Source organism: Monodon monoceros, unplaced genomic scaffold, assembly GCF_005190385.1.
Source record: "Monodon monoceros isolate NGI ecotype Baffin Bay Population unplaced genomic scaffold, NGI_Narwhal_1 Super_Scaffold_4, whole genome shotgun sequence".
NCBI lineage: Eukaryota > Metazoa > Chordata > Mammalia > Artiodactyla > Monodontidae > Monodon > Monodon monoceros.
The window spans coordinates 81,480,339-81,549,507 of NW_021703781.1; the positions used below are offsets into that span (position 1 = coordinate 81,480,339).

A 69,169-nucleotide genomic window follows, 5' to 3' on the forward strand; every position below is an offset into this window, starting at 1 on the left:
GGACGCACATGCGACTCCAGGCTATTTGTGGGGTGGCGGGAAGGAGGGAGCGAGGCAGCCCCTCCTGGCGCTTGTGTTGGGGGGACGTTGTTGGGATGCTCAGCTGGACAGGAGGAGTTCTGGGAGAGGAGGGGAGGGAGGAGGGCCCACCTTGGGAGAATGGGGGGCCGACCTCGCCCCGGGTGTGCTTGGGGTGAAGGGACCCCATGGACTGCGGGGTCAAGGCCTGGGGGGCATGGTGAGCTGCAGCCATTGACGGAAAACCGTGAGCCCCATGTGGGGGGCAGCGGGGAGGAGGCTGCAGGCCCCCAGACCCTCCTGGCACAGACACGTGCTGTACCTGGCGGGAGAGGGGGAGGGGAGGGGTGCTCAGAGTGGCCACCAGAGCCTCCTGGTCACCCATCAGAGCACAGCCAAAAGTGCCAACTGGCCTCCAGTCCCGGAGGGAGGCTCCCAGGATTGGCCAGCCCAGCCTGGGGCCCTGTGCTGTCAGCTGGGCACCCAGCAGGCTGGCCCTGCAGTCTCTCTGGGGGGTCCGCACCGCCATGGAGGGGCATGGGGGCCCTCTTCTGGCCGCACTGCAGAAGACATGGCCGCCGCCAAGCACGTAGCCCTCTCAGGCACCCAGGCCGCCCCAGGCCGGCCCGCGTCCCTCACCTTCCCCAGCGGGCCCTCTACTAGCTCCCTGGCCTCATTGGGCCTGGCTTTCAGGACAGAGGGCTGACCCTCCATCCGTAGGGAGCTGGCTCCAGCCCTGTGGGGCCTCAGCGTTTCCAGCACCCCTAGGACTGGGCCCCCAGAGCTCACGGCCCACCTGGGGCTCAGGGCCAGAGGGATCCTGGGGAGGAGGGGAAGGCTGGAGTGCCGGGCTCCGCTTGGACACTTCAGGCAGCCGAACCTGGGCCAGGTAAGGACCAACGGCCTCCTGTCTCCGTTTCCCCCTTCAGAGCCCCAGGTGTGCGGAACTCCAGACGTGTGAAGCCCCTGCAAACCGCACAGCCATGTGAGTCCCTGCTGTGTCACTGGGCCCCTTTGGGGACAATTCAAGCCAGACCGGCCTCCAGCCCCGCCGGGGACTTCCAGGGCATGGTCTCAGGCTGGGCGGCGGGGGCGGGGCGGGGGGGGGGCGTGCCCGGAACGCGACTCGTGCCCCCTGGCGGTGTGCCTTTAAGTCCGCAGTGAAGCATCATCACGGGACGGCGGTGCCACCTGCCGACGCTTCTCAGCATCCTGGCCGGAGTGGCCGCAGCTGCTGCGGTGGGTGCGGTCGGTCGGGGAGGGGCGAGGGGCCCAGGCAGGGCTTACAAAGCCGGCAGATGCAGACACAGTTACTCCCGCCTAAAGGAAGGGTTTAAAAACTGAATAGCGTCCACTTACCTAACAAACATTTGCTAAATCAAGGCAAGGGAGGAAGCGCACAATAGGTTGATCTCAAGGGAAAGGTCTTTTCTTCTGGGTCTGAGCATGCAGAGTTGAAGTAGAAGCCCTTCAGGTGGAGGAGGCTCGGGCAAGGATCAGGGCGGGCCGGCAGAAGACTGGGGGCCAGGACAGCAGGCGGGGGGCTCAGCCCCGCTGCTCTTCAAACCTAGACTTCCACTCTTTTATAGATGGATTTTGGGGGTTTTTTGGCCTTACCGTGGCTGTCAGAATCTTAGTTCCCCGACCAGGGATCGAACCCGGGCCCTCGGTATTAAGAGCACGGGAGTCCTAACCACTGGACCACAGGGGAATTCCCAATAGGCTTTCCACTCTTTTGAAGTCCATACTCCACGTCTATTTATAAGTCTAAAAACTGTCACAGGGTCTTTGAATAACTGTTCCCACTTACAAACTTCCAACATTTTAAACTGCATTTATTGGTTTAATATATTTTGTTCCTTAAGTAGTTCGTCGTGTGGATTAACAAACACAACTTTGGTAACTGATGTATGACGTCTAGAAACCTAATACATTTGTTAAAAAATAATTTTCAGTAAAAGGTAAGATTGTGACTCACAGATATAAAAATGAGCTCACGTGAAAGATGTTATTTACTTATTAATCAAGGGAGAACCAGGCAGATGTTCTAAGCAACTCCAGAGACAAGCTGCAGGACAGACGTACTGAAAGGTCACTGATGTTGAAACCAACAGAGGAAAACCTGGTTTCTGCGCGGGGGTCGGGGAGGGGAGATGGAATTTCGCATCTACCCCCTTGGTGGAGCTGAGATGACTGAAAGTCAGATCAGACGCCCTCTACACAATGCAGAATTTTCCACTGAAACAATTTTTCGGTCTAAATTACAAGTGTGAACACTGAACTTTAGCCTCACTTAGTATTCTTGCAGCATCGTCAGCATCTATCTGGGAGGATTTGTCTGTTATGCACTTTGCAGACGCGAGGAAGCTGGCGTTTGGCCCACGTTCTCTGACACGTCACAGAAAAGACCAAATGTGCACCAGTACATTTGCAATACTCACAGTAACCTCGGATAGACTGTGACTTCCTGCCCGTTTCTGCACTGAATCCCAGCTGATCCTGGGCAGGACGGGTGTCTCCCACTGGAATGGTCCTTGGGCCAGGTAGGCCAAGCCCTTGGTCCCCAAACACCCTGACCACGAGTGGTGGGATGTCGAGGGCCTGTTGGGGAGGAGTGGGGCCCGCAGGGCTGGACAGAGGGGTGCAGGTCGGAATTGACCGAGACCTGGGGGTTTGGTTAGAGGCGGTTCTTTCAATGCAGGGGCAGGGGCTTGATCAGGGCTGGGGAAGGATCTGGGTGCCTCAGTGTGGCGGACAGGACAAGGTGAGGGCTCGGAGGTGAGAGATTCGCAGGAGCTGAGGCACTGATGGTCTCTGGAAGTCCCTGTCACCAGCAACCGAGCTTCCTGCCGGGCAGAGGCTCCGGGAGACGTGCCGTCCTGCTGATGAAGACGATGGCCCCAAAGGCGTGTCTGGGATGGTGAGGGCTGCCGGTGCCCAGGGTCCAGGCTGCACCTCCAGAGAGTCTGGGGCAGGTCCCGCAGGGCTCGGGTAGAACTGGGGGACAGGCCTGCCTGAGGGCCCCTCGTCTCTCCATCCCTGTGCAGAGCTTACTCTCTTGTGGAAGGGTGTCTTGGGCCTGCCCCAGCGCTGACACATGCAGACAGGCAGGCTTGGATGAGACCCGGCCCCTGAGTACAAGCTCACCGAGGGGCAGAACACTGGCTGGGCTCCCACCCCAGCCTCCCTGCTCCCGGGTGTCCAGCAGGAGGCCTTGATGTGGACAGAATCAACCGCCGGGCCGAAGGTAGTCATTTTCAACCCTGGGCTGGAGCCCAGTGAGCCGCCGATGACAGGGTCTTCGGGGTGAGTCACATTCAGACGTCAAGTGTGACCTAAAAATATGACTCCTGCAATTACGGCACCACAGCAGGGGGAGGGAGGCCTTCCAGACGAGGACACGAGCCCAGTCCCGGGGGGCCCTGGTGGCCCATCTATTATTAGAAGAGCTAAAACCTCCTCGAACCCACACAGTACAAAGACCGGCTCCGTTCACCCCGAGCGTGGCGGCCACCTTGACCTCAGTCCAGGGGCCGCCCACTGCCCACCGGACAGAGTCAGCGCGGTGGGTCCAGTCCTGCCCATTTCCCGGGAACTGCGCCCCAATGTTGGCTGGCGCTGGGGCACGGGTGGGGAAAGAGCAGCGGCCAGGGCATGTTCCCGAGGGAGCAGCTGACGGTGTCCCTGCTGAGAGAACCCCTGGGGAAGGCCCAGCCGGCCCCAACCCTCCTGTGACAGTGACAGCGAGTCCCCAGCAGGGCTGGTGGCACCCTGCGACAGCTGGAGAAGGCGGCCTGGGTGGGGTAGCCAGACCCTGCCCCCAGGCTGCTGCAGGGGGTCAGGGGTGCAGCCCGAGAGGAGGGGCCCGGTCCTGCCCACCCGCTGCAGCGCTCGCCACCGCCGGCAGAGGGCGCCCCGCACACCTCACTCCGTGCCCCACTGCGACCCCATGAGCTCCATCGTGACCACCCCCTCCTCACAATGCTCACAGCTCGATCTTTGCTCCAAACACTCTGGCTACAATGCCGCAGGGGCTGCTGCAGGACACGTGGCAGCTTAAAGAGGAAAATGAGTGTCCGACCCAGAGGGTCTCTCCTCCCAGACGCTCTCCTAAGAGGGCAGCTTTCCTGCTTGTCTCCCCACGTCACTCAAGCTGCACCCTGTTTCACTCGCCCCGTCGCTGAGCGCTTAGGTCCCTGCCAGCTCTCTCCACGAGGACGAGGACGCTGCGGTGACAGCGTGCCGGCGGTGTGGGAGCCGCCATTGTCTTCGTCTCTGCCATCGCCATGCCGCTCCCTGCCTGCCCCCCCCCACCCCCGCCGTCGAGTCTGGACCCACAGCTGCGGGTCTGAGGGCTGCAGTCCGTGTCAGACAGCGCGGGGCTTGTCCTCCCTGACCTCACGTGACTGGGCTCCCAGCTCTGACCTCAGAGGGCTTGACCACAGGGCGGGCAGCACAGGAGGGGCCGTGGGGATGGTCACCCTGTTACCTCTGCCCCCCGTAGTGCTCCCCAAGCAACTGTGACCCCAGACAGGCCCCTCCTGTAAAGCCACGGGGGCTCCAAGTGTCTCCCAGGCTGACCGTCTGCTGTTCGTGACCAGCATGAAGGCCAGAAGGACGGGGATTAGGGGCTGGGGCGCCCAGGGCGAGCGGGGCGCTGCATCTCACCCCGCGGTTCTGCTCCCTGGAGCTGCAGCCACACACGGACTTACTGTCCACATGACAACCTGGGGCTGACCACAAACGTGTGGTGACCACGGGCGGTGCTGGGCCTGGTCTTCCCGTGTGTGTGTGTGTGTGTGTGTGTGTGTGTGTGTGTGTGTGCATGTGAGTGTGTATTTGCATATGTGTGTGCGTGTGCACAAGCCACATTCTGTTCTTGGGCAGGACTCTCCGTTCCAAGAAGGAGGGTGTATGAGTTTCTGTGGCTGCTATAACAAAAGGCCAGAGTTCAGTGGCTTAGAAGATGCAAACTTATGGTCTTACAGTCTTGGGGTCAGAGTCTGACGTGGGTATCCCTGGGCTAAATCCAGGTGAGGGCCGGGCTGCTCCCCTCCAGAGGCTCCGGGGAGAATCCATTTCCCCTCCTTTTCCAGCTCCTAGAGGTGCCTGCAGCCCTCAGCTCGTGGCCCCTCCTCTACCTCAGGCCGCCAGTTGCCTTCTCTGATCCTCTGGCCCTCCTGCCTCCCTCCTCCCCTGTGAGGACCCTTGAGATTACGCTGGGCCCACCTGGATGGTGCAGGACGATCTCCCCATCTTGAAATCAGCCAACTGTCAACCTTCATTCCAGCTACAGCCTTGACGCCCTTCTGCCATGTGAGCAACAGAGACCCAGGCCCCGGGTCCCTTATTTTCCCACCACGCGTGGTCTCTTCTCCGGGCCCCAGGCCCTGTGCCTGGAGTCGAGGCTTGGAGTGGACAACCTGTGCTGCACTCAGGCCATCATTGGGGTGACCAGCACCACCGGGGTGCCTGGCCATGGGGGGACCAGTCGCTGGGAGCACAGGCTTGGGGCTAAACCTGCTTGTCAGGTGAGCTGGGTCTTCCAGGGGCTGCAGCCTAACCCTAACTCCACTCAGCTGCCTCTGCTGCCTCTCCTTCCAAGGCATCAGCATGGGCTGCCCACCCTGGAGTTCCGGCACCCTCGGGGCCCCCTCCCCTTCCAGGCCCCCTCCCCTCCCAGGTCCCCTCCACTCCCCAGGCCCCTCCTCCTCCCAGGGCCCTCCTCCTCCCAGGTCCCCTCCACTCCCCAGACCCCCTCCTCCTCCCAGACCCCCTCCTCCTCCCAGGTCCCCTCCCCTCCCAGGGCCCCTACACCCCCTCCACCACACAGGGGCAGGGCGTTTCCTGGGGAGGGAGGGCTGCACAGCACGGAGAGGGCAAGGCGCCACATCACAGAGGCCTCAGCTCAGTGGTTTGGGCCCCAGTGTATGTCTGGCGCCAGTTCAAAGGCTTCAGCAGATACCTCTTTAGCGATAGTGAGGGACTCCTCTTTGCTCTGCGGGTCAGGAAAGCCATCAGGATTCAGGGTCGCCCAAAAGTGGAGCTGCCCCAGGACACTGCCGCAGCCACCCAGCGGCCTGGGAGGAGGAGGGGCGGGCCATGAGGCAGGGTGACAGCAGCCAGGGTGGGCCTGCAGCAGGGCCCAAGTTGGGGGCGGGGTCTCTCCGGGCCTGTTCCAGCCATGCTGGCGAGCAGAGAAGTGGACAGGGCGAGCACAGCGATTCCCGGGGCGCGCTGAGCCCCCGACCTGGGGCAGCTGCAGGCAGGTGGGCATCAGGCGACTGTCACACAGGTAACCTGTCTGGGCACCTGTCCAGCCTGCATGCAGGTCTGTTCGGTCCTGGAGGGCTGGGCCTGCCCACACCCTTGGAACCTGGGGGCCACCGAGGACTGGACTCTGGGCCTCACTCACCGGCACCAGCCAAGCCCCTGCCCTTCCCCTCCCGCTCCAAGAACACGTGTCTCCTATGCCCCCCACCCCAGCGCTCCCCAGCTCAGTCCTCACCTCCTCCCTGGAGCCCTCTCCCATCCTTTCCCCTGCAAGGCCCCCCAGGCCTCTCTCTCCCCACGGCCCCAATGCCCCGCCCCTCCCAGGGTGTGAACTGCTCTGCTCCGGGTCCCCTGCACCAGCCTGGATGCTCATGTGCGTGTGCTCGAGACACTAGGCTGATGAATGAATAGATGGGGGGCCTGGGCATTGCCCACCTGAGTGGGACCTGGCTGGCTGGCTCCCGGGCCCTGCCCTGGCATTGCATATGGGTCCCTGGGACTCAGGGAGGACGAAGCTCTGGGGGCACTGGGTCGGGGAGTGGGGTGCCGGCTGCCGGGCTGACGGTGCCAGGTCTCCAGGCTGGGGTGGGCCTTTCGCTTCAGACCTCTTAGAGTTGCTGTCTCCCGCTGTGGAAGGGAACCTCGTGGGGGGTCCCGGGAGCGGAGGCTTGGGGTCCACCCAGGAGCGTCGGCCGCGGTGACGTGAGTCTGCTCCTTCCAGATCTGGAATGCAAGCTGTCATCCTCACGGCGTTGCTGGGTTCCCCTGGGACGGGGTCTGCAGCTGGGGGCGGCGCCGGTGAGCACCCCGCTGGAGCAGCCTGCCCTGCCACCAGCTCCTGCATGCCCTACCGAGCTCGCTGCCTTTGCGGGCGCCTCCTTCTTCCGAGGGTAAATCAGGTTACCCACAGCTTTTCCTCGAGGAATAAGGAGGCAGCCTTTGAAACCAGGACAGATGGCAGCCCTTCTCCAGGGGGAGCTGGCTCATTAATCGTTTCTAAATTAGTCAGAGGGATGGTGGGACTTCACGGGCTCTGGGAACCCACGGAGCCACCTTCCCAGCCCCAGCGGCGGGGCTGCAGCTTCTGCTCTGGCCCAGCCGCCTGGTCTCATGCTTCCTTCCTTCTCTTCCTCCCCTGCCCCTCCCCATTCTCTCCCCAGACCTGAGCAGCTTCTAGAAATGTCTGGGAGAGAAGAGCCTGCCTGCAGGGGGCTGTGGGAAAGGACAGTGGGCCAGGGGGCATCAGGCTGGTCCAGGGCTGGGCCCTGAGTGCCCCAGCTGGGACGCAGTGGGGACAGTGGCTCGGGGCTGCTCCAGGCCCCCTCTCGAAGGGGAGGGGTGGGAGGGGCAGGCACAGCTGCAGTGGACACAGGCCAGGCGGGGCAGAGGGGCCAGCCAGGACCAGGGCAGGGCCGGGAGGCTGGTGGGCCGACGGCCAGGCAGGGCCAGGGCTGGCAGGGCACCTCAGAGCTGACATAGGCGCTCAGGTGCCCAGCGCATGTGGTGGAGGCTTGAGTCTGGGGGCGGCCGGGACTAGGCCCGAGACGTGGGCTGGGGGTCTGTTCGGGCTCCAGCTGCAGGGGCAGAGCTCCCGGCACTGTGATGGTGAGTCTGGGGCCTCTGATCCTGTCTCCTCAGACGTTGTTGCTGATGGTGGCCACTCCCTCAGCTCCTCTCGGCTGTGCCAGCATCGGGGAACCTCCACCGGCCTGCCAGACACAGAGCCCAGGATGCCTGCACCCTGGGGCCTGGGGTCCAGGCCCAGCTCGCCATTCAGGGACTTGGGGAGGACTTGCCTCTCTGGCTGCTGTTTCCTATAAACCAGGCCGTGGACCCCTTCAGCCTGTGCACCAAGGGGCTGGTGAGAGCCAGTGCAAAGACCCAGGCCGACTCTGCTCAGGGGCTCCCTTCCCTGTGCCCCCGACAGAGACCCCTCCCCACTCCCCCGACTTGTGTCCTCGGGCTCTCTCTCCTCTGCTGGACTCTACGATCCCTGAGGGTATGGTCCTCCTCGGCCCCCAGTACAGCCGGGACAGAAAATGAGCTCTCACCCTGTCTGCAAACCTGACTGACACAGAGGAGAGGAAGCTGTCCTGACAGAGGGTCACCAGCCCACCTCTGTCCCCAGGAGGGAGGCAGGGCCCCCTCTGCTGAGCTTCCCACCCCACTGACCTCCTCACCATTCAGTCTCCCTGCATCTCTGGGGCCCATATCACAGATAGGTAAGTGGGGCTGAGGGCGGAGTCACTCACGGAGGCCACCCAGCCTCAGACAGCGTCTCGGGGGTCAAACCAGGCAGTCTGGGGCCTTGACCCCGAGGCTGCCTGAACCCACACCCCACCCCCGTCTGGGGCCAGCAGCCAGAGCGCCCCTACGCTCCCATCACAGGCCCCGCAGGCTTGTGGGATGGAGGCCAGCCCAGCAGACACCCTCGCTGGATGCCCACCTGGCCCCCAGGGCCAGCACCCGGAGAGGACAGGCCTGGCAGCCCCCGGCTGGACGAGGGGAGCCTGCGGTGGAGGCCGCCCGGCCCCGCCCACACTCCCTGGAAGGCCGCCCGGTCCCGCCCACACTCCCTGGAAGGGCCGCCCGGCCCCGCCCACACTCCCTGGAAGGGCTGCCGGGCCGCGCCCACACTCACTGGGCCAGAGCCGCATGTTTTCCGGCTTCGATGAAAACCAGCTTATTCTGTCCAAGCCTGGACCCGGCCCAGGCTTCCAGAAGGGGCCGAGCCAGCCCGAGTCTCACACTTGGCTCGGGGAAGGCCCGTTCTCTCCAGCATCCCTGAGCCTCCGCGCCGCCTGCCTGCCTGCCCGCAGGTGTGCGGGCCCGGCTGGCCCAGCAGATGAGGCTCTTAGTGAAAGCTGACCCCAGGGCAGGTGTGGGTCTGGGCTGGGATGAAGGGAAACTGAGGCCCCAGGGGTGGTCACCTCCCCTGGTGGTCAGGCTGGCCCCTGAGTCTCAGATCTGTGCGCCTCACTGCTTCAGAGAAGCCTGTGGCGGGTCCTGGGGCCTGGGGTTCATGGGGCTGCCTCCCCCAGAGAGCAGGGGGGCTGGGATGGGACAGGGAGTGGTTTGTGGTGGGCGAGGGTGCCCCTCCTCCAGGGCACCAGGCCTCGTGGAGGCCGCTCGTTCTTCTCTGGGAGCAGTGCTCAGTGCTGGCCGGAGGCTGGGAAAGGCAGTGCCAGGCCTGGCTCCCAGCAAGCGCAGCTGGTTTTCTTCTCTGGCTGGAGTCCATGGCGTCGCCTGCCATGACTAGGAAGCCTCCAGGACGCCCTGCAGGCCGAGCAACCACACCCAAGCCAGGCGGGAGGAGGAAGCCGAGACGCAGGCTGGGGACTCAGCTGCTCGCGGGCTGGAGCTCGGGCTCCGTACTGACCTTTCAGAGCCTCAGCCCTTCACCTGCGAGGTGGCGCCCACAGCCTGGTGCCTCCAGATCAATCACGGGATGGTGGGGGCAGCGGCCTGGCCTGGGGCCCACCGGCCAGGTCAGAGGTGGTAGGGCCCTCGTGGCTCCCTGGCTGCCGGCTCCCGCCGGGCCCGGAGTGGCCACTTTCTGTTTCATGAGCCGGGAGCCGGACTAGAACCCTCGCTGGCCCCGCCTGGGCCTCGTCTCCAAGTCCCTCTTGGAGTCACACAAAGATCTAGCCAAGAGCTCCAGGACCCAGCGCTAAAGGGCTAGGGGACCCCGCGTGTAGCCCCACACGGCGTGAAACGTGTGAAGGAGGTCAAAGGCCCGCTCTTTCCCGGACAGACTACGTGGATGCATTTTGGAAATGACAAATATCAAATTCTTCCAGAAACGGTCGCCGGAGGTCCGCCCCGCCGGTGCCCAAGGCGTGCCGATGCGCAACCCCGAGCGCCCGCCTGAACCGCAGGGGGAAGCCGTGGCTGTGAGCTGAAGGACAGGCCGCACCAGGCTCCTCTCTGGGAAGCCCCTGCTGCTCCAGGCCCACGGGCTCCGGGGGCTCAGCCCCCCTCCAGGGCAGGATCTGCCCCAGGGCGGTGAGACAGCCTGTCCTAGCTTCCCCCAGTGCCAGGCTCACCCCACCCCGAGCCAGGCCTGGCTACCTGCCCACTCCATAACGGGGAAAGCTGAGGGGATCCGGGCCGCTTGGAGTGGGTTCCCCAGGAAAGAGGGTCCCTCTCGCGGGAGGGAGGGAAGGCGGCTGGGCATGCAGGAGCAACGCTCGACTCCTGACGGACCCGCCACTCTCGGGTCAAGGCCACGTGTCACCCCACACCAGGTGGTCCTGGAGATAGACCGCAGGCTCTGCTGTGTGCCCCATGTGTCTGGCTAGTCCCCGGTCCTCTGAGCACACCTGGACAGGTGGGGGCAGGGCCCGGGGCAGCGCCTGGTCTCATCTGATCAGACTCTCTTGCACTTGGGGACACAGTGGCCAGGAGGGGTCAGTCCTGCCTGAGGACGCAGGACTGCTGTGACAGCCCAGGGTGTGGGTGGAAAGAAAGACTGTCCCCATCTGGCCATCGCTGGCTGAGGTCGCGTGGAATCAGCCGCTGAGCTGGCTGCTCCTTGCAGGCAGGGACAGGGCAGGGCACATGGCAGGTGACACCCTGGGTGACAACTCGATGGGGAGGCCTGGAGATCCAGGCCCTGGGGCCATGTAGAGCACACGGTCACCAAGGCGCCCCAGCTCGTGGCCATTTGACTAAAGAAGGAACAATCTGGAAGAAAAAAGGCTGGCCCAGAGGGGAGGGTGTCTGCGGCTCAGGCCTCCTGTCTTTGGGCCCAGGGGATGCTCTGTGAAAGGGGGGCTTTTGATGATGGGGGGTCACCCGGCCAGGCCGCGCACCCACACCACCAGCGCACCCCGAGAGCACCTGGCCCGAGCTGACCTGTGCTCTGGCCATTCCTGCCGGCCTGGGGGGCCGGGGTTGGAGAGGCATGTTGGCACCTGTGGGGAGAGACTCTGGCCCTGCCCCCTCCCCACATCCCAGCCCTCCCCTCGGCCGCCCTCATCCCAGTGCCCCAGATCCTGCTTCTGGAAATACACCTGCAATTAAATCAAAAGGCCCAAGCGCTGCCTGGAGAGCCAAGCGGTGGTTACACAACCCTCATCCCCGTGGCTCCCAGCGGCCCAGAAGACACACGTGCCGCCCAGGCCGTGCTCTGGTCCTGGTCGCAGCCTCCCAGATGGGGCGAGCTTGGGCTCCAGGAAGTGTGGGTCCAACCCAGGCGCCCTCCCGGCTGGAAGGCAGGAGGAGGGCAGGGAGCTGGTGTGGCTCCAGGGCCTGGTTGCCCTCTGCCCTCTGCCCTCTGCTTGCAGGTCCCTCAGGGCTTTGTGTGGGAGGACACAGCCCCTTCCCCGGTCTGGCTAACAGACACAGTGTGTGCAGCACAAGGTGGCCCGACAAGCGGCTGCCCGTTTCCAGGCCACGTCTTGAGGGAGACAGTCGTGCTGAGCAGGGCAGCGCTGCCTGAGGGTGGGCCAGGCCGGGAGGGGCGGCCAGACTGTGGGCTGGATTCTCAGGGCTGGGAGAGGGGTGACAGCCCCCTGGGATGTGCCCGGAGAGGCTGGTGGCGGCTCAGGCACGGGGGCAGCCCCAGGGATCAGGGCCCCCGCTGGAACAAGGCTGAGAGCTGGCCAGCCTGCAGGGTCCCCAAGTCCGGACTCGCTGGCCACCGGCCACCAGGAGAGGCCGCAGCAGGAGTGGCGGCACCAGCCTGGGGCAGGGCTCTCTGGGCCGGTGGACCCGCTGCTGCCCCTGCCCCGGGCCCGCTCCTGCCTCCTGGGCAATGGTTGGGAGTGGCCGGGCCACGTCACAGCTGAGAGGCTCTGGCAGAGCTGGTGCTGGCCGCCTGCCCTGGGCAACAGGACACTTCCGGGGCAGGAGGTGTTTACGGCCCTTTGACCAAGAGGAGCCCAGCCAGGCCCTGTTGTGTGGCCCAGGCCCAGCACCGGGCCCTCCTCCCTGCCCCGCCCCCTCTGGCCCCTTTCTTTGCTAAGTGTCCACAAGATGAAAACTCAGTGGGTTCTCCTGGCATTGGCTTTCCCTTAAAAACAACGTGTGCTGCCTTTTCCAGTGATGGAGCTGACTTGTCAGTACAGCGGAACATCTGCAAAACCAGACGCCACTCATACATCCATAGACGAAGGGACCGTGGTGAGCACATTAGCCACGCCCTTCTAGCCTGTCCCCAGGACTCCTCTTGCCCATTCTGTGCCTGCCTTAGCGATAGACAGGGTCCCTGTCACAGTGATGCTCATGCCCTGGCAGGGAAACCAACGTGCAGACCTGCGAGAGACCAGGCACCAACAGGGATGAACCGGGTGTGCAGGGGCCGCCGTCCAGCCGGGCTGGCTACAGGGCGGGGGGCCCAGCTGAGGACGGTACATTTAAAAAGATCTGTTTGTATAAAGGAGGCAGCAGTGGGAATATCTGGGGAGAGTGTTCTGGGCAGAGGGCAAAGCAAGTGAAAAGGCCCTGGGGCAGGAGATGGTTCGTGGCAGGAGCAGAAAGGGCCAGTGAGTGAAGCCCTTGAGTTGGGCAAGCCTGGGGAGGCTGGGATCCCTGCGGGCCTCAGAGGCCCAGACAGGGGGCGGGTGTTTGGGGCAGGCAGGTTGGGGAGGTGGGGGGGGGGCAGGGATGTGCAGGGCCCCGGCATGGAGAGGGTGTCTGCAGCAGGGTGCAAACCTGACATTCTGTGGTTTAACTTTTAGCAGCCCTTCCTGCACCGGGTGGGGGGGGGGCGGGCGGGGGGCGGGGGGGGGCTGCCAAGTTTGTCTCCAGGGGAAACTGCTTATTTGTTTAGGAAGATATGTTAACGGACCTTTCGTTTCTAAAAGGAAAATTCCAGGGCTTAGTCTGGACCGGAATCAAAACAGAGTCAAAGTGTCCCCCCCAAGATGGAGGCACTCTGGAAGTAAAGCTATTAGGTGACGCCCCCCCCCCGCCCCCAAACCTTGGGCCTACAGCAGGGGAGGGAGAGGGAGAAGGCTGGACCACGAGGTAAGGGGTAAATCGGACCTAGTTTTCACTTAATTTCTCTGATGGCTGGAGAGGTTAAATACGTTCACTTTAGACATTTGAATTATTTTATGTAAATTGTTTTATCCTAGTCTTTCCCCATTTTCCATTGGGATATTTGTCTTTTTTATTAGTTTTGGAAATCTTCTTCTGTTACAAATATTTTCTCCTATTCACTTGGCATTTAATTTTTCAAAGATATTTGTATATATAAAAATGTTCAAATTGTATGCCCTCAAATTTATCCATATTTTCCTTTCATGACTCTTCTTTGGGTTAATACTTAGAAAGCTCTTACCAAATTTAAAATTGGTGCAGTACCTCCGTACGCCTTTTTAATTTATACCATGATTTTATTCTGTATTTGCTCCTCTAATCCATCTGGAATTTATGTGGATACTTGGCTAGGGATATAAGTTTATCTTTCTCTCCAGATAATTAACCAATTATCCTGTCAGTGTTTGTTGAATATTCACTATGTAACAGAGTTCTCCTGCTTGGTCTGGTACTTTGACTAAGACTTAATAAAGGGGGTGACTCAGAGACGTGGGCAGGGTTTAAGGCAACAGAGAGGGACTGAGCCTTGCCCAGGAGCGTGGAACTGGGGGGTCCTGGGCCTGAAGCTGCATAGAGAGTGTCACAGGGCCCCACAGGGCAGCTGTTTGCAGAGAGACCCTGCAGGGTCCTGCCCCTGGGGAAGAGACATAGCCAGTCCAGAGCAAACTGGCTGAGCCCGTCAGGAAAGAATTCCCTGGCCTCTCTCTCCTCCCCTCTGGTAGGTGGAGGAGTTCTCAAAGGCAGAGGGAAACCTCTGCAGTCCCACCCCTCAGGGGGGATCTCCTCAGCCCCTCCCCCGGGGCTGTCACCAGATTTCCACCTCTCCTCTCGAAGCCCTGGGGCCAAGGGGGCCCGACCTGCTGGGCAGGCAGGTAAGGAGCAGACCGGGTCTGACTCAAACTGCTGTCAGCCCCGCCCAGCTCCATCCTCCCCTGGACGGACCAGTCCAGCCCTCACTCCTCTGTCTAGAAGGTAATGTCTAGTGGAAGGGACGTCACCTGGATCTCACCGGTTCTTTCATGCACAGTGTTAAGCTTGTAACCAACCATTACCAAACATGGAAGAGGCAAGAAAACAGGACCCACAATTAGGAGGAAAAAGTAGACAATAAAAGTGGACCTGAAGATGGATGCTAGAGCTAGCAGACAAGGACTTTAAAAGAACTGTGATGAGTGTATTGCAGAAAACTGAGGAAAAGATGAATAAATAAGCAGATGAAAAACGGAAAATTTCACCAGAGAATTGAAGTCTTAAAATATGATTTAAATTATAAAAAAAATCAATGGACGTTTAATAACTACAATAGTCAATCAAGGGCTTTAATAGCAGAACACAGGATTGGTGAACAGGAGGGCAGGTCAATGGAAAATACCCAAACTGAAGCACAGAGAATGAAAACAGAGAAACATGGAACATGCTCAAAAGTCCTAATGTACTTAGAGTTCCTGAAAGAGGAGAGAGAATGAGGCAGAAGCAAAGTGCAAAGAGATAATGACCTAGAATTTTCCAGAGCTGATGAAAGACATCAACCCATGAATTCAAGAGGCCCTGCAAACCCCAGGCAGAAAAATAAGGAAATGATTAACTCCAGGAAAATATTAAGTTGTATAACAAAGGGAATACAATCAAATGACATTTCATGCCTCGAGTCTGAATGGCATTGAGCTAATCTAATAACACAGCCATCCATTTTGATTTAATAAAAAATTGTGATAAATTCCATAAAAGTGGGGGAAGAGAAGTTCATGGGTCTGTGTGGGGCAGAGGCAAAGGGAGAATTTACCTTCATCTTCCAAACCAGGGAGCTGATAGAGAACACCTAAAACTGAAAAATCAAGCCATGGTAGGTAAGTATGTTGTTTAGAAGTGGATTGGTAAATAGCTGGGGGGATCTCTAAAAAGAGCTGAAGGCAGTGACCCCTGGGGAGCAGGGAGAGGAGAGGGTTATGCATTATATAACCCCAGACAGGCTTGACGTTTAAGGTTGATAATGAATGTCCGTCAACAGAGGAATGGATAAAGATGATGTGCTACATACACACAGTGGAATACTACTCACCCATAAAAAGGAAGGAAATAATGCCATGTGCAGCAACATGGATGGACTAGAGCTGATCATACTAAGTGAAGTAAGTCAGGCAGAGAAAGACAGATATCATACGATGTCACTTATTTGTGGCCTCTAAAATATGACACGAATTAACTTATCTACGAAACAGAAACAGACCCACAGACGTAGAGAACAGACTTGTGGTTGCCAAGGGGGAGAAAGGGTGGGAGAGGGGTGGAATGGGAGGTTGGGATTAGCGGATGCAAACCAGTATATAGAGAATGGATAAACAACAAGCTCTTACTGTGTAGCACAGGGAGCTATATTCAATATCCTGTACTGAACTATATTCAATATTCAATTATGATAAACCATAATGGAAAAGAACATGAAAAATAATGTATGTATATATGTATAACTGAATCACTTTGCTGTACAGCAGAAATTAACACAACGTTGTAAATCAACTCTACTCTGATAAAATAAATTTTAAAAATTAAGGTTAATGAATATTAAGTATTATCAAATGCCTTTTGTGGTGTCTATTGATAATCAGATTATCATATTTCTAATTTAATCTATTGATATGATTAAATTATTAATACAATTCAGATTGTATAATTTTAACTCATCCTTGCCTACAATGGATAAAATTAATGCACTCAATGTATTGTTAATTTACGATAGTGACTGAACTTAATTTGCTAAGAATTTATTCGGAATTCTTCTATTTGTGTTCATAATTGACATTGTATCGTAAAGATTTTCTTGTAATGCTATCTTTGCTAAGTCTTAGTATCAAGGTTAAATTAGAGGTATAAAATTAATATTTCATTAATTATCAGTTGATAACATATATATGCACGTGTATATATGTATATGGCATTGAAACTATCTGGTCCTTAAAATTATAAAATGATTCACCCATAAAACTGCACTGGTCTGTGGCACCACTTATGTGAATAACTCTTTGGCAACCCCTTCAGTTTAGTCCGTGGTTATTCATCTATTAAAGTTTTCAAGTTTCCTAGTGAGACAATTTTGGAAAAGCATATTTTCCTAGAAAATGGTCCCTTTCTTCGAGGTGTAGAAACATGGTAATAGTGTTGTGCATGATTTCACTTATTGTTTTTACGCTACTGTGTTTTTTTTAAGAATTGTTTTGACATTTAATTCTGTTTTGCAATCAACTACAATTATTTAGGCTAATTCCAGGTGTAATTGATTTCAAAACTCACTACAGATCGCTCCAATTTCAGGACGTCCCCTGTGCCCTTCGTCTCCTTGGGCAGAAGGAAGGCACCTCCTCTGACAGTTCCATCGCACAGTCCCGCTCCTCTAGTTTGCTTTCATTCCTCTGAGATCTCGCTTCTGCTTTCTTTTGGTCCGGCAACGCTTTTCGTTCTACCTGATGTTCGGGCAGCTGCTCTCTTTTTACAAAACGTATCTTATTCCACTGAGACTTCTCATTTGTCCTCTTGTTTCCTCAGTACGTTTATTCTTGATTCTTAATGAAAGTACAAAGCAGACACTTTCAAATATACACTCTTCTCTATTAGAAAATATTTTGTAAAATGTGTTTTCCGTTTTCATCTTGGTTGCTATGTTCTCTGTCTCTCAGGATGGAGGATTTTTTTTACAGGGCCCAAGTGGGTGTATGCACATGGGTGCATGTGTATATATGTGTGCACACACGTGTGGGTTACACACGGGCATGCATGTGTGCACAAGCATGAACACATGTGTGTATGTGAACATGAATGCACATGTGTATGTGTGGGTATGCATGTCCGTTTGCCCATGTATTTGTGTATGTTTGCATATGTGAGTGTGAGTGTGTGTGTGTGTGTGTGTACAGCCTCAGTGTGTTTCTTGTCTGTCACCCTGGAGAGGCCAGAGGCCCCATGCCCTGGTGAAGGTAGACATCCGTGTGTGGAAGCTGGGGTGCGTGGTACCCCTGGCCGCCCTGCCATCTGCTGGCCCTTCACCCCACGTGGAGGCCACCAGCCATCGTCGCCCTTGAGAGCCCAATCCAGGTGACCCCTGGCAGCGGGCCTAAGCGCCATGGCCCCAGGGTCGGCTGCACCCATCACAGACCAGGGGCGGAGGGGAAGCGCCCCCAAGCCAGCTTCCAGTGGGCTCTGCCCTGGGAACTCCAGTCCCAGAGAGGACGCAGGCAGGTGGGTGCCTGGGCTGGGACCTCGGAGCCCAGCTGCTGCCTGTGTCCGGAGGGAGTGCGTGTCCCACAGTTGCTTTGTGCCGTCCAGGGTGTGTGAGAGCCCACTGCTATTGATAAGCCATTTACAGCCGTGGGAAGGGGAGAGGTGCTGGCCCCGTGGCGTTTTGGCGGAAGAGCATCCATCGGCAGCAACCTTCGCGTTTGTCAGCCGCCGGCCGGCCGCCCACGTGCTCCAGAAGCCTGGCCTGCCTGACGCGGTCACGGCCGTGGGGGTCCTCCCCGACTGGGAGGAACTGGGGGCTGCAGTTGGTTCCTCCCGTGACCCAGGCGCCTGGGAACCGGGGACCCTCCTGGACGCCCACCCTCATGCTGGCAGCCAAGCCCCCCGTCTCTAACAGGCGCCCCACCCCACTCTCACCCCGCCACCTCCCTCCCGATAACACCTGGTGCCGGGCCCTCTGCGGCCTTCGGGAGAATCCAAGCAGCAGGCTGCTCTGCCCCGCCAGCTGGGGGTCCACCCCCTGCCCCTCCCGCCCCCACCTGGGGCCCTCTCCTCCTGGCCCAGGGGTTCTCAGGCCTCACCGCCTCAGCCTGGCGCACAGCAGGGGCCTGTCGGTGGAGCTGTGGTGAGGGGGTCCTGTGTCCTGTCACCATCCTGCTAGTGTGGGCTGACCTGCTCCCTCCTAGATGACCTGGGAGACCCCTGCCCCTTCCAGAGCCTGAGGCCTCTGAGCGGTCAAGAGAAGCCCCTGAGCTCCGAAAGAAGTTGGAACCACCTGCTTCCTGGAAGCCTCTGGGTGGATCCACCCAGAGGATGTGGGAATCCCGTGGACACCCAGGATGCTGGAGGGCCGGGCAGGCCTGTCCAGGATGGCTGTGTGGCCAGGGGCCACGTCCATGTCCAGGGCGTGCTGGTTCACTAATGTGTGGGCCCTGGTCGCCCCAATCCACCTGCCTCTTGCTCAGAGGCAGCCTGGGACGGAGGTCCCTGACGACCAGCCGGTAATCCCTGCAAAGCCACCAGATGCCCCCATCACTGGGCACAGCGAGCTGTCCAGATGGCCTCGGCTATTTTTAGGTCTGGAGTGTGTGCCGGGGCGGAGGACGCCTCCCACTGGAGTGGCCGCCGGGGCCTGGGGACGTCCCTCCTTCCTTAGCAGGTGGAGACGCACCTGCTCAGGGCTCCCTTGGCCTCCGGGGTCCCAAGGGTGGGTCCGGGAGCCACAGATCCACAGCCGCAGAGCTGGGGACAAGCTGAAGCCAGGCAGGGAAGGGGCCCAGCCAAGGAGCCTGGACGCACAGCAGGGCCCCTTGCTGAATCCCCACATCAGCCCGAGGCCAAGCAGGAGAGGCTCCACCGGGCCGGCCCCAGGGGCGCTGAGTGACGGGGGTGCTGGGGGCCCTGGGCTTCTGCCCACCAGGAGGACCCGGGAAACTGAGTCCCACGTCACTGTGTCCATGTGGGAACGGCCTCCGGGGGCCACTCCGCACGTCCACCGCGTCCTGGGCCTGGGCAGGTGAGGCCGGAGGAAGGAGCAAGGGTGGGCCCAGCTCCAGGCCTCCCCCCGCCGCTGCCGAGTGTCCTGCCCCACGGAGCAAGGCCGGCCGCGTGGCTCTGAGCCTGGCAGGGCCACCTGGTCCCGGGTCTCTGAGCGATTTCTCGGGCTCCTCAGAGGCACGGAAGGAGAGTGTGCGTCACGTCACGGGCCTGGGAAACGTCCTCCTGGAGGCCCGCAGCGGGCAGGTGTGGTGCCAGAGACAGGCCCAGCCTCGGCTGTTGGAACGGCACCCGGCCACGGCCACAGACCCCTTGACCTGCTACCCGATGAAACAGAGCCAGGAGGGTCCCACCCACCCAGACTCCACCAGTCGCAGCCACAGGCCACAGCCGATCCAGGAAGGCCTCCGGGAGCCCCAGCCCAAGGCCCCCGCCTGTTGGCTGTGGGATCCCCCCACCCTGGGGCCTGGGCTGGGTCAGAGCCTGAGCCCAGCACTGCCTGACCCCAGTGCCTGTCCCTTGACCACCCCCCCCAGCCCTCCCCCAGGGGCCCAGGGCCTGGTGCCAGAGAGCGGAGTCAGAAACCAGAGCCGCCAAGCTGGTGAGTGCAGAGCCCTGGCCTCACAGCACGCCCGCATGCAGGCTAGGCGGGCCCCACCCCGGGGGCCGCAAGGAGAGAGGAGCACAGGGTGAGACGGAGGGCAGGGGGCCCCTCGGCCTCAACCAGCAGTTACTCCTCCAGCTAAAATCCAAGCAGGATGAGCTGCCGGGGAGAGCGGCCCCAGGGTCTCCTGAGCACAGAGCCTCACCCCGCAGACAGTCCCCATCCGTGCGACCCTGAGAAGCGAGAGCCCTGCCCCGGCACCTGCAGGGAGCTGGGTCCTGCCAGTGGGTCAGAGGCCTCCCCGGGCTGGGGAGGGGCAGTGGCGGAGCCTTGGGGTGGGCTGCGGCTGCAGTCACAGGCAGTTGCCCAGATCAGGATGAGGGCCCCGCCCTGAGCAAGCAGGGCCAGAGAACAGGAGAAGCTCTCCACGGAAACGCCTGCCCTGGGAGCGCTCGCGGGGAGCCCGAGGGCTGGGCCGGGCTGGAAGGAGTCCAGACCAGACCAGAGCCAAGACGAGCCCCCAGGGCCCCGGACAGCGATGGGAGGTGGTGCCCCTCCAAAGCTCCGAGCCCTGCCCGCCAAGCTACATTTTATCTACAATTCTTGTAGCTACATTAACCAATGAGAGTGGACACCCTTCCCGCTGTCTGGCAGCCGTGGAGCCCAGAGCGACCTTCCTGTCTCAAGTGTACATGGAACACTCAGGAAAAGCAACTGCACGCTACCACATGGAACATACCAACCAGTTTCCATGAAATGATACCACATAAACCATGTTTCCTGACCATAACACAATTAGTTAGAATGGGAAACAATATTTAAAAAATAATCTTAATGATTTAAGACAGTAAAAATAATCTTTTACAATCTCCATTTATTTGGAAAATAAAATACACACTTCCAAACGATGCCTAGGTGAAAGCATAAAGCATAATGGAAACTAGAGACACTTGGAACTGGATAACGGTGAGGATACTCTGTGTCGTGCATGTCGTGTGTGGGACCACCTGTATGCGGCATATTGCAAAGCGGGGCCAGGGAAAGCTGTGTAGCCTTAAAAGAAGAAAAGAAAAAAAAAGAGGCAAGTATGCAACTTAAATCAGAAAAAGAATAAGAGGCTAAAACTGATAAAAGGAGGAGGAAAAGGCACAGATATGAGCAGAAATCAATAAAATAGAAAATGAAAGGCACAGTGGGGAGAATCAGAGATGAAAGCTGGCTGATGACTGGACAGAGAAAAGCAAGAGAGAAAGAGAGAGGCAGACAGACAGACAGCCAAATTGACATTAGGAATGGAAAGGGGAAAGCATCTAACATACACAGAAGTTTTAAAAGATAAAAATATCGTGAACCACTCAATTTGAAATCTTATTCAAAATGAACAAATTCCCAGAAAATTATGACTTCAAAAAATTGATTCAAGAGGAATGAGAAGACAAAATATTTCTATGACGTTTAAGGACGTTTAACCATTAGTGGAAAATATCGCTACAAGAAAACTCACTGACGGGATTATACAGATGTGTTCTACCAAACTTCCAAGGAATGACTTTTCCAGTCTTACACAAACTTACACAAAAGGGTAGACAAAGGGGGAAATCTCCCGAAATTATTCTGAGGTCAGCATAACTTTTAAAACAAAACCGTACGAGAATAGTACAAGAAGCATATTTTAGTCCGGTCTCGCTGTTGAGTAAGGATGTAAAAATCTAAACAAATTATTAGCATTAGCACACTGCACCCTGTAAACTGTGTATTTTTAAAAAGTGATGATATATATATACACACACAAACACTTAGGTACGTATAAGAAAAACCAAGCGGCCCAACATAAAAATGGGCGAAGGGCATGAACAGCTGAGAAGAAGCAGAGAGGGGAATACAGTGACCCCGGACCACGCCGAGGAAGGGCCTTTCTCATCTCCCTACGGGAAACGCAAACTAGCAAAAGTCAGGAAGTCTGACCAGATCCAGTGCTGGAATGCTATGTTCCAAAAGGAACTCTTCCAGAGCATCGCTGGGAGCGTACCTTGGCACAGCCTGTTTGGGAAGCATCTCGGCATCTCCTGTAAAGTTGAATATTCATAAAGCTTTGAGCCGGCAAACTGACTTCTCGACACACGCTGCTCCCTGGACGCCGGGGCTGCCTCCCTCACCTCCCTCGGGCCTGTCTCCGCGCGGCCCCTTCTCAGCAAGGTTCCCTGGCACCTCCCGTCCACCACCGCCCCCCCAACCTGTGTCTTCGTTTTCTCCAAAGCCGCGTCACCGTCCAGAACACCAGGGCCTCCTGTGTATTTCCTTTGTCTGCCATCTCCTCCAGGATGGTGGCTCTGTGGGGTTGGGTGTGTCTGCCACCCTCTCTGCCACACTCTGAGCCCAGGGCAGTGCCCGGCACGTGCTGGACACACAGTACGTATTTGGTGAATAAAGGAACGAGTGAGGGGACGGGGCAGTGAAGCACGTAACGCAGGGCCTGGCCTGGCCTATTGGCCACCTACGGCAGGCACACCCAGAATATTTCGGGCCCAGGGAAAGGGTCAGTGGAGGCCACACCTCACACACCACATGTCCAAGCCTTAGGAGTTGTTCATCACTCTGCGGTGTGGGGACTTGCCAGCTCCCATGTCTACATCTCCTGCAAACAGCCAGGGGCCTGGGGTGCCACTCAGGCATAGGGCACCCCCTGGAGACAGACCCAGGGGAGGGACTCACACAGGCCCTGGAGGTGAGCTTGGGACTGTGGTGCAGGCGTGTGTTCTAGAGGTGGGACACGGCTCTGCGTGGACTCCTCATCCGTGGGCAGGGGTGAAGCGGGCACCTCTGGCACTGCGACGGGCACAGGGGTCCCATGGGATCTTGTTGAAATGCGGTCCTTATTTGGGGCGCTGGAGGGGCCTGAGGTGCTGCGTTTCTAACGAGCTCCCAGGTGATGACGTGGGGCCGGGAGCAGGGCTCCTGTCCTGATGCCTGGGGACAGTTCTCAGTACTGGACTCGACTGGCACAGACCGGCCCAGCCGGGATGGGAGGAGGTGCGTGGGGGTCCTCGTGCTCATGGGCGCCTAGCTGTGCCTCTCGGGAAGGACTCAGAGGGAAGCCAGCCGTCCAGGAGGCCAGGAAATGAAGTGCTCAGGAGAGAAGGAAGCTAAGGGGGAATGCGGGAGGTGGCCCTACGGTGTAAGGGAAACCTGCTGAGAGGGGGGCTCGGGGAGAGCAGGCCATGGGACAGAGAGGGGGGCTGCCCTGCCTCGCGCAGCGCCCAATCCCCCCCACCTGTCCTGGTGTCCCCGGGTCCCGGTGTCCCCATGTCCCGGCGTGCCGAGGTCCCGGGCCACACAGCTTTCCTCTCCTCCGGACTGGGCACCTCCATCCACCTGCTCCCCCTCCCCGCTCAGGCCCCAACTCTGGGACCACCTAATTCAGTTGCTAAGGCCCTGCTGCCCAGGGCCCCAGACAGCGAGGGCACCTCTGGGGAGACGCCGTCGCGGCAGCCTCACCACAGTGAGGGCGGCTCCCTGCCTTGGAGGCCCTCGAGGGGCCTCACCCCGAGCTCTTGGGTTCCTGTCCCTCTGGCAGGACCCGGGTGACGCTCGGCCGTGTTCCTCTCTCTAAGGAGAAGCGAGAGCTCCTGACAATGGAGCTGCCAGCCGCAGAAAGGCTGGACTTGGTCAAGAAATGGCTAAATATGTTACCAGGGCCTGGGAGGGGCCCCCTGGCCTGGGAGGCCAGCAGACGACTCCAGAATCAAAGCAAGAAGCCCATTTAGCTCGGCAAACCTCGGATTTGCAGCGGAGAGAATTGTATCAGCGGCCTGGAGCCCAGAGCCAACGAGGTTTACGCTGAGTGTCGCGGGAGGTGTGCCCTGTGCATCCCCCCAGCCCGTCCAGGGGGCACGACCCACTCCTGGTCAGAACGTGCTTTTCCCTAAGGGGAGACGCTGAGCCCAGGACAGTGACGTCCAGTTCTTCTCACACCGCCCTCTTCGGGCTCCCTGGGAGCCCCCTGGCTGGTCGGCCCTGAGGTGGGAGCACACCCCAAGAGGGTCTCCTTGTGTCCTCAAGTGAGGGTCGCTCCGTGGGCCTTCCTGGAAGCGGAGGCTGGAGAGCTGGGAGCTGCAGGAGCCCAGACCCACTTGGCCTCGTCACCGACAAATCGGCACTTCACCCGCCTCCACGAGGATCAAATCATGAGTAGCTCGCCGCAGCTGCAGACCTTCAGCGGCCCCTGAAAGGAGCTCAGGGTGGAGATTGGGAAGGGGGCGCTCTGTGCTCTCGGGGAAACTGGCAGAACAGGCCTTCAGATGGTTAGGGATTTTCAGGAGAAGATTTTATGAGCCCAATTCTAGCATCTTCTTGTATCTAGAAAAGCACTAAAATCCATGGTGACGTCTGCTCCTCGAGACTGGCAGTAACCTTCTACAAAAGAAAAGCGCTTCACTGCACGCACTCCCCCTTCACCAAAATCACATCTGTACTGACCTCCCCCGCACCTTTCGGGGGAAGTTTCTCGGAGCTCTCTGAGATGCCGTCTCCTGGGCCGTAGGCCTCATTTCGCCCCAAGCAGCTCTCACGTTGTGCAATCCTTTTCTCAGCCAGCAGCCTCCACCCCCTCAGTGTGGAGCGGACCCTTCTCTGCCCCCCGAACCCCTGTGCGGGCTCTGCGAGCGGGAGGGGCTGGGTGGGCTGGGCTGGGCTCTCTCTGTCCGAGGCTCCAGGCCCTGCCCTCCATCCCCAGAGCTCCCAGGGTGGACAGAAGCCACAGTCCTGGATTTCCCCCAACATCCGGGCCTTGTGTGTGTGTCGCCCCCCGCCCCTGTTCAGTGCCCCCCACCTCCACTGGTTGCCCCTCCACCCCCAGGGCGGCAACAGCAGGGCCCGGCAAAGGCGGGCCCAACGGGGGCAGAACAGCGGCCCCTGCGGGTCCCAGGGGGCCTGCCGAAGCTTATCTGGGCCCACACCGCACGTCAGGGCTGGGTCCTGGCGGGCTTACACCTATGGGGCGTCCCTTCCAGGTGCAGGCGTGTGACCAGCAGGTCCCACTGGATGAGTCTTACTTGGAACAGAGGACGGAAGCCTGCTCTCCTGCCCTGTTAGAACCTGGCAGCTTGTAACTCTCCAGGCCCCCGGGCTCCAGTGGCGCCAGAGGACCGAGGGGACGTGCAAATGGGGGGATGGAGGAGGTGGGGCTCTGTCCCCGGGGAAGCACCTCCGCCCAGCTCACAGCCCTCGAGCACGGCCTCCGGGTGCTGGGCAGGGGAGGGGGCTGGGGGGAGGAAAGAGCGAGCTCAGCGTCATGTGGTGAGAGGCTTGGTGTCTCCCTGCCCCCGCCTCCTGGGAGGAAGGTCACCTCCTGAGCAGAGGGCAGTACAGTGCGGGGAGGAGACAGGCGAGGCCGGGCGCCTGGGCTCCACCGGGAGCTTCTTCCCAGGGACACTCGCTTTGCTGGCCAGAGACCTGGTGCATCGCAGCTCCGGCCAGGCCCAGGCTGGGCAATGCGTGTTGTGTAGGGTTATGCCTTCCTCAGCAGTCCTGGCTGGGGGGACCCTGAGACACGCTTGCTTCCGTCCAGGAGACGTCTTAGGTCCACCTTCTCTGCTGCTGCCCTGTTGAGAGTCTCCCGCAGTGACCTTGTACTCACGTCCCCCCCATGTCTCCCCTGATCCTTGGCCCCACCAGGTACCCCGCCAGGCACCCCACCAGCGTGCTGTCTGGGGCTCCCTGGTGCTAGCGGGGGGCTTTGGTGTCACTGTGCTGCACTGGGTCCCAGGAGGATGTGAGGACAGGGTCCTCGCCCTTAACCTGCTGCCCTGGGCTCCCGGAAGTCCACTCTCACGTGTCCTCTGGCGCCTCTGCTGAGGGCACAGCCCTGGGTGGGATGCGGGGGACACGAGGTGTGTAGGGCCCCTCAGCGCTCAGGAGGGGCAGTGGTACTGCTTCCTGTCCCAGGGACACCAGCGGGCATCCACTGCAGCCCCGGAGAGGACGGCTGCACCTTGGGCTCACCCTTGCAAAGGGAGTAAAGCCCTCCCCTCAGGGCTCACCCCTCAGCACCTTGGGGCCTGCAGAGATGAGGACCCGGGCATCCCGGGCTGCCCCTCGAGGGGCGTGGTCACCTTGGGCCAGCCGTCCTCCATGGAAAGGGCACCAAGCTCTCCTCGTCCAGCCAGAGACTCTGGGTCCCAGTCGTGAGACCCCGACGGCGGCTGCCACCTGCCCGATGCCTGGGGGTGAGAGGGCTCAGCTCCCAAGGTCTGTGGGAGCCGCAGGCGCTGTCCAGTGGGGCTTCCCACCTGGGGACGGCGGCCACAGGCCCACCCTTCTAAGGACACACAGGCCGCTCCAGCGCTGCTCCTGGCCCCATCTCGTCCTGGCCCCTGAACCTCAATGACAAGGCCTGCGTGGTGCTACCTGGCCCCTCCCCACTCACCCACACCAGCGCACGGCCCGTCCCAGCGGGCCTGGCGTCCTCTGGCCCGCAGCCTTGCTTGGGCCTGGGGCCCCTCCCCATCAGCCTCCTTCTTGTTGGGCTGAGCCTGCTGTGAAGGGGCGGACTGGAGGCCCCCTCAAGACTGTCTTACTCCCCTGCCCGTGTCCACCCCTGAGCCTGGGGGGAGGACAGCGACCCTGCAGTCCGCCCCCCACTCACCCCGCCGGTGTCCCTGAGACCTGTTCCTGCCTGTGCTGGCCGCCCAGCCACTGACCCTGGCCGCAGGCACCACGCCTGGCCTGGCCTCAGGTGCCCCAGCCGGGGGCCAGCTGTCCTCGCTCTGCTGTAGGGCTTGAGCCTCATCCCCTGTTGCAGAGGCTCCCCCTCCATTCAACTGGCCAGGCTGATGCCCCCAGTGCAGGGCTGGACTGTCTTCCATCTGAGAAGGGCCGAAGCCATTTCCCCTGACGGTTATCTGGCCACTGCTTCCTTCAACGGGGCCGTCTCTCTTGCCTCTACTTGTTTTAAATTTTTTAATTGAAATGATTTGCTTTAAAAGTAATACCAGTTTATTATAAAAGTCTGGTACATGCATGAAACAGAAGGAAGAAAACACGCTCCCATGGCCCCATTGCCCAGCCCACACTCCCAAGCGCCCTGGCAGTATTTCATGCCCGCGTGTGTTGTCACCCAAGAGTGGACACAGTACACAGACGGCACAATTCACTGTTTACCGGGTTCTTCTCTGGTCGTAAAGGTGATACACGCACACTACAGACTGGATGCCTCAGAAAGGTGCCGTGCCCTGGAGCCCCCACTCCGTGCCTGCAACCACATGCGCTTCTCTGGGGTCTTCTTAGGGGCTCTGCTTTGAGATCATTCCACAAGCCAGATCAGCGTAAAAGTATCCATCGTCCCTGGCGGAGGAAAAATGAGGAGGAGATCGCTGTCAGGTAACCTACACTTGTGGCCTTTTGTTCTCTATGAATAAAAATAAATACATGCTTCAAGGAGAGGTTTCGTGACGCAGGAAGGCGTCCTTCACAGCCTTTGGCAAGAGCAGGACACCACTCTTGACGCACGCATGCTTTTGAGGAGGGGGCGGTCTGCTCGTTTGGGCTTCTGCCACCAGGGTCTCAACCACATGAAAAGTTCCACTGCTGCTGGGATGGGAGGCTGGCACTGAGCCACATGGTTTGTCCAACAGGCAGGGAGAGGTCTGAACTCCGGGGGTGGGGACAGGGGGAAGATATGCAGAAACGCACCTCCCAGAGCTGGGCCCAGGCTAGGGGCCGGCAGCCGGGCACCGGGCGACCTTGCTCTGGCTGCAAAGTCTGCACCAGACACACGGCTACAGACCCTCATCGGGGGGCATGGGGTTCACGCTGCTTCATTTCTCATTTGGCCAAAGCGCATCTTTAAGGACGCTTGACAGTGTTACGTACCTTATCACAATCATTACCACCGTCTTTTGTATACGGATGTGTAATAAAGGCCTTTGGTTTTATAGGTAATAAACGTTATTATTACTTTCTCCCTTGGGGGTAATGTAAGAGCTGTGTTTGCATATCTGACGGGCAGTGGCTCGGTTTTTGCAGCATTTTGAGGCAAACTGGGTCTGGGGTCCTGTTCCGGCAGCGCTGCCCAGCGTCTCCTCGAGAGGACTTGACAGGTGGCCGTCCTGCCGGCAGAGGCCCTGGGCCGCCGGCCCCCGTTGTGCTGCGGAGGCCGTGCAGTTTGTCCTGGTCCTGCCCCTGAACTGACTGCCGTCCCTTGAAAGGCCTGCTGAGCCTCCTGTTATTCACTCGCTGGTCCCCAGATTCTCCGGCCACCGCCCCGCTGGCCCTCTGTGCCTCTCTCTGCCTGTGCGCCAAGGGTTTTTCCCGTGAAGACTCCTGCCCCGATTCTGCCGCCTGCGGGTCTTCATCCCCTGACGCGAGCCCCGGCCCCTCTTGTCATGTCTGGAATAAACTCCCACTTTGCGTGGGGCAGGGTCTCCCCCATCCTAGAGTAAATGTCAAAGAGTTTTCTTCTTCCTCCAAAAGATCGTCTTCAGATGTGGTGGTTCTTCTACGTCTTCAGATGTGGTGGTTCTTCTACGTCTTCAGATGTGGTGGTTCTTCTACGTCTTCAGAATGATGCTTCTTTTCCTGTTTTATACTCTTCTCCCATAGTCCCGTTAGTCCCTCATTCAGCCAGGGCTGACCATCCACCCAGACTGCCCTCGTGAGGTGAGGGGGGCCGCAGAGCATGCTCCTCCTGTCACGGGTCCCCCTCCCCATGTCCATCCCACTGGCGTGGCGCTGGTGGTCCCGTCGCTCCAGGCTGTGACGGTCGCTTCCCCGTGGTCACCCCCGCAGCCTCCCAGCACCTGCTGAGCCTGTGGCTCCATCTGGTCCAGGCCCATCAGCTGAACCTTCTCCCAGGCCTGGACTGGCTGTGGGCAGGCTTGGCGCTGCTTCTCTGCAGGGTGACTTGATGTTCTTGACAACGATCGAGCCTCTGATCTCCCCCTGCAGTCGCCAAGAGTCTCCCACACAAGCATGTCAATCTGTGAGCAGGTGGGTGCTTGATGTCTCTGCAGAGACTGAGGCTTTCACACCCCAGGAAACCTGCCCTGGTCTGGGGGCTGGGCCTGCACCAGGGAGAAGCCTGGGCGCGGGGAGGGGGATGCCTACCCACTCGGCATCTACTCTGTCCACCTTTTTGTGGTAGAATAAAGCTCAGATACAGAAAACCACACCACGAAGACACGAGGTTGAGTGAGAATAAACTGAGCATCCTTATAACCATAGCCGTAGCCAAAGCAGAACTCGGCCAGCTGCCCCCAAAGCCCCTGTAAGTGTCCTGCCCCCAACACAGAGACCCAACCCCCAGAGTAACCTATAACCATAGCCGTAGCCAAAGCAGAACTTGGCCAGCCGCCCCCAAAGCCCCTGTAAGTACCCTGCCCCCAACACAGAGCCCCAGCCCCCAGAGTGACCACTGGTTTCCCCGACACTGACAGTCAACTGCCCGTGTTTCTCTGGAGCTTTGGCCCCAAGTGTGCATATGCTGTAGTTCAGTCCTGCCCATCCAGGAGATCCATCAGACGCAGGTCCTGTCCCTCTGGCACGTCTCGAGGGGGGTGACCGTCCCTCCAGAGGCGTGTAGGTCTGCTGTCGCTCTTTCCCTGACGTGAACAGCCGTGGGGCCTGACGCCCAGATCCACTCACCCACGGGGATTGCAAAATGGTGACATTTGGATTCTGTCTTTGCCCTTCAGTCCTGAGTCGACACACTTTTATAAAAAGTCACTTCCCCTCATCTACCGTTTGGTTGCCTCGTGGTCCAGTTCACAGAGAAAAGGCAGGAAAAATGCTGGATACTTTCCCTTTATCTACCAGCTCTCAGGATAATGAATTTGTTCATGTCATCTTCCCAAGATGACCAACCAGATTATAGATCGTTCGGTTTTATGTAAACATTATCAACTAATGTATTTGATGGGGTGTGCCAATTGCAACGATTACATCTTTTGAATGTCAGGTCGATCCATCTTTGGTCAGCGGGAGCCCAGTCAGGTGACCCCTGAGTCCTTCTGACATGATGCTCGTGGGCTCAGGAGCATCATCATTCTGCTGTGACTGGACGTCCCAGGCCCTTCTTTGCATTTCCTCTCCCACCTTGGGAATCAGCCGTTTCTCCAAGAACCCCTGGCTTCCTTGTTACTGCGCTGATCACTGTTTCTAAACCTCTTCAGATGCCAATCTCAGGACCACAAGGTTGGGGTTTTTGTTTATTTTTTGTTGTTTCAGTTCTATATTAGGTCTGTACTTCCTTCTTTCCACACTGAAGATCTTTGTTCTCAAGGAAACGGGAGATGATACATTCAACAGCATTGAAATATCCCACAATTACTAACTGACTTTATTCCAAGTTGTACATACAATGGTATCCCAATAGCAAAATACCACAATCGCCTTATAATTACTGAGAAGAGTTTTTATAAATGTTTGCTATGCTGTTCCCTGTTTTCTAATTGCGTGACCTCACCATTAATACTGAGCCCTCTGCTACTTCACCCCCTCTTAATCTTAGTTCCACGTAATGATATCTGTAATGTCCACCACTGGTCCTTATATCACCAGTGCTGTTCTAGTTATTTTGATCGTCTGGAGCTTGGTAAGGGCTCAAGTGGAAGTAGTTCCTGAGTTCTCGTATGTTGATAACAGTTTCCTTGTAGAGTTTAACACTTGAAAGTCAGTTTTGCTGGGTATGAAAACCCTTGTCTCACATTTTCTTCCGTTGAGTATCTTAAGTACGTTACCTAATTTTCTCCTGGCAAGAAATATTGTTTTTTACAGAAAGTCTGATGATAACCTGATTGTCTTTCCCTTATAAGTCACTGGCTCTTTTGGACTAGATGGCTGAGGCATCTTTCTTTTCCTTTAAGCTCCAGTTGCTTTACTGGACCGTGTCTTGGCTCTGGCATTTGGAGCAATACTCTCGGGTGCATGGCGTGCTGTTTTGAACGTAAGTGCTTATTCCGCTCTTTGTTTCCGTTTTCTTCTTCAGGAACTCCTATTGATCCTCTTTGCCCATCTTCAATCTTCGTCTGATTCTTCCCAATAGTTTTTTTTTTTTTTAAGATGTTGGGGGTAGGAGTTTTTATTAATTAATAAATTTATTATTTTTGCTGTGTTGGGTCTTCGTTTCTGTGCGAGGGTTTTCTCTAGTTGCGGCAAGCGGGGGACACTCTTCATCGCAGTGCGCAGGCATCTCTTGTGGAGCACAGGCTCCAGACGCGCAGGCTCAGTAGTTGTGGCGCACTGGCCCAGCCGCTCCGCGGCATGTGGGATCCTCCCAGACCAGGGCTCGAACCCGTGTCCCCTGCATTAGCAGGAAGATTCTCAACCACTGCGCCACCAGGGAAGCCCCCTTCCCAATAGTTTTAACCCCTTTCTTTTGTTCTTTCTCATTTTATTTTCCCCTCTCTTCACCTTCTACTCCTCCTAAGGTATTATCTGTGCTAATTCACTCTCATGTTCCTTTTCATTTAGTCTTCATTTCTGACATGAATTCTTCACTTTTATTTCTAATTCTGTCCTGAGTTCTGACACCTCACTTCTGAGTTCTTCTAATTCTGATTTATGTTATTCTTTCATGTCGTGTATGTATAATTTTCTTAACATCTTTTGAAGTAGAAGTTTTCAATGTTATCTGTACTGTGGGCATACCTTTCTAGTATCCTTTCATTTTCTGTAGGAATGTCATTGTGCTCCTTATTTAATTTCTTCTCAAAATAGCATTATATTGGATATTGCCTTGATAATTTTTAGTGTTCACTTGTATGTTAAGTTGATGTGCATGGACTCAGAAAACAGTGGTTTTTAAACTTTTTAAACTTCACGGAGCTCTCTGCTCTTGATTCTGTGTAGCACGCAGACAGGGGTTCTCTTTCCCCGCTCGCACCTGGACGTTCTCGTCCTTCACCTCCGTGGTCCCTATGTTGCTCAATGTTGTTTTCACCCCCAGAGGTCCCCTCGGTGTGCGACCCTGTCCTAGAAGGGAGCCCTGGCAGTTCTGAGGGTGACAGCGGCCGGGCCATGGCAGCTCCTGACTGTCGTGTCCCAACATCCTGCCCACACCTGCTACTGGAACTGGCAAACCTCCTCTCACCTCCAGCAACCCCTCCCCAGGGGCTCTGTGTTCCCCAGGGCGGACCTGTGGGCTGTTTGGGGTTCTCCTGCTCACAGGTTTGTCAGGTGCCCCATTGCTTCCCTCTCTGTGTGCCTACATGATGCCTGCATTCTCGTGGCTGGTATTTTGTGGAAGGGATGAGGGAAGGACCAAGGATGGGGGCTCCCAGGTGCCAGAAATTGGGATGATGTTCCCACCCCTGGGCCTGGAGGGAACAGGGGCAAGTGGTGTCCTCTGAGCTCAGTGAGGGGCCGTCATAGGATTGGGGATAACTCCCAGCATGCTCTGTCCTACCCTTCCTCCTGGGCTGGTATTTTCAGGCTCACAGGAATCGTTTTCCCCTAATTTTGTTGCATATGTGTCCGTGGGTTGTGCTTTCTAATGGCTCTGCCTGTCTCTGGTGGGAATTTGGAGAGAGTGCAACGCTGGGCCACCACCACCTCCGTGCTTCCCACGTCCCTTCAGCCCCTGGGGTCCTTTCAGGTTCCTTCCTCCTGCTTGGGCCCTCAGGTGGGAGACAGTTGTTTCATCTGCTTCATCATTTACCCTCTGTGTTAGCTCTGCTCCTTGTAGAAGCAGATGCCAAGATGGAATTAGACATGAAGGAGGTTTCATTGAGGGAAATACCGTGAAGGATGAAGGAAAGAAAGCTGGATAAAAGCGGGAGAGAGGGCTTCCCTGGTGGCACAGTGGTTGAGAGTCCGCCTGCCGATGCAGGGGACACGGGTTCGTGCCCCAGTCCGGGAAGATCCCACATGCCGCGAAGCGGCTGGGCCCGTGAGCCATGGCCGCTGAGCCTGCGCGTCCGGAGCCTGTGCTCCGCAACAGGAGAGGCCGCAGCGGTGGGAGAGGGAAATGAAGCAGACTGGGAAGGGTATTAGTCAGGGTTCTGCAGAGAAACAGAACCAAGAGGTTTGTGTATATGTGCGTGTGTGTGTGTGTACATATATGTAGATAGATGTACATATAGATAAAGACAGAGAGAGAGATTTGTTATAAGGAGCTGTTTCACACAATTAGAGAGGTGAGCAAGTCCCAAGATTTATGGGAGAGTCGGCGGGCCGGAGACCCAGGGTCACCGATATTTTGTTCCAGGCCATGTCTGAAGGCCTGAGGACCAGGAGAGCTGATGGTGTGGTTCTCACCTGAAGGTCAACAGGCTCGAGACCCAGGAAGGTCAGACGCCCCAGTTCAAAGCCCGTTGAGCAGAAAGAATTCTCCCTTCCTTGTGGGAGGGTCATCCTTTTTGTTCCATTTGGGACTTCAGGTGATTGGAAGAGGCCCACCTACATGAGGGAGTGCAATCTGCTTTTCTCAAAAAATGTTAACCTCATCCAAAAACACCCTCACAGCGACACCCAGCATAAATTAGACCAATACCTGGGAACCCCTGAGGCTGCTCAAGTTGACACATACAATTAACCATCAGAGGAAGCACAATTCCAAGACAGGCACAGCCAGGCCAGTGGGGAGCCCTCAGCCGAAGTCCCCACTGGAGGGGTTCCCCACCTCCTGTGTCCTGCTTGTTACTGGTTGGGAACTGTCCGTGGGAAGAGCGGCCTTGGGTGAACGAGGAGGTGGACCCAGAGTCACAGCACCTGGGCCATCTCGAAGTGTAGGTCTGAGCCATGTGTTTTCATGGCCACCACCCCTCCTGACGAGATCTCAGTGTTGAGTCATGGACTAGCCTCAGAGCTGCAGGGACTTTCTTGGATCCAAGTGAAAGAGACGCAAACCCAAACTTTAAGCCACAAGGGAAAGGGCTGTCCTGTATCCAACAGAAGCTCGTTCCAGGAAGGATGGCTGTGGACACACTGGGTCACCTGGCTCAGGTGCTGTCCTCAGGACACCCCACCCTCGGCTTTCCCTCACTCTGCCCATGGCCTTGTGTCTCCCTTGTAGGAAGCCTTCTCTGTGAATCCAGGGAAAGTGAACACGAGCAGCTCCAGCCAACACTGTCCCAGGTCCCCGGAGCCCCCAGGGAAGGAGGGAGACCCTGGTCTCCCGGCCCCGCTGAGCACACCTCCAGGAGGGCTGACAGACCCAGTCTGTATCAGGTGCATCTCCCTGGGCCAATCCCGGTGGGCTAGGGGGAGGGCAGAAGTGTCGGCGAGGCGTGGGGGTCCAGGCCCCCACTGCCAGGAGGGAGGCAAGACACGCCCTCCAAGCAAGTCCCTCCCCCGCCTTCTAGTCCACCTTGCGTCCTCCCCAAAGTGGACCAGACGTCCCTCCTCCATCTCTAATTTGGCCACCACTACCATTCACCCCTGAACTGAGGCAGCATTTGAGGTTGCTGAGAAAGCATGAACTTTGAGGATGGGTCAGCTTGGGTGAGGATCCAGCTCTCATACTCACCAGCTGGTTGACTTCAGGCAGATTCTTGACTTCTCTGAGCCCCAGGTCCCAGCAGCACCGGACCCTCCCTTCTCCAACAGCGCTGGTGGCGCCATCGGGCCTGGGTCACACCAGGTCTCAGGATGTGACTTGCTGTGGGCCACCTTGTGGACCGGGTGGGGCCTCCCCTGGCCTCCGGGGCACCCAGGGCTGCCTGCCTTCTCCCCTGGGAGCCTCATGAGTACCACAGCTCCTCCTTGGGGGAGCTCGCCTCCCTAGGGACAGAGGATGTCTCATGGTCCACTGAGGAGGCCCACCCCAAATGGAGATGTGGCAGGTGGGAGTCTGGAGCCCTCGTTTGGGGCTGACAGAGGGGTCACTCAGCCTGGGACTGGTCAGGGCCACCTGGAAGCTAGTCTGCTAGAAGGTTCCAGGACCCTGGTCATTAGACGCTCACACAGAATCACATGTGGATGTTCAAATTTGCCATCCAGCTGGGACCAAAGTTTACACTTCGTCCAAGTGACGTGGGCCTGCTTAACTCGGGGTGCAGGCACACGCGGTTACACAGACACGCATACGCACGCCTTCTGAGCCCCACGCCTGGCACCTCGTATGTGCCTAGTGAACACCCGTGCAGGTGACAGCCTGCTGAGGAGTTTCCAGGGCAACGTGAATAAGGTGCCGATTTGATCTCAAAGGGAGGTGCTAAGGGACCCCACTCCTGGGGATTCACGGGCCTGGAGACCCAGGGAGGCGGACTGGCCCAGGCCGCGTAGACGTGTCACCTTTCAGGTCACCCCTCAAGTGTTGCTTCTTCAGAAAGGCCACGCAGACCCCCATCCAGGTCACATCCCCTCCCGAGCATCCAGCACTCTCACCGTCTCACCTTTGTCACCTCTGCGATTCCTCACCCCGTTCCTGTCTCTGCGCTCTGGAGGGCGAGCCCCTGGTGGTTGGTAGGGGTGGGACAGCAGGGGCTGCGTCACTTGCTTCCGCCCAGGGCCTCCTGTCCAGGGGCCTGTGGAGGGCCAGCAGCTCGGACACTTGCGCGGAGGTGACCAGGAGCCCGGCGCCTTTGCCACTCAGTCTCTCCTACACACCCCGGCGTGTGAGTTCACGCCACATGGCCGTTCCAGGAGCAAAGCCCTGAAAACGTCCCTGGAACCAAAGTAGTCAGGCTGGAAGCCGCACAAGAACCGCGCCAGGACCACGTTTCCCAGGTCCCTGCAGTGAGAGCTGCGTGGTGACCACAAGGTTCAGAAACACCGGAGCGGACAGGGCGCCGGGCAAGGGGTGCTTGCTCCCCTCTCGGACAGGAACTGGGTCACCGTTTTAAACCTTCTTCATAGAAATTCTGGGGAAAGTTCACAGAAAAGAACAGGGACGCTGAGATGAGCTTTAGACATAAAATGAACACCTCCAGCCGGGCCAAAGGTGGTTCAGCCCAGAAACATCCTCTGCTTTGAACCAAATAGAAAAAGCAGCAAAGCCCAAATTCAGCCACAGCCGCGCGAGAGTGCCACGTGGGCCCAGAGAAGCCGCTGTGCCAAAGCCCCAGCACAGGGACCCCGCTACCGCCAGAGGCTTGAGCAGAACCCACGAGCCCTGCGAGCTCGTCACCAGCAGCCAGGCCCCCCCGCCTGTCTCTCCTGGAGTTGCACCATGACGGGCCCGCAGCGGGGACACGCCCTGCACTGGGGACAGTCTGTAGCGGGCACACGCCCTGCAGAGAGGGTGGGAGGGCATATCTGGAGCTGGTTCTGTCAGGCTGGTCTGGCTTCTCAGGGCATCTGGGAGGACGTAAGCCCCAGAGCCCAGGGAAGCTGAGTGGATCTGAGGCCGGGATGAGGGCGCTAGGTCCTCCAGCCTTGCCCGAGGCCACACCCCGTCTGGGGCCTGTCTCCCCTAGGACAGATGACTGCAGGCTGGCGACTCGGGGTAAGGACACTGAGCTGCCCCGCTGGGCTGGAATGGGGGTGGGGCAGCCCGGTGCACAGAGTGAGCTGGGCGATGGGTCCAGGCCCTGGGTCAGCTCTGCTTTCCACACGGTCACCCTCAGCACTCTGGTCGCTAGACGGCTGAAGCCGCCCCAGACCCTCACACGAGGGAGGCTCGGTCCCTCCGCGGGAGTGGAGAAGCTGCCCAGATGACCCCGGCAGGCCTGACCACGTACCCCCTGGCCCTCTGCCTCCTCGGGACTGAGACTCCACCCCGGGCCACGTCTGACCCCACATACACTGGGGCCAGAGTGGGACCCACGCCTGAACCCCGGGGCTCACGGGGTTTGAGTTCTTGGAACTCCAACAAGGACTCACCCAGTGTCCGTCCTCTGGGTGCAGGGGGCTGGCCGTGGTCAGAGATGACGTCACAGAATGTCTCCCGCCGTCCCAGGAGATGTCCAGAGCAGGGGACATGGAGGGACAGAAGGCAGATCAGTGGTTGCTTAGGGCGGGGTGATTACCAAGGATACGGATTTCTTTTTTGGGTTAACGAAAATGTTCTAAAAAGGACTGTGGAGATGACTACCTGTGAACACACCAAAATCATTGAATCGTTTGCTTCAAAGAGGTGAAGTGTGTGGGATGTGGATTATATCCCAAGAAAGCTGGTTTTCTTTCTTTTCTTTTTTTTTTTAAAGGTAGTGTCCCAACAGAAAGAATTTTCTCAGCAGACGTTTCTAAGGGCAGGCACGGGCGAGGGCGGGACCCCAGGCCAGGACCCAGTCTGGGTGCCGGTGCGTGGGGAGGTTGTCCGCACACCCCGGGGTCCTCACCAGCCTGACCTTCCCCCGAGGGACCTGCCACAGACGCCAGGCCGCACCGCCCTGGACTCGCCTGGGGAAGGTGGCCGTCTCTGCTACACGGCGGGGTGTGAGTCTTTGGACACTTGGTATGTCGGACATAAGGAGTCATGGAAATTTCCCACGATATTTAGGCCAAGATGAGTCAAAGGCAAAGGAAATCTTTTTTTAGATTTATCCCTTGTGATGATGATTTGAAAGGGCCATTGTTAAGGATCTGCCAGTTAACGTTTTTATGAGTCAGTCCGAGCGAGCAAGCTTGTTCGCAGCACCCACATGCAGCCTGCGGGGGTGGGGGGGTGGGCCAGGGGTGGCGGAGGGGTCATCCTTCATTGTTTAAAAAAAAGGCATCGATAATAATTCTGAGGCTTCCGATTTTTCTGCCAGGAGTGTCACTTTTTCTGGAAGTTTCCAGGAAGCAACCTCTCTCACAGCAGCACTTTGGATACAGGGGGGCTGTCTGGATCTCCTGTATCCAGACTGTTGGGATACAGTCTGTCTGGACCCCCGGGGAGGGGGGCTACAGGACCCCGGCCCTCCATGTGGGCTCCTGCAAGAGCTCACCAGCCCCCGGCCGTCCTTGCTGTGGCCTTGGAGACCATCCCTTCGTTCCTTGGCCTCCCTTCCCTGGCCCAGGGCCACCCGAGGGTCCTGAGCATTTAGCCGGCCCCGCACACCCTCCCCAGGGGAAGGGCCCAGCCCAGCCCAGGTCTGAGGACAGAAGGTGCGTCCCATGTGCCAGCCGAGCCAAGCCCAAAGGGTGCCGTGGGCTGGGTGCTAGAGCCCGCAGCAGCTGACCCCCAGCCCCAAGAACCGCCACCCGCCCAGTGGACGTTTCCGGGGAGGCGTGCTGCCTGTATCCAGGGACCAGTCAGTGCAGGACGCAGGGCCCGGGGCCTGGCTAAGACTCGGCGACCCCAATGGGCCCTGGTGGCCCAGAGTTCCCCGTGGGGTCTGCCGAGGCTCATTGCCCACGGGACCCTCTGCCCGGGCTGCTTCCCTCCCTCAGAGCAGGGGTCCTGGGATCTGCCCTGCGGGCCGGATGCAGAGATGCACAGCCCACGGCCCGGGCAGCCTGTCCCTCCTGATGGATGGTGAGGGGGGCTCAGGGTCTCTGCCCCTTCCGGGAGTATCCTTGGCTTTTGGAGACTGTGGGAGCTAGTTCTTGATGGACAGTCTCTGAATCACAAATGCAAGGTGAGCTGTTGTGTTCAGGCTGGTGAACGTGGCAGGTGGAGCTGGGGGCCTATAGAGAGGCCCCCGTTCACGCCCGTCCGCCCTCCAGCACTCCCTGTTGTTTCCTTCTGAAACCGGCTGGGCCCATGTGGCCCTGTAGCACCCTGGGAAGTGCCCGGAGACGACCGCCACTGCCTCCCGGGGGGCTCAGCCCCGCAATGGTCATCCCCGGAGCTGAGCTAGGAGGGGCCCGTCCTTACCTGTGAGCTCATACCTGGCGGGGTTGGCCCCCGCCAGACCTCAGAGGGGCTTGTGTCCATAAAAGGAGCAGGAGAGACAGGGGCTCAAGGCGGGATGGAGCCCCCTCGCACCCTAGCTGAGCGCTGGGGTCTCTTTCCAAAGGCCGCCTGGCCCTCAGGCTCTCCCAGGGCCTTCCCTGTCAGCAGGACGGGACAGAACAGAGCGGGACGGAGGGGCCCTGCACCAGCCTTCATGTCAGCCCAAGGCTCGGTGTCCTGGGTCCCCCCACGGGTCATACCCAAAGAGGATCTGTCACAGCAGACACTCGGCCAGCCTCTGGGCGTGAACTGGGATCCAGAGGCCGCAGAGCCAGGCCTGTGGGCCAGGGGCCGTCCTTGCACAGAACAGGCAGCGCGTCCCGGGCCGGAGTGTCCTGAGCTTAAGTAGGTGGCTCACATTTCAATTTGGCAGGAAGATTATAAACCATCCCAGAGGAGGCCGCCGGATGCTAGGCAGAGGAGCGAGGGCTCTGAGGAAACCCTCAGAAAGGGAGCCCTGGGGTCTGGACTGCCTCTGGCTTCTGCCTCCCCTGGTCAGGCAGGTGGCTCTGCGGGGCGCGGGGGCCCTGCTCTGTGCACCCAGGGAGGCGCTCAAGGCCACCACGGCCACTGCAGGCTGTGATATGGCATCAAGAGGGGTGTGAAGCCCGTGACTCGGGCCTCCCTCTCCACCGAGGGTGGACATGAGGGCACGCGCCCGCCACCCCAAATCCCTGCCCGTCACACCTCTGCTGAGCGTCCCTGCTGGGGCCACACTCCTCTCCCTACACCCATGCACCTCCCCAAAGCAGCCTGAGGCCCACACATCATTGACGGTGCAGCCCCTGTGTCTCCTGGAGAACTTGGACCTGGACCTGTGGACCTTCCAGCCTCTGCCTCACTCCAGGTCAGCCGCCCCCCTGCCAGGACACCTTGAAACGGAGGCACTGGACCTGCCCCAGTGCAGTGCCTGGCTGGACCTTCAGTCTCAGTGAGTTTCAGTCTCTGCGTCCTTTCCCGATGACCCCGGGTGATCTGAGTTGGCCAAACTGGGATTTGAAGTGACTTGAGGAAGGTTGGGGAGAGCAGAGGGGCTGCAGCGAGGGGGGCTGTGGTGAGGGGGGCATTCAGCTTCTCACTCCCCACGACGTCAGCCAGTGGTTGGCCTCCTGGAGCCCAGCGTCCTGGGCTGTGGATGGCAAGGCGTGAGGTTCCACAAGCAGGAGTGTGTGAAAGCACCTTGTGAGCTGTCAGCATGTTCCCAGTCTTTGTCACAGAGGAGATGTCCTGAGTCCAGGCTACACCTCGGACCCCCTGGGGTGGGCCCCAGCATCAGCATTTCTATGAAGAGGCCCTGGTCCTTGAGAAGCCTGACACCCCGACAAACCAACACAGGTGTGCACGCCCCCGGCCGTGCCAGGAGCACCCGGCCCCGCGAGCAGCAGGCAGCCTCACAGATCCAGTGGGCGAGCCTGGCTGGGAGGACTGGAGAGCGAGGCTCCGGGCACCACGCAGGCCGTCTGGCAGGTGACCACGTCTCAGGCCTTATTAGCAGTTGGATTCTCAGCAGCCAGTTCTGGGCCAAGCGCCCTGGGAACCAATCTCACGCACCTGCTGGGAGCTGACGACAAAAAGGCCGGCCCAGCTTCCTGCCCACCAGCCCCAGGTGGTCCCAGGGAGGCTCTCCACAGGCCCGGAGGTCAGAACCGGCTGGCCTGGCTCTCCACCTGCCGGTCCCGGCCAATTTGAGTTTATAGTTTACTACGCAGACCAGGCAGAAACCCTCCAAATTTCACAGAATGGTCAGCAATGTCCCAAGTCAGCACACACGGGGACCGTGGACATCTGGACAGACGGGCCCTCCCAGTGGACGGGAAGTGGTCATGTCCCAGGCAGACCGACTTCTCCACACAAGCGTCAGCAGGAGACAGAAACGTTCCCGAAACAAAAGCAGTTTCCTCGTTTGCTTCTTTGAGCCTGAGGAATGACATGGGGAGCGAACGCGGGGTCACCTGGGGTGTCCTCGGGGGGTGCTGAGTCTAGCAGCGGTGGGGACGTGGCAGGGCAGCCCCTGGCTTCCCGCAGGGGCGCTGGCCAACTGGAGGCCACGGCAAGGCACACGCAGAGCCCAGCGGAGCCCGGATCCGCTGTGCTGGCCCTGGGGGCTGGCCGGGTCAGCCAGGGAAAGAGCGTTTGCCCCCGGACGAACGGGGTAGGGAGGTCCTGGGGCTGGGGGTAGGCGCACACCCAGCCCCGCCTGACCCCGAGGACGGTCATCCTGGCCACCCCCATCTGCCCACAGAGCCACCGGCCCTGCCCTCCTGCTCCCTGGGCACCAGTGGGACAGTCTGTGGGCCTCCAGTGGTGCAGACGGTCCAACGTGCCAGCTGCAGCTCCTGAGAAACGGCCTGGCCGCTCAGGGCTCAGCAGGGTCCCCGACCCCTGGGCCCTTCGGGGCTCTGGACTCTTCTCGGCAAACAGGGATGCAGCTGACAGCTTTCAGCCACGTGCAGATGACCCTCCCTCGTGGAGCTTCCGAGGGTCCCGGTCCCCACGTGCTTCACCCTCAGGGCCAGGAAGCCAGGAGTGTGCCTGCCAGGAGGCAGCCCCCAGACTCGGACTCCCTGACCTGCTCTCGGGCCCCATCGAGTGGGGCGGATTACCTCTGAGTGCAAACCCGGGAGCAGTGCTGGGCCCCGGACTCACTGCATCAATGAGGGGAAGGTTGAGGGGCGAGAAGCCAGCTACTGCTGGGCCAGGGAGGCGAGCTCCAGGGAGGGAACGGCAAGTGCAAAGGCCCGGAGGCAGGATGAAGTCGGCAGTTTCTTGGGACAGACAGAAGGGTGGAGGGACGGAGGGAGAGAGCTGGGCAGGCGGCACAAGGCAGCTCCCTCTGCTGGGCCAGGGCCGGCCCGCGGAGCCCCCTGCAGCCCCAGGGTGGCGTGAGGGCAGCCCGACTCCCACTGTGTCTGCGGGTCAGGCGTGCAGGCTGGAACGTGTCAGACTCTGTGGCTGGGGAGGGATGGGGCCTCCACCCAGGACTCAGGAAGGAAGACCCATCATCCTTGGAAGGAGAGCCCATCTGGCTTCCAACGTCCAAGTCAGCATGGTCAGGAGTGAGATTCCGGCTGCGGAGAGGGGGCCCGGACCTGGGCGTCTCGTCCCCGATGAGCTGGCCCTGCAGGCTGCTCTGGGCAGAGTGTCTGTGTTGAAGTGGCCCCCTCAGCTGGTGGGGCAAGGTGGTGAGCGTTCCCTGCTGCTGCAGGCTGCGTGGTTGGGTCCTGGATGGAAGTTGGCGTCTCCCAAGCAAGCACAGACATCCGTCTATCATGGAACCTCACAGCCACCCTCACCCCAGCCCTGGCTCCTGTCGACCCAGGCTCGGCCCAAACGGCTCCTTCTCAGGAGGCACCGACCAGCAGCTCAGGTGACCTAATGCTGCACCAGACCTTGAGCCCTGACCTTTTGGCCACACCCTCACCTGGGACCCCGAGACTGGGCGGGGCCCTGTCCCATCGTCCCTGCCCCCACCACCTGGGACACACGTGTTCTCACGCCGGAAACACTCAGGCAGAAAGCACCAAGAGCCTCGCTGGGCCACACGGCACCCACCTGTGACCTCAGGCCAGCCAGTTTTGTCCCTAAGCCCGGGACACGCCTCAGGTAGAGCGGGGATGCGGCCTCCTCCCCCTCGTAGGATTAATGGGACGGTCCCAGGGCCCTTGTCATGACCCATGGCACACAGTGAACACCTGAGGGATGTCAGCCAGGTTTTGGCATGATTAGGGATCCGGGGAGGTGAGCTGGGAGCTACTGATCCTTCTAGAATAAAATGATGGTTTCATCGTGTAGAAATACAAATAGCTGGAATTTTCAGAACAATATTAATTAACAGTGGTGAAGGGATAGGTCTGTTGTGACTGAAGCCGCGTCAGTCTAGACTCTTAATTACAAAAGACAGAAAAGCCAACTGAACTAGCTTCAAGGGCATTTATTCACTCACATGGCTTTGAGATTCAGGCATGGCTTGATCAAGCATCCCAGTCTAGCTTCTAAGTGTTTCTATGTTCCAGCTCAGCTCTCTTCTTTGTCATAACATGCCTACAACAGCTCTAGACCATATGTCCACTCGGGGAAAAATTCAAGGGAAGGGTGAGCATGTTTCTTCCAAAATTCCCCAAAAAAGTCTCGTTATTTTCCATTGGCTATCACTGGGTCAGTTGCCCATTTCTGGCCAGGAGAACAGGACGTTTTGATTGACACACCTGGGTCACATGCCCACCCCAGGATGGGCTGGTGAGGAGAGAGAAGAAGTCTGGCAGGCAAGCATTGACCAGGATAACTGTTGTTCCACATTCTGTATTATTCTGTTCAGAGTTTGCTAAGAATGCTGGGAAAGAATTTCGAAGTTTATCAAAGGCTCTTTGGCATTTGCTGAGAGGATAAGAGTTTTCTTCTTTGACCTTTGGCCGTTGTAGAGCTTATACGCTCCTTGAAATTCAACTATCTTTGCATTCCTGGGCTAAACCTTACTTCATAGGTTATTCTTTTCATATCTTCTTGAATTTGATTTGCTAGTGTTCTGTTTATGATTTTTGCACCCGGGCGGTCTATAATTTTCTTTTTTGAATCAGTTTCAATTTCTTGATCGAGATTATGCTAACATCATAAATTGAATTAGGAATTATCTAGTCTTTTTTTTTTTTTTTTGGTACGCGGGCCTCTCACTGTTGTGGCCTCTCCCGTTGCAGAGCACAGGCTCCGGACGCACAGGCTCAGCGGCCATGGCTCACAGGCCTAGCCGCTGGGCGGCATGTGGGATCCTCCTGGACTGGGGCATGGACCCATGTCCCCTGCATCGGCAGGCGGACTCTCAACCACTGCGCCACCAGGGAAGCCCTATCTAGTCTTTTTATCAGAAAAGTTTTTATACCTTGGGAATTGCCTGTTCTTTAAATGTTTGAGAGGATTACCTGGGAAAACTTGAGAACATTCTTCAAAAATCTTCTACTGTTATTTCCATGTCTAGTCTTTCTCATGCTTCTTAAAGCCATTTTGCTAATTTATATTTTTATAAAATTACTTTCATTGGGATTTTTATATTTTAATTCCATGTCTGCTGTTATTTTAATTTTGCGTACTTATATTTTAGTTCTTTTTCTGGACTCTGATTGCCATGGATTTCCTCATTTGTTGCTGTTTTGCCCATAGACCAGCAGCTGGAGTTATTGATCAGTTTTTTTTCCTAATTTCGTAGCTTTTTCTTCTGGGATGATCTGTTCTTTCCCCAGTTTTCTTTTTAACTGCTGCAGCTGGTTGATTCCAGATCTTCAGTCTCATTTAGAATGGCAACATGCCAGAGTGGTGACAAGTAGTGTTTTCCGTTTCACTGTGTCTTACGCACCCTGGGATTGCGCCTTTGCTGGTCTCTTTGACTCAAGAGCTATTTTGGAGGATTTGCTTTAATTGCTAGCTGCTGGGGTCTCCATGTAAGCCACGAGAGGTGGCACAGCCCAGCGGGGAGTAGAGGCTCCGGGGCTGGCGGCCATTGGCCCTTGGGGGGCCCTGGTCTGGAGCAGGACGGCTCTGTCCCTTCGCCTGGTGGTGGGGGACACCACGGGTCCCTTGTCCGGGGAAGTGATGGGTTAACGTACCTGTGGCCTGGGCCCAGTGCCACAAGCTTAAGCTGCTTCAGGGTCGGTATCATGTTGTTATTCATGTCTAGTTTACTTCATTGTGGCGAAAAAATGTGGTCTCTACGAAAATATTTTTTGGAATTATTGAGGTCTAGTATATGAACAAACTTGAGAAAGATCTAACACATGCTTGCAAAGAAATGTATTCTTTATACGACACACAGCATTTGACGAAACAATTAGGTCAACCTTGTCGTTTAAATCTTAAATCTCCTTCACGTGTCAAAAGTGGGCAGAAGGACGTCATCATCTCCCAGCACCAATGGACCCCTGTGAGCGGGCCTCGGTGTGCAGAGTGTTTGCTCCTTATACTTGCTGTGCTATTATCCAAAGCCAGGGCTTCAAGCCCTTTATCCCCCATCACGTCCTGTTACTTCCATCTCGGCTCACCTCACCTTGCTCACCTCACCAAGAGCTGTCTCTCTTAATGGCACCTCTTGCCTCACGGAAACCATGGCTCCTCCTTGACCTTATGGCCTCCCCGCCTTCCTGCAGGTTCCTCAGCTCCAAAGATGTGCTCTTTTGGTTGAATCACCAGAATGATGACACTTTGTTGCCCTTAAACAGGGCTATGATGTGAGCTCTGTGATGTGTGTGCACGTGTGTGCTGTCGGTGGCGTGCGGGGGGTGTGTGTGCACGTGTGTGCTGTCGGCGGCGTGCCCGGGTGTGTGTGCTATTCTGTTGTGTGTGTGTGTAGGGATCCACCCCGTGTTAGCCGGCAGCACGTGGGCATGGGTTTTCTTCCTCCGGGTCCACCTGGGGGCTGGTTGCACCCTGTCCCACAGCTGGACAGAGCCCCTGGGGGCACCAGCCCCATGTCCAGGGTTCCTGGGTCCTCCAGTCACCTTTGCCCCAGGCCCCGAGGTCACGGCTGCTGCTCGCCTGGCCTACAGTCCCCTTGGGAGGCTTCCGAGCAGGGTCCACGTGCACCCAGAGGAGGTCCTCAGCCCTCCGCCTGCCTGGCAGGGTTCGGAAGGGACAGAGTCTCGAGGGGTCTTCAGGAATCAGCACAGCTGCCTCAGAAAGCAGTCCCCATGGCTGAGGGGGCCACACGGGTTTCCAGCGAGCACAGGCTGGGGGTCCTGAGTGGGAGGCCATCCAGCCTCCTGGGGTGCCGGCAGAGGGATTGCTGCCAGCCGCACTTCCCGGGATATCTGCCAGATTCTCAGAGGAACGCGTAAGCTCTGGTTTCCCCAGCTGCTGTGGGGTTTTGTGTTTTTCCTTGTCTTCGAGGGTATCTTAGTGGGAAGTTTAAGAGGACACCTGGGACGTGGCAGGGAACCAGATAGTTTTAATGGAAGACTCTTTTCCAAGTGATTTTGAAGTTAATGAAAAGCAACACAATGCTTTCATTGTGGAAAATGGCTCTTATACATCTTTTTATTTTCCCTTTACTTCCTGAAAGACAGACTTAGGAATTAAAAAAAAGATGCAGAATCAACAAGGTATAATTTACTGTCATTATCCATCTTTAGGAAGCAGTTTCTTCCCTAAATATAACAGCATCCTGATACTTGAAGCAGAGAAAACAACCAACAGACACGGCAAAGACTGTGAGTCCAAGGTCAACACCAGCAGAGCTGTCTCTCTTAATGACCTCATTCTGGGAAACACATGACAACGTGCACCTCGCAGCTGGACAGCATCAGGACACTGTGGGGCGGTGGGAAGACACCGCAGGCAGACTGGGAGGCAAGGCCGCCGTCCCTTCCCTGGGACATGTGTTTGTCGAGGCCGTGGCAGCCAAAACTACAAGGAACTGCTGGGAAGGTGCAGCGCCAGGGCCTGTAAGAACTGCCCTTTCCAGCCGGAGGGCTCTGGGGTCTCGGGTGGGCTCACCAAGTCCACCCCCACCCCCAGCTCCAGGTGTCCCGTCAGTTCAGCCCCGCCCACGGCAGAGTCGCCCCAGTGCCCCTCCCCACCTCCGAGCCCAGCGTCCCCACAGAGCTGCTGCCCCGCCCTGGGGCCGGCCCTGGCTGCCAGGGTCCTCCTCGCATCTCAGTCCAGGGGTGCCGGAAGGCCTGACCACACAGAGACAGGCTGGGCCCACGCAAACCTCCTGCTGGGTGGGAAGGTGGTGGTGAGACGGACATCCCTCTCTGGACCAGAGGATGCTGAAGAAACGGTAGTTTACTCCAAAGGGACCAAAGCTCCCACACACACGAGTACGCACATGTACACACGTGAGCATGCACAGGTGTGCACGTGAGCACGTTTGCCCACACGTGCCTGTGTGTCCACCGCCCTCCCCGTAACCCACACGTGCTTCCCCTAGGAGGGGATGGAAGCGGGGCCTCCGGACCGCCCAGGTGGTCAAGTGACACAGCTGGGCGGGAGTCCGGCTCCTCGGCCCCGCTCCGCTCTGGTGACCTGCTCTAGAAACCCTTCCAGTAATAAATGGCCCAGCGGCCGGCTGCTCACAGGAACTGGGCTGCTGGGGGCAGGACCAGCCTGGGGACACTCGGGAAGGCACCGCGGGCACCCAGTGCCAGAGTGAGGCCGCCCGCCAGAGGCAGCTGGGTCAGGGCCGCATTGGGGGCCAGGGAGGGGAGAAGGGTGGGTGGCCCCCAGGACTCCCAGACGCCTGCAGGGAGCGGAGAGACCCAGGCCCAGCCCCCCTGGGGCTCAGCACGGCTCCCCAGGAGGTGAAGGTCAGGCCACATTCTTTGCTGAGGCTGGAATTCTGACATCAGATTTTCCATGCTCCGCTTGGGGGAGGAGCTGGCAACGCAGGGAGGGAGGAAAGGGGTGGGTGGGGCGGACAGAGGGCCGGAGGCTGCCAAGCACCCACGGCTCCAGGCCCAAGGCGGGAGGGCTCCACTGGCCCTGGCCTGACTGTGCCCAGGGCCCGGCCTGCCCACGCTCGGTCGCCTGGCGCGTCCCGGCCACTGGCCACTGTGTGACTTTCTCATCCCAGCGCAGGGCCTTGCTGAGTCACATGGGGCTGCGTTAGGGACTCTAAAAATAGCCTGGCAGCCGGGGCCAGCGCGGGAGTTATTATTAGGCTGGGACGGAGCCCTCCTCCCGGGGGGCTCTCCCTTCTAGGGGGCCCGGAAGAGCTGGGGCCTTGGCCAGGGGAGGCCGGGCTGCTGGACACCCCACCCTGGACACTCAGGCCGACCCCTCCTTCCTGGGGCCCAGGGCTGCAGTTCCTCCACCTGAAATCTCCCTGGACACCCCCTTCTTCCCCTGCTCCCATGGTGCACCCTAGGGTGGGGGGCTCTCCTGGACCCTCTCAGAGGTCAGAGTGCCCCCAGAGAGCCTGCAGATGGGAGTGACCTTTGCTCAAAGAGAAATCACAGCCGAGGAGCCTACAGCAGCTTTGGCCACATCGGGGTGCAGGTCCCCGAAATGCCCAGACCTGCAGTGTGTTTCCTTGGAAAAGCAGCTGCCAGGCCAGCACCTCTCGGGGCACCTCGAGCCATTCACGTGAGGCCATCGACCTCAGGGTGGCCATGTCGGCCAGTGAAGGAACAGTGGCCCCCAGATGTGGCTCTGTGAGCAGACCCCGGATGAGAGGGCTGTGCTCTGAGCCCCTCCCGCAGAAACTCTTTGGTTAACTTCTGAGACCCTGTAGGGGACTGACCCAAGGGCATGCTCACTGGGCCTCCTGCGGGCTGGCCCCCTCCGGGCCAGAAGGACCACCCCAGGGCTCAGGCCCCTTTCCCCCTCACCCCACCCTCACGCACCATCTGACCCAGCACTTTTGGAACCAGAGGCCTCGGTGACTGAGAAAGCCCCGATCCAAGCTCAGCCTCCATACCTCCAATCCAGAGACCCTTCAGGGGTGAGCCCACTCGAAGGCTGGACTCTGGCCTGGCCCCAGAGCAGACCCGTCCCCATCCTGCCCACACGGGTCATCTCTGGTGCTAAAGCTGCATCCACGTGGTGGTGCAAGAAAGCGCTCGTGTGCCAGAGTGGACTTCTGGACTCAGAAGGAAAGAACCGACAGCCTGGGGCAGGGCCACCTGCTTCCAGAAAGGGAGTGAGGTCCATGTGGCTGGCGGGGCTCACCGGAGCAGCAGCTCCCCGGACCGGCTGCTGTGACTTACCAAATACTAATAGGGAGAGCCCCTAGGTCGGGCTGCCAAAAAGGTACTCAGGCCACAGATGCTCAGTGCCACCCAGAGAGATGGCAGCTCTCAGGGAGCAAGAGACAGCATCGCAATCACACCCGCAAGTTGTCCCAAAGCACAGCAGACACCCGAGGGCGACATGGCTGGTGGCTGAGGTCGAGGCTGGCCCCCCGGTGGTGGGCTCACCTCTGACCCTACAGCGGTCGCTTTCAGACACCCCTCCTGGTCCTTTGACATTCTCAAAGAAGAAAGCATTTCCACACTTGCCTCCCACACCTTCTGGCAAAGACAAGACTTTTCCTGCTGAAAAAGTAATTTGCAGCCTGAAAGAGGCTGCCAGCTGGTCCTCGCCTGCCGCCTCCTGATGTCCTCACGCCGGGCCGTAAGCGCGAGCAGTGCGCGCGTCGGGTGACTGTTGAGCCCCCGCATCAGTCAGCCCCCCTCCCCAGCAGAGATCCCCTGGGTGCACAGGGGCCAGCTCTGCTGGGCGAAGGTCAGCGTCCACGCCGCACTGAGGGTTGTGAGGCGGCAGATCTGAGCTGTTGGGACGAGAACAAGTTTGTCCTGGGGCTCAGAGCTGCCCATGGTGTGGGCTGCAGCCATCACATGCTGGAGGCAGCCACCTGCAAATGTCCCACTTTCCTTCCACTCGCCGTCACGTACATCACCAAGAGCATCGAATCTTCCTAGAGGTCGAGGGGAAAGCGGGAATTCTGCACCTGATTTCTGGTGCTGTGGGCTGGTGCCCTGACAGGCCCATCTTCCCAGGCGTCCTGCTCTCAGCCCCGTGCTCCGCAGCTGAGGCCTGGGGAATGGGGCCGGGCAGCACAGCCCCTGCTGGGCCACAGGATGACGTGACCCTGAAACAGACGCTGCCCTGCAGGACCTGCCCTAGCATCAGGACTGAGGGAAACCAGCACCCCAGGCTGCCTCTGCCCTGTGCCACCAAAATGCCCTTAGTGCCTGGAGCCCAGGTCAGGACAGTAACCTGCCCACACCCTCCCTCAGGGGATCAAGGTGTGCGCAGGTGAGATGCTGAGGAAACGTTTCAGGAGGGATGGACATCTCTTGAGAGGGAGCTGGGTGGGCTCTGAGTCCGGCGTGGAGGAGATGGGGGAGGAGATGGGGCCGGAGGGCGGGGTCGTGCCCACTTGCCCTCAAGCCTTGATGAGAAATTAAAACCCCACATTTACCTTTTTGCTCAAAGTAAGTGCCACCCTTTGAAAGGAGACATCTGTTTTCAGGTGAAGAGAAGACTGACAAGGGGACAGGTGTGACATTTATGCAGCCAAGATCAAGGTCTCGGCCCGGGCAGAGGGAGGCTATGGAGAGGAAACAGAGCAGGAGGGGGACGGAGCCACCTGCCGTGGGGGAGCTGGGGGTCCCTGGTGGCGGCTGAGGGGGCGTCTGACATGGCCCTGGCACCTCTGCACAGCTAGCAGCTGCCACCAGGCGTCCCACCCCGGGGTCCACCCGGCCCTGCCTCACCAGCCAGACGTGCGCTGAGGACAGCTGAGCGCAGGGCCCCGGCCTCGACCGGGAGGAGGAGGGAAGAAGGGTGCTGGGCTCCCCTGGAGCTGGGCTTCTCCTGAAACTGTGGGGCAGGAGGGCCTTGCACAGCGGACCTGGAGAGCAGCAACGGCGCCGACCCGCTTAACAATTTGAACAGACCGGCCTTCCTGCTCCAAGGGCTCGGCTGCGCTTTGGAATTTCCACTTGCGGACCAGAGCTCCAGGAGGGCTGGATTCCCTCCACTTCCATCGCCATCCCCGCCTCCTTCCTCCTCCCACCTCCCTCTCCTCCCCCTCCCCCCTTCCCCTTCCAGAGTGTGGGAACCTCCCCCCACTTCTAGGCCTCCAGGGGGCCAGACAGAGTCCAGAGGCCTGGGGTCGGGGTGGGCATAAGAGGCTGAGACAGAGGAGATGCAGGGAAGTGGGAAAGCCCGGGAGGTGATGCACCAGGAGGCCCCCCAGTGAGGAGGGACCCTGTGTCCCGCCTCAGGACAGGGCCCGGGGCCCTGGAGCAGATGACGTCCAGGCCTCTGCGGTGCTCGAGGTGGGGCGGGGCAGGGGGCACTCAGGCAGAGAGCTGCTCTCCTTGGGGAGGTGAGAGACCAGCAGTCAGACCCCAAACCGGGGGAAGCCCAGTGCCTGAGGCTGAAGACCCCGGCCTGGGGGTGAGCACCCCACGGTGGGCTCCCACCGGCTTAGAGCCCCCCTGTGAGCACAGCCGAGTAGGAACCAGAGACAGGACCCTCAGCACCGACCTCTCTCTGCACACGGGCTAACGGGGGTCCTGAGACCTGGTGCTTCACGGCCTCACCAAGGTCTCCACTGGGGGAGGTACCACCCCAAGCCCTGCCGTCTGTGTCTAGGTGTCCAGCTCCATACACGCCGGGCGGGACGTGGCCATCGGGGACCCTGCAGCAGTGGGGTGGGGAGCACAGGGAGGGAGAGGTAGCCAAGGGCGCAGGCACCTGGTGGCAGAGGAATGCAGGAAGGGTCCCCAGACCCCATCAGGGGCCGTGGCCTGAGCCCTAGGGGCGGTCCTAGGGAAAGATCCGGCCACATGGGCCCCGCCGGCCGGCTCTGGGAGGGTCGGGCAGGGCCGTGCTCTCTTCTCGCCGTCCCGGGTGGTGTTGGGGCCCCGCTGGGCACACCCGCCCTGGCCTCTGTCCAGCCCCTCACCGGGTGAGTCACTGCCCCTCGGTGCTTGCAGGGCCTGCCAGACCGGACTGCCTGCCGCGTCCAGGACGCACCACACACAGAGCGGGGCTGGCGGTGGAGGCCTGGACGCACAGCTTGGCCAGCGGAGGACTCAGGCCTCTGGGCCCGCTGGCCAGGTCCTCGGCTCCAACACTCCAGGAGATGGAAATGTTCCTAAACCCGTTCACTTCACAGCTGCTTTTACTTCTAAGTCTGTGCTTAAAATAGCCTGGAGTGGCCGCTCTGGCCCCCCTTTTCCGCGGTTGAAAAGTGGTGCAGCCCGCGGGGAGTGCTTCTGTCACTGTGGCGCGTGCGCTGCAAGGCCTCTATCTGAAAGCCAGGTGAAGAGTTTGCTCCATAAACTTGCTCTTTGACTCGGACCAGAGGCCTGGCGGGGAGGAGGAGGCAGCACAAGGCCGTGGAGTGGGTGCGAGGGCTGCTTCCCTCACGCGGTTGAGCTCAGAGCCAGGACCACACCCAGCGGGCAGCCTGGTGCCCAGGCTAGAAGCTGGCTGGGCCCTCACCTCACCTGCCGGCCGTGGGCGCTTCTCAGCGGCTTTGCCGAGGTCGCACGGGGGCTGAGGGAGACGCCTGGAGGCCCCGCACACACCCGCCGGCCAGGACCGCGCTCCTGTGGGGATGTCCGAGGGCCCGCCACGTCTCCTCTTTCAGGGGAGGGCGGCGGTCTTCCCATCTACCTGTGAGAGTCAGGCTGCCCGCAGGGAGCCCCTGTGTCCCCCTCCAACTCCAGGGCTCACCTTCCTGCGTCTGGGGTTTGGAGGGGAGCCCAGCAGAGTTCCCTGGCCAGCCTGGATAAGGGCCCCTGGGTTCTGCAGGCGCAGGTGACAGGTAAGCTGTCCCCCGTGGGGCAACAGTGAGCACCCGCCCCAGCTGTGCTGGTCACAAGTAGCCCCTGGCCGCCAAGGAGACTCCCCGGGCCTGGAAACGGGTGACACCCAAGGCCTAGTTTAGAGCAGGTGCACAGCCCAGAAGTGCGCACGCGGGGCACCTGTGAGGGTGGTCTGGGCCTGAGCAGAGGCCACCAACCACACAGCTGACACCCTGGACACACTCCTCAGTGCTGGCACAGACGGTGCTCATCCATGAGCAGGTTTCCTCGTGCGACTCTGATTCTGGTCTCATGAAGGTTTTATTTCTGGTCTTGTGAATATTTCATGCCATGCTTAATTAACATCGGCCCTTTGCTTTTGCACAAAAACAATTGCATGGCCCCTCGTTTGGCAGCCACTGCCCTGCCCCTTCTGTCCCTGGTTTTGGTCACAACAAGGAACTTCACAGTCATGCTGTCACTCAGGCCAGTGGTTGGGGACATTGGCGCTGTGCCCCCGATTTGCATGAGAGGTCCCAGTGTGTTGAGGGTCACCGCTGAGAGCTCTGCCCGGGGTGGGGTCCCCTGAGAAGGGGGGACAAAGCTGACCATGGCGGACACCTGGCTGGACGGCGCGTCCTGGGTGCTGATGCGCTGGGGCTGCCAGGGGCAGCAGCAGCCTCCTGGCCTCAGGCTGTCTCTGCCTCTGAGGCTCTAGCTGTCCCAGGCTCCACTGGCCTGCCTGTCTGCAGGCTCCTGCTCTGCGTCCTCGCAGGCGGCCGCTTCTTTCCTTCTGCAGACGGCTTCTTCGGTGGCTTGGGGAAGTTGGCTGAAGCGGCTGCAGCCGGGGAGGTGAATCCCCCCGGACCCTGCACCCCCATGAAAGGACAAGCCCAGTCACTGGCACCAGCGGAACAGGGGAGGGGTCCCCGAGGAAAGGGACCTGGAAGAGCCTGAGGGGACGAGTGAAGGCCACGAGGGGGCAGGGGGCCCCCAGACAGTGGAGGGGGTGGTCCCTCCTTGGCTCAGCGCCCTCGGAAGCCGGAAGCCGTGCTGCTCAGGAGTCAGCCAGGAAGGGGAGGGGAGCGTCCCGGCTGGGAGGAGCCAGTGGGCTCTGAAGGATGAGGACAGCTGTGTCCAGAGGCTGGGTCCCTGTCCCTCCCTCCCCGGGTCGGCAGGAGAGCGGGGCCCTGTGGGCGCCCACGGTGTCAGGTTTACCTCTCCCCTAAGCACGCTTGGGGAGCTGGGAAGCATCTGTGCTCTGTGCCTTGAATGAGGGCCTGGGTCGGAAAGTCCGGCCAGAGAAACACAGCGCTTTGCCCGGGACCAGGATGGTGGCCTTCTCTAAACCGTGCGTGTGGTTAGAAGTACAGCCAATCTCCTATCCCCACAGGGTCAGTCTCTGAGTCCTGGGAAGAGTCCCACGCCGCCACCCAAGCAGCCCCAGCTGCCCCCGGGGAGTCTGTGTCCTCTCTGGGTGTGGCCCACTGTCCCACTCCGCACCCCCCCACCCCATGGCCCGCTCCCCTAGGCCTCCCCAGGGCACCGCTGGAGCGCCACCCCCTTCGCGGGTCAAGCACCGAGACCCCAAGGGAGCCCGGAGAAGCTGGCCTGGAGCCGTGAGGGGGACGGGACTGTGGTTCTCCGTTTCCCCGAAATTTCAGGGGCTCCTGTCTGGTTTGTTTCCTGCACTCTGGCTGGGAAAGGCGGAATCTGCAGCTTTAAGCAGGCTTTTAGTTTTGAATGGATCTTCTAACAAGACTGTTCCAGGAATTGATCCTGGACTCATTTGGAGGTTGGAGGGTGAGGCTGCCGGCTGCGGGGCGGGTGGGTAATCGTACCCGCTGCAGCTCGGCTGTGAGCTCTGGGCGATGCCTCCTGCTGGCCCACGAGCGTGGGCAGAGGAAACCGCGCGGTGAGGTCGAGGCTTGAAGACCCAGGCCCCCAGCGCCGCCCTGGCCGGGCCAGCAGGACCTGCCAGGAAGGCTGTTCTTCTTAAAGAATTGCTGGAAATGGTTTATTATTCACGGCAGGGCATTTAACATGTTCCGATAGGACAAGTTGTAAAGTAAATATGTCGTTGGCCTCATTTCAAAAAATAAACAGTTTAATTAAATCTATTTGTGGTTTGAAAAGCTATCTGTCATGCTTTTTCCATTCTTGGGGATACCTTAATTTAGCTTTAAATAGCATTAACACCGTCATTTCAAATCAGTTAATGTGATTCCCTGCCTGAAAAATCCAAGCGGTCTAATAAGTAATCAAAGAGAGAAAACCAGAAGCAATAGTTTTAACGTTTTAAATATATGTTTAGATTAGTAGCATTTCTATTTACAAACCACACGAGTTGGACTATGTGATTGAAGACAGTCACGTTCCTAATGACAATACAAAAGATGAAAATACCCAGGAATAAATTTAAAAAGTATGCATGACATTAAAATTTTAAAAAGGAAATTACACCAGAGGATATATAAGAACCCTTGCATTAATAGAAAGTCTTGTTTTTTATATTAACACATTTTAACTTTATATTTAAGGGGATAGTAAACACTTCCTACTAAACAAACAATGCACAGTATAATATTAGAATACTCTTAATATTACTAACAGTGTATTTCTGTTTAATAGAGGAACAAACAACATAAATACATATAACAAGAAAATGAAACATTTGGTTTTTACTAATTTTTCTTATTAGACTTGAATTTTCCTAAGATATGAACAAATGGTGAATTCAAGTAGCTCGTGTAACGAGCAAAGAGGTATTCCTAATTAATTATAATTATACCCCGGACATCCCTGCTTTTAGGAGTGAACCTGTTTCAATAAGATATTACCGGGTAGAAATAAGTAAATATTTTAAATAGAAGAAGATTTGAAAACACGTGGCCTTTGTAACAGAGGTGAGGCCAGTGTCTGGGGTCACCCTAAAAGGACCACCCACATCAGGACACTGGAATTACCTTCGGCCACTGGGGGTGGGGCTTTGAGTAGTGACTTAATAACCATCCACAAATGTGTGAAAAAGGCTTTCAGGGGTCCAGGTGACCAACCTTTTTTTTCCTTTTTTCTTTCTTCCTTCCTTCCTTTCTTTTTTTCTTTCTCTCTTTCTCTTTCTTTTCTTCTTTCTTTCTCTCTTTCCCTTTCTTTCTTTCTTTCTCTCTTCCCTCCTTCCTTCCTCCCTCCCTCCCTCCCTCCCTTCCTACTTTCCTTCCTTCCTCAGAAAAACTGGCTCTAAAATACAGTCCAGGTGACGTTAGCCTGCATCCAAGAACACACAGGGACACACTTCCTTCACCGAAGGCTGGTGGAGGTGCTTCTGTGTTTCCTACCATTTCCCTTAAAAACAGAGGAAATAATACAGCTGACAGTAAGTGATTTACGAGGATCCACCAAAGCAAAGATGTAGTCTGTTGGCAAAAACGAATCACTGAGAAGTTCATTTTAATAGGGAGACATATGTAATGCACATAAGTAGTGAGATTTAATTTTGAGCAGGCCCCTACTCAAAATAATGTCAACATTTAACAGAATGGTATCTTCTCATTAAACCATTTCCACTTAGTGGACCCTTTATTCCCGTGTTTACCTGCTCCTTCACCACCCATTCACTTCCACGCAGGGCTGAGTCTCCACATCAACAAATAAAACCAACAGGATCCTTTCTATACAGACCTCAGGAAAGAAGGGGAAAGAAGAGACGTGTGCTCACAAACTGCTGTTGATTAAGGGCTAAGATACTTGTGGAGGGTTTTTTCTTGTAAAATAAAGTGCAGGTATTTTTGAATTCTTCTGAAGATTCGAGCAAGGGACAATGGAGACAAATCTTCTTAAAGCCGATTTGATAAATACAAAGTTGCACAATAGAAATGACAGCTGAGTTGAGAAGCCTTGAAAAATGGAGGCTGTGGGTTGCCTGTGCGAGCAACGCTGATTATTGAAGCAAGAGCTGGTACTTCCTCAAAAGCCGGTCAGCGGGAGGAACACCAGCTTCTCGCTTGAGCCTCAAGAGGAGCTGAGACACGTCGGGAGCTTCGACAGCTTTAAAAGAGCAGTGCCAACTCAGAGACAGATCCTCCTTGTACGATATTCCTGACTTTGTTTCAGTTATCATTTGGGACTCAACAACTCGGGAACCAATTTGTCCTTTTGGCTACAAAGGATTAACCTCTGGCCGGGTGGTCCCTGGGCAGGGCTGGCCCACCGTGGACAGCCCCATGCGGAAATGTGAGCACTTGCCAGCCAGAATCATGGAATCGCCAACATTTCTGCCTGCGCGATATTATGTAAATAATCTGGTCCCGTCAGCAATCTGTCTCTGCCAAAGGAGAGGAGTTACGCACCTTCGCCAAAGCAGCAGGCCTCGCGTGTGCTCGGAGACGGCTGATGGCAGAGGCTGCAGAGACTTTGCCACGAGGACCCCAAATTCCCTCTAATTTCCTCCAAAGGCGAGTGACGGTCTCACCCCCTGGTAGGGCCGCAGGGAAGGTCAGGATCGGTCAGTGCTCTCCGGGCGAGTGGCCGAGGGGTCCAGACTGCAAGGCCCAGGCCGGGCATGTTGCCTCAAACCTTAGGAAAATTTTGGGAACAATTATGGTGCCATTAATTTTATGGAGCGGATTAAGAACAAACGAAAAAGAGGAGCTAGAGAGGACCTCTGAAGGCAGAACAGGCGTCCTGCAGACCGAGCATCAGGCCTGCTGGTGAGGGCTCGCTCTCCAAGAGCCAGCTTCCTCAACGTCCAGGGTTTGCAGGGTGTGTCCTGGGACGCTGGAGCCCCAGTCTCCCTGGTTAGCGATTCCCTTCCGTGGAGGTTCTGCTTCAGCTGGTGGAGCAGGCCATGAGGTGTGAGGTCCAGGCCAGGGCTCTCAGCCTCTCATCCTGGCGCCCCCTCCCTCGTGGGCGCCCTCCCCGTGTGGGTGAGGAGGAAGCCCTGCTCCCAGGGCTGCTGCTCTGCAGGCTCCGGACGGAGAGCAGCCTCTTGCTATTATGTTTTGAGACTCATGACACTGGGAGTGCGTTTTCTAAGAATGAAAGTGCAGGTCTGAATGGGGGCTGTTTTCTCAGGAGCTGTCACAATTTAAGCTCCACATCGCTTATCTGAAACCCTTGGGACCAGATATAATTTAGGATCCAGATTTTAGAAAGATGATAGTCTACGCACCCCACGTATCACGCACCACAAACAACAGGGGTTGGGGGAACCCACATCTGAGCCCATATCCAAGCGTTTCAACCTATGGGAAACAATACAGATGGATTCTCAGGCTGAGCAGGGCATGAAGACTGTTTTGCTGTATTTTCCAGGTTATGACTTTCCAGGTTATGCCAATAAACAAATTAAAAAACAACTTCCCAGTTTTAGAGGATTTGGGTTTATGTTATTGTGCATAAGAAATTGTAGATGTACATAATCGTAACGATTAATTCATTTTCCTTTTCAAACATTTTAGATTCACCTTATTGAGGTATGATTTTCTTACATAAAATGCACCTTTGTTCAGTGGACATTTCCGTGAGTTTTGACAAACGTATACACCATGTAATTCCACTACAATCGAGATCAGGAATGTTTCCTTCTCTCCAAAAAGTTCCTTCCTGTGCCCCTTGCACAAAATCCTCCCCCACCCGGCCCAGCAACCACTGATCCATTTTCTGTCACTGGAGAGAGAGTTACCTTTTTCAGAAGTTATGTAAATGTTGTCACCCCTTTGTGTGCGTTTGTGTCTGGTGTTCCTGAGCCTGTCTTATGTCGTTTCTGTTACTGAATAACAGAATAATAGAACAATAATAATAACAGCCCATTGTGTGCAGACTCCAGGATTCTTATTCTGGCCATTTTCTTGATGGACGTTGGAGTGTAAAAAGGGTGGCTCTTTTCATTTTATTAACGGTGCTTCTCAAAGAACAGAGTTTAAAGATTTCGATAAAGTGCAATGTTTTTCTTTTTCATTCATGAGCAGCGCTTTTGGTGTCTTCTCTAAGAGATCCTCACTTGCTCCAAGTCTCAAAAATGCACTCATGTGGCTCCTAGAAGTGCCATAGCTTTAGCTTCTGTGCTTGTGCTCATGTGCTCCTAGAAGTGCCATAGCTTTAGCTTCTGTGCTTGTGCTCATGTGCTCCTAGAAGTGTCATAGCTTTAGCTTCTGTGCTTGTGCTCATGTGCTCCTAGAAGTGTCATGGCTTTAGCTTCTGTGCTTGTGCTCATGTGCTCCTAGAAGTGCCATGGCTTTAGCTTCTGTGCTTGTGCTCATGTGCTCCTAGAAGTGTCATGGCTTTAGCTTCTGTGCTTGTGCTCATGTGCTCCTAGAAGCGCCATAGCTTTAGCTTTTGTGCTTGTGATCCACTTTTAGGTTAATTTTGGTATCGTGTGCCTCAAGGTTTATTTTGTCTCATGTGCTCCTAGAAGTGTCATAGCTTTAGCTTTTGTGCTTGTGATCCACTTTTAGGTTAATTTTGGTATCGTGTGCATCAAGGTTTATTTTGTCTCATATGGATGTCCAATTGATCCCAGCACTATCCACTGAAAAGGCTATTCTTTTCCCATTGAATTAGCACCTTTGTCTAAATCGATGACCACATAAATGTGGGTTCTCTGCTCTGCACCATTTATTTACGTGTCTGTCCTCATGCCAACAGAACTGTCTTCATTTCTGTAGCTTCATGGTAAGTCTTGAATCAAGCAGTGTAAGTACCCAAACTTTGTTCTTTTTCAAAACTCTTCTATGTATTTTACATTTCCATATATATTTTAGAATCAACCTGTTAATTTCTAAAAGAAAATTCAAACAGAAAAAGCCTTCTGAGATTAGATTGGGGTTGAATGAAATCTATGCATCGGTTGAGGAGAACTGACACTTTAGCATCTCTGAATCTTTCAACCTACAAACATGGTGTATCTCCCCATTTACTTAGGTCTTCTTTAACTTTAATCCTCCATGTTTTGTAGGTTTCTTGTACAACTTTTGCTACATTTATTCCTACACATTTAAATTTTCATGCTATTGTGAACGGGAATGGTTTAAAATTTTATTTTCCCATCTTTAGTTACATTTATTCCTACACATTTTAATTTTCACGTTACTGTAAATGGAAATGATTTAAAATTTTATTTTTCTAGTGTTCATTTCTGATATATAGCCATATAGTTGAGTTCTGAATATTAACTTGTATTCCATGACCTTGTTAAATTCACTTATTCAGTGACATTTTTTGTAGATTGCTTAGGTTTTCCTACGTAGATGATCATGCTGCCTGAAAGCAAAGGCAGTTTTACTTCTTCCTTTCCAATCTGTATGACCTTTATTTCTTTTCCTTATTTTATTGTACAGACAGCTCTTTCGTTCATGTTGAATAGAAGGGGTGAGAGTGGCCACTCCTGCCTTGTTCCAAGACTCAGGGAGCAAGTGTTCAGTCTGTCAGCACTAAATATGATGTTAGCTGTGAACTCTTCCCAGATGCACTTTATCAGATTTAGGAAGTTCCCTTTATTTTTAGTGTGTGGAGAGTTTTTATCCTAAAAAGGATGTTCCATTTTGTCAAATACCTTTTCTGAATTCCTTGACCTAATCACGCAAAACTGGAAACGACCTCAACTTACACTAGGGTGTCACTGGTCAGGTGAATGGCAAAGTAAATACTTCACATTAATAACATATAGGGAGAGTCTTCAGTGGTGCCGAGTGTGCAGGAGGGTCAGAGCGCTGGGGATGGGGCTGAGTGTAAACAAACCTCGACAGAAGTGCTACGGAGATGGTGAGATGCTGGGGATGTGTCGTGAAGTCCTGAGTGGCTGCTTCCCCTTGTCACACTCTGTGTACAACTCTCTTGTTTCAGATATCCTACGGTGAGCGTTTGGCTTCCACGAGGAAACGTCCAGTAAGCTGGCAGGGCACCACCTCAGCGAGTGCCTGCGCACGCGTTCCCTGCCTGCTCTCCTGCGGGAACCTCGGGCTTCCTGCGGACCTTTGCCATCTTAGCCATGGCGTCCAGAATAGCACACAGCACAGAGAAGGTGCTCGATAAATGTCAGCTGAAGGAATACATGAATGAATGGCTGGATGGAGGTGAAGGCCGCGTGATGCTGCTGGGGACCAGCTGGGCCTGGAGTCCTGGCCCCGTACCAGTTGGCATGTGAAGCTGGACAGCTTTTTAATCTTGAAGGCTTGGTTTTCTTATCTATAAAACAGGGATACATACCTCTTAAGACTGCTGTGAGGCCTAGAAATAAGAATTGAAAGCACCTCACACACAACCGGTGGCTGCCAAGTGATAGAATTACTAAGCTGATTAATGAGGAGAGTATCCAGATATTTCAGAGGGAAAGAAACCTCACTTGCTCGGATGAATTTGAGGCCAGGGAGTAAAATTCCCATTACCTTACTAATGGCAAAAAATACCTCTGGCTAAAGCAACCGAGTCCAGCCCCTCAAAAAGAGGACAGAGCCCTAGATTCCTTGCACTGTGCGTCCAGCCAGCCTGTCTGCCTACAGAAAATTAGCTTGAGTGAGTCAGTTAACCTAGTGTTTTTACATACAACAGAATAAGGTTGACCCACCCTGCAGGAGTATTGAAGATCGATTATTAAATGATTGAAGCACATTTCGCAGCTACAAAGTGCCTGCTATCTATCTGTCCATCCATCTGTCTGTCCATCTGAAGAAGAACTCTTTTTTTTTTAATTTTTATAAATTTATATATTTAATTTAGTTTTGGCTGTGTTGGGTCTTTGTAGTTGTGGCTCGCAGGCTCTAGAGCACAGGCTCAGCAGTTGTGGCTCACGGGCTCAGTTGCTCCGCGGCATGTGGGATCTTCCCGGACCGGGGCACGAACCCGTGTCCCCTGCATTGGCAGGCGGACTCTCAACCACTGCGCCACCAGGGAAGCCCCTGAGGGAGGATAACTTCTAAGCCTGTGGAGGAGGAATCCCAGCTGTAAACCTCTCAACCATCGGCTAATCTGAATCCATAAATAAATTGGTTACTATCTTTGATACACTTAGTGGCTAACATACTGTCCTTTTTTAAAAAAAAGCTTACAGCATATTGCTGTTTAATCAAAGAATTGGGTCAGCCTCCCTCCTGGGAGCCCAGAGGGTGTCTGGCTGAGCGGGCCGGGTCGCAGTGGGCTGGCTCCCCTGAGGAGCCCGTGCCGCAGCCCGGGCTGCCTCCACCTACCCTCTGCCGCCCTCGAACACTGAGGGGCTGAGCCAGGCCTCTCCTGGGCCAGGAAAGCAGCCTTTGCAGAACGTCTTCTTTCTCCTCCTCTTGCTTCTTCTTACTATGATTGCAAAGGTAACAGACATGGAACAGTGTTCCAAAGGTAAGAAGGGAGTCAAGCAAAAATGATTTTAGGAACGTGGCTTCTAACACAGGTGGTCAATGTTCCATGTCTCTGAAAGTTGGAAAGCCCTGGCCCCGGGCATGGTGATGGCTTCGGCGTGTCATCGATTCCTGTGATACATATTCATGGAGTGTTTCTCTGTGACAGGCTGTGCCTAGGCGGCGGGGGAGGGGAGGCAGTCAACAGCAGAGGGGAAAGGAGAGCCTGGCTTCCATGGTGAGATGGGTGATGCGAGGGGGATGCATGGGGTGCACTGGGGGCGCTCAGAGGGGTCTGATGGAGGAAGGGGCATTGGAGAAACCTAAGCAGAAGAGGCCAGTCAAGTCACCTCTGGGGCACAGAGACGAACACGGCTGCCATGGCCTTGACACGGCCGCGGGCCCACGAGGCAGCGCGAAATCAGGGGTGTGCGGCCACCCGCTGGGTTTGAGGTGGCTCTGCCCAGTGCGGCGGTCGGGCACACGGCTGAACCAGGAGACAGCGATCACGGTGAGCATGGCCCCAGTGGGCTGTGTGTACAAAGACGCGCAGTCTGAGGGCCTGGAGGGGAAGGGGCCACGGGTCCCGGGGCAAAGGCTGGTTGACTTTAAGGAGTGGGTTTGCAGCAAAGGGAGTGGAGACATGGAAGAAAATGGTGGATGATGGCACCACCCAGAGGGGGTGGCCAGACGGAGGAGGCCCAGCTGCTGGGGGGCCTCAGACTGCAAATGTTCCCCTGTGAAGGGTAAGGGCATCCCTGGGCAGGGAGGACCCGCTGGCGGCTGGGAGAGAGAGGGGAAGGGGTGCCATCTTGGAGCGAGGGGGGCACATGTGCAGAGGCCAGGAGTTCCGGTGCTCAGCACAGACACCCCCTGGGACCTGAGCTAGGGCCGTGGGGCTGGAGTTTCTCTAGTTAATTTTCTCTAATTTAGGCGCAGTCTCAGAGTGAGTGTGTGTGTGTGCGTGTGCGTGTGCGTGCGCGCCAGCGCATGTGTACCTATGTGCCGGTGTGCACGTGGGCAGTGGTGTTTCTGGGCCACAGAGGGCTGGGGAGGGAGTAAGAAAACAGCTCGAGGAGAGGGGAGGGGAGGAGGTGATGCCATTTCCTAGGAAATAGGTTCCAGGCATCAGTGATGCCCTTGCATTTGGCTTCTGCTAAGGGCATCCCTGGCATGTGCTGCTTTTGTAAAAAAGTAAAACAAGAGATGCTGTGTCAGTCAGCTTACGCTGCCGTAACAGACTGGGCAACCGAAACAACAGAGGTTTATTTCTTACAGTTCTGGAGGCTAGAATCGGGGATGCTGTTCCAAAGGGTCCTGTGTCTGGTTTGTGGACGGCCACCTTCTTGCTGTGTGTTCCCATGACCTCTTCTCTGTCCTCTGTTCAGGGTGGGAGGCTGTGGGTGAGGGACAGCAGGTGCTCTGTGGTCTTTCCTTATAGAGACGCCCGCACTGTTGGAAGAGGGCCCCACCCTTAAGACCCCATTTATCCTGAATTAGCCCCCAGGAGGCCCCGTCCCCACAGGCAGCCACACTGGGGGTTGGGCTTCAATCTACGAATTCTGGGGACACATTCAGTCCACAGCCAACAGCTGCTGCATGGACGGGACAGTGGTTTTAAGTGAAATGGGTTCAAGTTGTTAGGCTGAGCGGTCGCTGTAGGCAGGAGGGGATGCCTTCCCTACAGGGCCCGCAGCCCAGGGCCTGCGCCCCAGGTCCTGACAGGTGGTGGTGTCGCCTGCCCTAAGGGAGCAGCGCGCACATCTCTCGTCTCCCCGTGGACACTGTCCAAACCGGCGCCGTGGAAAGGCGGCCGCGCGGCCGAGATGCGCCTTCAGAGCCTTGAGAACCGTCCTGGATACGCGGTCACCGTCACCTGCAAAGACCGGGTGGACAGAACCTAGTGCCACCGTTAGTGTTGGCGGCTACTTGTCATTTTTCACTGCACTGTCCGCGCGTCTCCCGTCACCAGTGGCCATTTCATTTCCGCGGACGGCCTGGCGCGGAGGGTGGGCTGGGGAGACCCCACCGACCCCAGCGCGCCTGCTGCCTTCAGCCGTCCGGTCCGACGGCCCGGCCTCGCCGCCCTCCTCTCCGTGGGTCCGGCGCAGTCCGCACAGAGCCACGCGCTCCCACTGCAACCCCTGCCCGGGAGCAAGGGGGTCGCGCCCCGTCAAGCCCGGAGCAGCGCGCGGCCCCTTTAAGAAGCGCCGTCGAAGCAGGGCCATGACGTCATGGGGTGCAGGAGGAGTCAGTGCGCCGCCGCGGCGTGGGGTAAGGCGGGGCGGCCGCTGACTGACAGGAGCGTGGCTGCGAGCGCCGAGGCCGTCTCAGGAGCGCCCCGCGCAGGCCCCACCCCTCAGGCCCTGCCTCGATTCCACACCCCGCCCCTCCCACACCCTCTCCGCCTTCCCCGCAGTCCCCGCCCCTGCAGTCTCACCCCGCCCACATGCCCCTCCCCTCCCCAAGTCCCCGCCCCACCCCGCCCCTCATATCTCTGTTCCTCCCCCCCTCAGGCTCCGCCCTGCCTCTCGTATCCCCGTCCCACCTCCCTCAGGCCCCGCCCCTGAAGCCTGCCACGCCCCCTGGCGGTTCCGCCCCACCCCCGCGCTCGCCCCGCCCCCGGCCCGGGCGGGCCTCGTCTCAGCTATCGGCAGCGGCGGCGCTGCGGGAGCTCCGGCGGCCGCGATCCTAATGGCTGCGCGCGGGCCGCGCTGAGCGCGGGCGGAGAGCGACGGGCGTGGGGCTGCGGAGAGCGAGAGCGAGCGCGGCCGGACCCTGGCCAGGCCCCGCCCGACCGGCCGAGCCCGCGATGCGCCCCGGGGTCTCCCCCCGGCGCAGCTGACGCCGCGGCCCGCGGAGACCCCGGCCGGTCGGCCCCGAAGAGCGGCCACCCCGGCCCAGGCCGCGATGGCGGGGAAGGCAGCCGCCCCGGGCACCGCGGTGCTGCTGGTCACGGCCAACGTGGGCTCGCTCTTCGACGACGTAAGTGCGGCGCCGGACGCGGCACCCTGGACCCCGGACCCTGAGCCCCGGGACCCCGGACCCCTGTCCTGAAGCCCGAAATCCCGGGACCCAGACACTGACCCCAGAGCCCCGGGACCCCGGACTCGGGCCTGAAGCCTGGGACCCTGGGACCCTGGGACCCAGACACTGAGTCCTGAGCCCTGGGACCCTGGAACCGAGACACTGAAACTTGAGCCCTGGACCCAGGACCCCAGCCCTGAACCCTGGCCCTGGGCGCTGGAATCCTGGTCTCCTGGTCCAGCCTTCACACTCCATAGGTTGAACCCGGAGCCCAGTCCCTGAACCCAGGTCCCTAAACACCAGTCCTAATCCCTGTCCAAGGTCCCCAAATCCTGGCCCCCGAGCCCTAGTCCGAGGGCCCCATACCCTGAACCTGGTCCCAACCCTGGTACTGAATTTTGTCCCCAGAAGCTCAGCCCTGAATCCTGGTCCCCAAACCGTAGCCCGTGTCTCCCGAGCCCCAGCCCCTGACTTCTGGCCTGTGACTCCCGACCCGGCCCTCCGTGGCCCCTGCCCCTGCCCGTCTGCCTGCTTTGTCTGCAGAGCTGTCTGTGGCTGCTTGGAGGTGTAGGCACCCTCATTTTACCTTGTAACTTAGTAGCTCTCTAGTTCTCAAACAAGGGGTTTCTGTTGAAAGCCCTGGAGGACTTTATGTTTCTTGTCTGTTAAAGAGAAAGATGCAAGAAGCTTTTCAAGGCCAGAGAAAAGGATGCTGACTGCCCAAGGCCTTTACCTTCTGAGACCTCCCACCCAGGCACCCGAGGCCTTTGGGAGAAGAGTCTGCCAAGGCCCGGCGCTCCCCTGGCTCCCGAGGCAGGCGGAGGCTGACCCAGTTCGGCGTTGCAGCCACGGTGCCACCCCGCTGTTGGTACTTATGCTGCCAACCCAAATAAAGCAGAATGTGGCTCCAAGTGGAGTGCTTGTTTAAGAAAAAAGGGTGATGGCCCAGATGGAGCCTGAGGCGGCCTCGCACTACCCGCCCCCCTCCTCCCCCAGCTCCTCCCGCGGTGAGGGTGCGGCCACTGACCACGCAGACCACTGGTGCAAACATGACTTGCATCCCTGCCTCTTCCGAGCCTCCCTTTGCTGGCAGCGAGCATGGGTGAGATGTTTCTGTAGGCTAAGTTCATGTACAGGCGAGGTGTGATTTTATTAATCAAAGGTAGGCGCTATTTTTGTGTTTTTCTTTTTTTAACTTCCAAGCGCCATGTATTATACTTCCCTGCTGGAGATGAACTGCTGGCCCTCTGACTTGGGCACAGACAGGACAACTTTATCTAGTTTCGTGATTGATCATTTTCTACAAAAGTGCCCGGTATGGGTGTGTGTCTGTATATTTAGCATTCTATTCTCGGCTTTGCAGTAACATCCACGCTAACATGGTTTTACTCAGATGATTCAGATCCGTTAGCTGTGGCTTCAAAGCCTCAGAAATGTCAGGAAAATTAAGCACGGTGGGGGCATTTCAGTCTCAAAGGGAGGAGAATTTTGCTGTGCAAACATTCTTTCCAGTAATCTTTGATTCCAAGTTAGAGCATTTTTGTTGTGTTCCGACTGTATACACACACTTCTCTCTGTGGACATTAAAGTGGATTCCTTAATTTACTTTTGTTTAGCAACAGGTTCTCTCTGAGTCTTCATTTTTCTTAAAGGCTGTATGGAGTTTTGCATCTTGTTTGTATCGGGAAGGAACCTTTGTTTTGGTAAGCAGTGCGTGGGTTAATTCTGCAAGGTGGCTTCTGACTTAAGGGCCAGTAGAGACATATCTGTCCTCACCCACAGCTTTCTTAACGTGTGCAGCTTGGTCTGGGGCCGCTCTTCCCCAGTGGCCTGGAAAAGCAGGGGTGGGTGTTAACCAGTCCCCTGTAGCATGGCTGGTGAGAGCAGCCGATTCTTGAGTGAAGGACATTTTAACTCCTTGGTTTATAGTAGGTTTCAGAAGAGCTGCTTGCTGACTCTGTCTTTGTGTGACATGTGCCCCTGTTGACGCACTGTTCAGACGGTGGCCCGGCCTGGGCAGGGATTTGTTCTTGCCCAGTTTCATCGTCTGGAAACCAAGCTCCACTGAGGGGCCAGGCCTCACAGTGTGTGGCATCGGCCTCTTTCTGGAGGGTGCGGGCCGAGGAGGAGGGGTCTGAGTTAGAAACAGGCCCTGTTGGGAAGGGCGGGCACTGTTGCCTTTCGTGCTCAAGTGACAGGTGATGCGTATCTGCTTCCGTAGTTTCGTGGTCTCCCCTCACTACCTCTTCGCCATCCAGAGGCGATCCCGTTAAAGCTCTGGATGTGGACTTTCACCATGGTTTGGCCCTGACGTCCTGAGACCCACAGGGCATCTCGTCTGGCAGGCAGCTCTTTCCTCGTCTGCCCGCCCGGCTTGGTTGGGTCTGGGACAGTGCGGCTACTTTAGTCCCCACACAGGGCCCTCGGGTCGCTCCTCACCCTGTGATGTGACACACGAGGGGGTGGTCACCGTCCAGAGTACATTGGTTCTCAAACTTTTACCCCTTACACCCTTAGAAACTATGGAGAGCCCCACAGAGTCCTTGGTCTCATCGGTCATAACCACCAGTGTCTGCCAGGTCAGTGGGTGGACCCTGAGGCAAGTGGAAACTGAGACAGTTTCAGTAGCTCTCAGAAGGGTGATGTCATCACATGTCACAGCCCCAGAAAGCTCCACCGTTCGTGCTTGAGACGGCGGGATGGAAAGCGAGCCACGGTGCTGCACTGTTGAGGGCATAGCCGTGACCTGCTGAAGCCCTGACCTCCAGGGCCCCTGTCTGAGCTGGGGCCCGTCCTGAGCCTGCGGGGAGGGGCCTGGCCTGGCTGGGCTGCCTGGGCCTGTTCCAGGGGGCCCCCAGAGAGCCCGGAGCTCTTCCCGGCAGTCCCCAGTCGGACCGTGCTGCCACCCCCCACCCCGTCGCTGGCAAGGGGTAGCTAGGCTTGCAAACCTAATTGCTTTGCTCGAGATGGCTGGATTTTTGACAAGGGAGGTTTCTAGCTTTTGGTTCTTTACGTGGTTTTGTTGTCGTTGTTGTTTTGCTAGAAGTGAACTGAGAAGGTGGATTCTTGCAGGCTGTCGTTTCAGAACTCAGTCCCACCCTTACATGGTAAGACTGTTTCTTGGGAAAGAGACGTAGCCAAGCGGTAGGATTCTGAGAGCACAGCTCGCTCTTGGGTGTCTGCCTGGAGGGCCGTTGTCCTGCTGCGTATTCGGAGCTAAACGTCAGTTTGGAGCTGGTTCCCTTTTTGCCGGGCCAGCTCCTGAGCAGCCCCTCTTTCCGCCCGGACCTGGGGACAGCAGCTCGCTGCGCATGTGGCTCTGTGTCGGGAGTCTGCGAGCCCCTCCCCTGGGCTGGGCACCTTGGGCACTTGTCCTCTGTCTCCCCCGCCCCAGCCCCGTGTGTGTGTAGGGCCTCCCCCCTCCATCCCGGGGTGCGGGGGGCCCGCTGGGGCCTCATACGGGGCCAGCCTCGGGTCCGGGCCTTCTCACTTGCTCTAATGGTGTGGATCCCTCCACTTCTTTGAGGAATTTCGTTTGGTGACGGCTTCACTGAGTCGTCACTCACACGCACGGACTTCACCGTGTAAAGTGTACGACTCAGTGGTTTTTAGTGTGTTCTCAGAGCTGTGCTGCTATCACCGCAGTCAGTTGTAGAATTTGTTTTGTACCTGAAAAAGAAACTCTGTATGCCATAGCCGTGCCCCCCCCCCCGCCCAATTCCCTCCATCTCCCCTGAAACCCCCACAGCCCCTGATAATCACCAGTCTGCTTCCTGTCTCTGTGTATCTGCCTATCCTGAATGTTTCACATAAGCGGAATCATGCACGCGGCCTTCTGCATCTGGTACCGTGTTTTCAGAGCTCAGCACGTCACTCCTGTTGGTGGCTGAGCACCGTTCCACTGTATGGCTGTGCCCTGCTGTGTTTATCCAGCGCCAGGTGATGGGTATTTGGGCAGCCTGCACCTCTGGGCTGCTGTGGACGTTTACTTACAAGTCTTCGTGTGGACGTGTTTTGCTTCTCCTGGGCACATTCCTGGGGTGGGGACTGCTGGGTCTGCGGTGACTCGTGTTTAACCTCTTGAGGAACTGCGCACTGTTTCCCCGTGTCGGCCCCGTCCTGCGTTCCCACCAGCGGCGCACGAGGGTTCCGATTCCTCCACGCGCTCCAGTGCCAGGTGTTATCTGTCTTTTCTCGAAGACTTGCATTGGGGCCCCCACCTCCCGGCCTCCTGGGGAGTTAGTTTCTCTAGTTGCAGGTCTTTCACTAGCATCTCTTATGTGGATGCCCAGGACGCAGGGAGGAGACCCAGACCCAGTGAGGACCGCCTCCCTCCTCCTGCCTTTGCCTGGGAAGGTCCAGCGCTTTCGGCCAGTGCCGTGAAGCAGGGGCCGGTTCTCGTCAAAGACATTGGGTTTTCCGAATTTTGAATTTTGGAGGCGGCGGTTCCTCTGCTGTCCATGCAGCCCCTGAAGCCCCCAAGGGCTCTGCTGTGCTGGGGCAGGGGTGGGGCTGAGCGGGCCAGGCCTCTTCACAGGCCCCCTTCTGGGCTCTCCCGGCTCCTGTCCCGTGGGGATGGCCGCGGGGGCATGGCCGCGGGGAGATGTCTCCACATTCTTCTGGCAATACTGCCTCTGACCTGAGATCTCAGTGTCCTTTCTCTGTGGGAATTTGGTCTGTTTGTCCCAGTTGGGGACTCTCCGTAGATGGGGGCCTGCCCGTCCCATCCCCAGGGTGGTGGGGTCAGGGGAGTCGGTGGGCTCATACTGGTGGTGTTTCAGAACTGCTTCCTCCACACTGGGAAGCTGTGCCTGCACCCCGCACGCCTCCACCCAGCGCCGACGAGCTCCTGTCAGGCCTGCCTTGGATGCGGCTGGAATTTAAACCGACGTGTGGTCATCCGTCTGGGGCCGTGCCTGCCTCCTGGTCCCTCCTGCCCTCGTCCCCGATCTCTGCCGGCCCTGGACCGGCCGCGAGAGCACACTTTCATCTGCCGCGCCTCCCGCTTTACCAGCTCTGGAGATGCTGAGGGAGGGTTTACGTTACTGGTGGGGGAGGCACTTCTTAGGTTTGAAGTCTTAAATGCTTTGCGTGTCCTGAGTCCAGAGGAGTGAGCACTGCCGGGGGACCTGCTGGACAGGAGGAT

At 57.5% G+C, this 69,169-nt stretch overlaps 2 protein-coding genes across 5 annotated transcripts in view; both read left to right on the forward strand.

The window, feature by feature from the left end:
* Positions 1-4,304: 4,304 nt before the first annotated feature.
* On the forward strand, positions 4,305-23,895 carry LOC114908589 (collagen alpha-1(I) chain-like). The gene is made up of 12 exons (XM_029244830.1): positions 4,305-4,364; positions 5,406-5,549; positions 6,028-6,287; positions 7,013-7,089; positions 7,980-8,152; positions 8,680-9,110; positions 12,532-12,644; positions 14,151-14,210; positions 17,757-17,885; positions 19,085-19,666; positions 23,091-23,168; positions 23,729-23,895. The coding sequence occupies exons 1-12, from the start codon at positions 4,305-4,307 to the stop codon at positions 23,893-23,895; spliced, it is 2,274 nt and encodes a 757-aa protein (XP_029100663.1).
* Positions 23,896-63,693: 39,798 nt separating this feature from the next.
* The window catches only part of INPP5A (inositol polyphosphate-5-phosphatase A), a 182,643-nt gene continuing 177,167 nt past the window's right edge, over positions 63,694-69,169 (forward strand). For all 4 annotated transcript variants that reach the window (XM_029245171.1, XM_029245170.1, XM_029245172.1 and 1 more), the window contains exon 1: positions 63,694-63,981. In XM_029245171.1, coding sequence (XP_029101004.1) covers positions 63,907-63,981 — 75 coding nt within the window. In that variant the 5' untranslated portion in view covers positions 63,694-63,906. The remainder of the gene's footprint in view (positions 63,982-69,169) is intronic.

Excerpts from the sequence above, each read along its gene's own strand:
- LOC114908589 (XM_029244830.1), top strand. The coding sequence starts at position 4,305 with ATGCCGCTCCCTGCCTGCCCCCCCCCACCCCCGCCGTCGAGTCTGGAC. Across the intron at positions 5,550-6,027 it reads GGGCTAAACCTGCTTGTCAG|GAAAGCCATCAGGATTCAGG; the intron begins GTGAGCTGGGTC and ends TCTGCGGGTCAG. Across the intron at positions 9,111-12,531 it reads GCCTGCCTGCCTGCCCGCAG|GGAAACCAACGTGCAGACCT; the intron begins GTGTGCGGGCCC and ends ATGCCCTGGCAG.